Source organism: Podarcis gaigeae, assembly GCF_964106915.1.
Source record: "Podarcis gaigeae genome assembly, chromosome: 3".
In the NCBI taxonomy this organism is placed as follows: Eukaryota; Metazoa; Chordata; class Lepidosauria; order Squamata; family Lacertidae; genus Podarcis; species Podarcis gaigeae.
Genome location: NC_139680.1, coordinates 16,906,406 through 16,978,182, shown reverse-complemented (window position 1 = coordinate 16,978,182; position 71,777 = coordinate 16,906,406). Strand labels below are relative to the sequence as shown.

At 43.7% G+C, this 71,777-nt stretch overlaps 2 protein-coding genes across 3 annotated transcripts; both read right to left on the bottom strand.

Annotated features, from left to right (window-relative positions):
- Window positions 1–39,011: 39,011 nt before the first annotated feature.
- OTOR (otoraplin) lies at window positions 39,012–44,015 on the bottom strand. The gene is made up of 4 exons (XM_083730951.1): window positions 43,329–44,015; window positions 42,452–42,591; window positions 40,513–40,623; window positions 39,012–39,275 (listed from the first exon to the last, which is right to left on the bottom strand). Exons 1-4 carry the CDS (start codon window positions 43,453–43,455, stop codon window positions 39,252–39,254), a joined length of 402 nt encoding a protein of 133 aa, XP_083587077.1. The 5' UTR covers window positions 43,456–44,015; the 3' UTR covers window positions 39,012–39,251.
- A 2,792-nt stretch (window positions 44,016–46,807) lies between these two features.
- On the bottom strand, window positions 46,808–54,745 carry SNRPB2 (small nuclear ribonucleoprotein polypeptide B2). Of its 2 annotated transcripts, XM_083730856.1 has the most exons (8): window positions 54,488–54,703; window positions 53,096–53,211; window positions 52,887–52,973; window positions 52,191–52,363; window positions 50,352–50,489; window positions 49,357–49,407; window positions 48,552–48,640; window positions 46,808–47,285 (listed from the first exon to the last, which is right to left on the bottom strand). In XM_083730856.1, exons 3-8 carry the CDS (start codon window positions 52,948–52,950, stop codon window positions 47,126–47,128), a joined length of 675 nt encoding a protein of 224 aa, XP_083586982.1. In that variant the 5' UTR covers window positions 52,951–52,973; window positions 53,096–53,211; window positions 54,488–54,703; the 3' UTR covers window positions 46,808–47,125. The 2 variants fall into 2 exon arrangements, with proteins under 2 accessions (XP_083586982.1, XP_083586981.1); XM_083730855.1 differs by lacking the exon at window positions 53,096–53,211 and having other exon boundaries at window positions 54,488–54,745.
- Window positions 54,746–71,777: the final 17,032 nt, after the last annotated feature.

Below are 71,777 nucleotides of genomic sequence, written 5' to 3'. Positions count from 1 at the left end.
AGTGCATGTTGTCAACTACACAGATTCTGATGACCTTCACTATGAAACAAAGAGAAAGTGTCGGGGAGCGTCGCTGTAAGCGAGAAAGATTTATTGTGTGGCATATCCTGGTAAACACGAGAGCAAGATGAATGATAGCTGCAGCCTCCAGAAGATTGAAGGATTTCTTTCTCTCCTTCTCCCCATCTGCTGTTGTTTGCTTATTCATGCCTAATGTTCATTCTGGTTCCATGGTCCTATAGACAGGCTTACTCGTTCCGTCGTAACATGGAAAAAAATTAAAACCATCCTCTATTGATCTCTTGTCTTAGAAAGTGGATGTTTGGTTCTCCTGCTACCTCACAGTCAATTGATTAATTGATTGTATTTATTTATATGCTGCCTTTCCACAGTGGGCCTTACATAGGGTTTCAAACAGTGAAAATCCGGACAGAAAGGTTGTTGCGCAACACGAAATGCCAAAATGCTATTTTTATGGAAAATTGGCAAAAACAGCACTGCCAACATGGGCTGACATACGTCTGGATTTTCCCGGATATCTTTCTGCCCAGATACTGCTGCCAACTGTAGAATTCTGAATACTGTATGTCCAGTAAATTCAGGAATTCTAAGGTTGCCACGGTGGCATTTGCCCTCCTAGGTGTGTGACATCATACTGGGTTCATAAGGAAAGGGTTAACTAATTGTAAAATGACTAACCAATGGGAACACAAGGGGAGGAGTTAGAGTTAGAGTTAGGGGGGTTGAGAAGTCAGTCTGGAGTTAGAGAAGAGAGAGAGGATAAGACTGTGGGTTGGGCTAGTCTGATGTGAGAGAGTGAGAGAATCTGTTAAGAGGAGTCAGTCAAACAGTTGAGATAATCAGTCAGAAGGTATTAGGAAGGTATAGGCCGGTAAAGAAACTGACAGGAATATTATGTGAGAAACCATAAACTTGTTAATGCTTATAAAATAAACTTGTTTATTTGGTTCAATTTTAACAACTGTCTGGACTCAGTGTTTTACCCAAGAGTAACGGGTTGGTGGCAGCAGGGAAGCGAGCACAGTGGTGGCACAGGGATCAATAGACCGGGGACCCTGTGTGAGCGCCACAGCCATATTTCCTGAATTTCCTAGATTCACGAATACAAACCATGGGGTGGAGGAGAGAAATCAATTTATAAAACATATCCAAAAAATAAAATAAAATAATGTTATGCTCTTTAGTGGGATTCTATCTTATATACAACAAACACAGAAACACAGGGCTTTTCTAATGGTCTTAAGTACTCCACTTTCCTGATTTAAGTTTCTTCTGGATATACTGCTCTTTCTTTCTTTCTTTCTTTCTTTCTTTCTTTCTTTCTTTCTCTTTTTGTATCTCTGCTATTTTTGTTGTTGTATTGATTTGTTTAATTGTTTAAACAAATCCTTTGACTGCACCAAAGGGTTCCAAGTCCCTTTGCCGTTGTGCTAGAAAAGATGTGTTAACAACACCCTGCTCCCCTGCTCCACACTTTTTAACAGAAGCACCAGACTTATTGGAATCATTAATCTTCATTCTCTCTGTTTGACCTTGAAGAGCCATCACGAACATCTTCAAAAGCGTTAACATGCCGAAATCAGCCACCTGAGTTTATAGATGAAGCGCTTAGATAAGAAGCTGCTGTTAATTTATCACGCCTTTCTGCGGCATAACGTTTCTTTAACATCAACCCTCCCCACAGTTTAAAAGGCGCCATCATATTAGGAACAAAACTAGTCTATATCCAAAGAATCTATGGGTAAGACAAGTACTGTCATCCCATCAATGTGTAGTGCCATCAATAATAATAATAATAATAATTTATTATTTATACCCTGCGCATCTTGCTGGGTTTCCCCATCCACTCTGGGTGGCTTCCAACAGAACACTAAAATACAATGATCTATTAAACATTAAAAGCTTACCTAAACAGGGCTGCCTTCAGATGTCTTCTAAAACTTTGGTAGTTATTTTTCTCTTTGACATCTGGTGGGAGGGCGTTCCACAGGGTGGGTGCCACTACCGAGAAGGCCCTCTGCCTGGTTCCCTGTAACTTGGCTTCTCGCAGCGAGGGAACCACCAGAAGGCCCTCGGCGCTGGATGTCAGTGTCCAGGCAGAACGATGGAGGTGAAGACGCTCCTTCAGGTATACTGGACCGAGGCTGATTAGGGCTTTAAAGGTCAGCACCAACACTTTGAATTGTACTCGGAAACGTACTGGGAGCCAGTGTAGGTCTTTCAAGACTGGTGTTATATGGTCTTGGTGGCCGATCCCAGTCACCAGTCTAGCTGCCGCATTCTGGATTAGTTGCAGTTTCCGGGTCACCTTCAAAGGTAGCCCCACATAGAGTGTGTTGCAAAAGTCCAAGCGAGAGATAACCAGAGCATGCACCACTCTGGCGAGACAGTCTGCGGGCAGGTAGGGTCTCAGCCTGCGTACCAGATGGAGCTGGTAGACAGCTGCCCTGGACACAGAATTGACCTGTGCCTCCCTGGCTTTCATCTTTGAAACGTGAACAAGTTTCTATCCCTCAAGGTATGGTGTGAAAAGTGTGCCCGGTTTCAACTGCAGATTGGGTCTGAAAGGATGAAGAAAAATATTGCCAGTGGGCTGGATGGTGGCACTTTTCTGCTCTTCTATTAATCCTCTAAGTCTAAAGCCCTAAAGTAGGGGCAAGGAACCTCTGGCCCTCAAGGTATTATTGGACTCAAACTTCCTTAAACCCCAGCCTACATAACTAATGGTCAGGGATGATGAGAGTTGCACTCCAGCAACATTCAGAGGACCACAGGTTCCCCACTCCTGCCCTAAAATGATCTTGGCCCCAGGCTTCTCAAGGACCATCTGACAGTTTGCTTGTGCTTCAAGATCTGCCTCAGATATTTCTGGCTGCATCAGAAATGGTCGAGCAAGTGAGAAGGATAGAACCTGTTTGGTGTCAACACTATAGATTGGCCTTCCAGTAGCGATTAGCTTGGCTTCCATCCTGTTATTTTATGGGGGGCACAAACTGAAAACCATTTTTTTTCCCAAACAAACTTAAAACCTAGCCATGCTGCTGTTTTAATCATTCTCATTGCAGTTCTTCGTCCTTGTTTTTCATTCTGTAGGATGATATCCAATGTTAGACATTTTCAGAGTAAACCCATAAAAACCCGTGATTTTAAGCAACTTACTAACCTTAGCTGTCACACCATGATTTATAACATTGCGTTATTATTCTTTAATGTATTGCTGTTTTCGTAAGTCATGTTAATAGGAGAGAATGATAAAAATATTTATTAAACATCATCAGATGCAAGCATTAATCCTTCGATGTCCCTTTCCCTGTAGCACCTTGGTATTTAACAAAGAGCAAAAAATATCTGATTTCCAATTTGGTCCTGGTCCAGTTGTCTGATGGTGGCTTTTTATTTAAGCATTTAGATTTCCCAGTAACACCTTTTTTTGCTTTAAAAACTTGCAGTGCTAAGGCACCACAATCTTACAAAACAACATACTTTTCTTGCTCCAGATTTGCTGCTGCTGCTGCTGCTGCTGCTGCTGCTGCTGCTTCTTCTTCTTCTTCTTCTTCTTCTTCTTCTTCTTCTTCTTCTTCTTTTCTTTTCTTTCTTTCTTTTCTTTGCACAAAGTTTCTAAATGTTCTACACTTAGGCAGGATTAACAAGTTGCACAAACATAAGATCTGCAGAAACTGATCTTCGATGAACCGCAAGCTCTGGGATTAAGCACCTAGTGACTTTGTGGAGTGGAGTCTCACATCAGTAATAGAAATGTATTTTCAGGAGACAAAGCAAAATTCACACTGCAGGCAAGCTGCAACCATGTAAGGGAGTTTGTGTGATCATCTTTTCACAGAAATCTCATAAGTTTGTGGACATTCTCTACAGGCATCCATCTCTTTCTGAGTAAACACGGGGGCTGGCAAACAGATGCCCTGTCAGAAAAAAACCACTGACCTTTTCAAAGTTTATTTAGGATGACGAATGCTTCTTGCTGTCGAACCTTCTTAATGATCTGTGCGCCAACCTTGTGCTGCAATCAAGTTCAAGTCAACATCACTGGAATGCACACGGTTCGCTTCAAGACAATAGTGACTACTTCCAAATGGTCACTATTTTGCAGATACCTGAAATTAAAGTGGATTTAGCACTCTTGCGCAAAGCCACTCCCGATCTTAGGAGGGGGGGTTGCGGGCTCTTGACCCCGCCCACATTCTCGCAGGGCTAGGGCCAGCCCCGCGGGACCTGGAACTCATTATTATTCATCAGCGGCAGCGCTAGCCAATGGGAGGCTTTAGGGGCTGGTCTTCCTGAGGGCACTTAAGGTCGGGGAAGCCTGGGCTCGCCCCTTTTCCCTCCTCTCAGCAGCCGTGGTTTCCCACCCACCCTCCCTTTAGGCGTGCACTCTGGACTTTGCTATGGGCTTCGGCTGGTCACCGCAAGGGGCCTGGTAGGAGTTTTTCCATTTGGCTAATTGGCTGTATTGGAAGCCACTTGGTTTTTTCGCCTACCTCGTAGCAAAACGTCACAACTCCTTGGTTTTGGCAGTTAGGCATTGGCCGGGGTATTGTTATGCAAATGAGATCGGGGGGGGAGGATCGCCATCACCTCCCCCAATTCTTGAAGGGTGGTTCGTTAAAGGATTCCGAGGAGCGTCGCCTTGTCCGAAACCTACGGAGGCTAGGGCCTAAAGCGCGCTCCCGAGCGGTAACCCCTCGGGGAGTGCCTATGGATGCACATCTGGGGGGCTCCCCCTGTTGGTGTTTAACCCTTCCCGGTTAGATCCGGATAGTCTGTTAGGGCCAATGCCTAAGGCCAATACCGCTCTTACCTGTAATCAATAAAGTTGTGGCCATTTTTCGCCCATTAACCTAAATTCTGTTGTCCGTGTCTTTATTTACCCATCTGTGGGAGGGGGCGGGTATTGCCACGCAACAAAGCCATTTCCTCACACACACAAAAAAAAAAGCCTGAGAATTTGGGGTAAGAAAAGTGATAGGAAAATACACTGAGAAGTTAAGGGTGACAGTGAATGCTGGACAACATTGTATCATCTTGACGCAAGCAAATCAGAATGGATGTCCAACAAACAGGTTGTAGGAGCTCTGTGCATGTTTTGCGCAAGCAAATCAAGATGAACGCTCAATAGCAAGTCATCTGAAACAGCCCTTATGCTCAGCCCATTAACATCAGATATTATTAAGCAGGATCGCTGAACACGTATTTGCCTCACATACTGTGTTAACTTTCTCTTTTACTGTGTTAGCTTTCCTTATAAAGAGGAAGCTAGAATGTGTGACTGGGGGAAGGTCAGAGGGCAGCTATATCATTCTCTGTCCTTTCCAATGGAAAGGTAGTTTCCAATTGCCAACTTGGTTCACTTCTTGGAAATCTTACTTCGCTTCTTGGTGCCTCAGAGAAGCTTTGGGCAGCTGGCTACTTTTTCATACCTGTATGGTAAATTACCTGAGCACAGCAGGGCACTGCTCCCAAGGCAGCAACTCCTAAACTGTATGCTGGGGGTAAGAGGTTTAATTAAGCCATCATGTTAAGCCAAATGTGTGTTTTCCCTCCATTTTATGTATTTTATTTTATACTTTTCAAGGTTATACATTTCACTAATTTTACAATCATTTCGACATTTCAAAACTTGACTTCCTTTCCCCTCTTTCTGAGGTTCCTTAAATTTATTTTTAATATCTCCTGCATATCCAAATTAACTCAATTTGCTCATTTATTCGTCTTCTTTAAATATATGCTCGTAAAACTGCAGGTTATTATAATAATCCCACAAATGTGCTTATCTGATTATAATTTATCTGTAAATATTCAACAAGCCATTTCCATTCTTTTATAAAAAGTTTGTTATCTTACTCTTCCAGTAAGTTTCGCCATTTCTGCATATTCCATAAGTTTTTGAATCCATTCTTCCTTTGCTGGGACTTCTGCTTCTTTCTATTTTGGGGCAAGTAAGTTTCTTGCCACTGCAGTAGCATACATGAATAAGTTTCTATACATTTTTCGTAGTTCTGTCCCTAAAATTCCCAAAATTCTAGGTGGGTTTTTTATAAAGGTTATTTTAAAATGTTAAGCCAAATGTTAAAACTAATAGGCTTAAATTAGAAGTTAAGATCAAATTGGCTGAGTTATGCGAGGGTTGATTTCAACTGAGCTTTAGAATAAAATTATTGAGGGAAACAACAATTTGACAATAGAACCAATTGTCTTGTGTGTGCACTGCTCTTTTAGCCAGCCCCATTGCAATCCCACAACTGGTGTTTGAAGCCATGCATCCCTGACATTAGCCACCATCCCTATCTATCCAATTTGAAAGCATTCACTTTGAAGTCAAGCTAAGATATGCACATTTATTTGAGGCAGCCGAACATAAGGGGAGTTCTGTCCACCCCTAATGGGCTGGCAGATAACATTAAAGGCTCTTTTTCATGGCTTAAGAGCTTTGGCTATGAAGCAGTTTCAGGATCTAAGCAATCCATCTTGGCTCCAAATGGTCAAAAGTGGCAGTTACAAACCAGGTCACAATTGCGGAGGCCAGAAAAAGGCTTGAATACTATGCATGATTATTTGGGAGTAACTCCCATGGATATTGGGACACGGGTGGCGCTGTGGGTTAAACCACAGAGCCTAGGACTTGCCAATCAGAAGGTCAGCGGTTCAAATCCCCGCCACGGGGTGAGCTCCCGTTGCTCAGTCCCTGCTCCTGCCAACTTAGCAGTTCGAAAACACGTCAAAATGCAAGTAGATAAATAGGTACCACTCTGGCGGGAAGGTAAACGGCATTTCCGTGCACTGCTCTGGTTCACCAGAAGCGGCTTAGTCATGCTGGCCACATGACCCGGAAGCTGTACGTGGCTCCCTCGGCCAATAAAGCGAGATGAGCGTCGCAACCCCATAGTCAGTCACGACTGGACCTATTGGTCAGGGATCCCTTTACCTTACCCATGGATATTGGTGGGGTTTACTTTTCAGTAAACTTGTAGAGGATTGGGTCATGAGAATTTTCATCCCTCCTTCATAGAAATCACCTCTTATGTCAGCTTTGGTAATAAAGCAAAGATATACCTGTGGTTACCAGACCATGTTTTTGTTTCCTTCCATCCAGAATTTAAGTATATATTTGCAATTTTTTGGTATTAAAAATATGTTACCAGCTGCTTTGACATTTTGCAGAAGCCAGGCAATCCAGTATCTCTGAGCAACAACTATTAAGGTAGGTCATTGAGAGCTTACAAGGCAGGTCCACCATCAGGCATAACATGCAACTTTACTTAGTAGGAAGCACTGACTGCCAACATAAATGAAAACTTGTTATGCATAGGAACATTTCTGTATACCTATCTTCTTGATTCAGCAATGCAGAATTATGGGTTGTCATGGAAAAACCGCCACCATGACAAGGCTCATGACGTCAAGTTCATTCAATGAGGTACTTTATTTCAAAAAGGAAAAAGATGTACAAAGCAAAATTGACCGGATTCAAGGAATGAAGAGTGCTTTTTATATTCAATGAATGGAAAAATACCACCTGCATTACCTTCATTTGGTCACAGAGCAGATGGGACTATTTTAAACATCTGGCCATTTCTTCCAATCTTTATGTTCAGAACAACTGAAACTAATTGAGAACCAGATCCTCAGTCTGGGATGCAATCTGAGATGCCCACTTACCTGGGAGCAAGTCCCATTGAACCCACTGGGACTTAATTCTGAGTAAGCATGCATAATTGCAAGAAGCTTCGGCCAGTCTGAATGCAAGCTGCTGGCTTATACATTATCTGTGAACTTGAGGAGCTCTTCCACGTTGGTATGAAAAAGGTGTTTGTAAGGAATAAAAATGACTCAACCTGACAATGCTTGTGATGCAGAGCCTCTCATCACAATTCTTTACTTCACTTTTACTCCAATCATAATTTTTTTAAAAAAAATAATAATAATCAGTTTTTGTCTCATCATCAGAGCAGAGGTTTTCAGCTGCTTTGTAGTCTAACGAGTGACCTTTCAATTAAAATTGTGAATTATAAGCATAGATTGCACGGTAGGTATTGGCTTTTAACTAATATTGGGATTTTGCTTGCTAGCTTTGCCTTTTGGGGTGGAGCAATACAATACTGTCTGTATGAGAAGGAGAGAATGAATGGTTTTGTGGTTTTTTAAGGAATATGAATTTTGGAGCTGTTGGTGAGCAGCTGTTCCAAGCAGTGGCATAGCGTGGGAGGGGGGCTTACTTTGTTTAATGGTTAATCCAGTCCTGGGTGGAGGTGATATGTACAGGGGCTGGGACATCCTTCTAACATAAAGCCTTGGTTTAGCTCTTGGGGAACGGTGTTCTGTTGCGCCAGAAGTGGTTTAGTCATGCTGGCCACATGCTGTGGACGAACGCCGGCTCCCTCGGCCTGAAAGCAAAATGAGTGCCACAACCCCATAGTCACCTTTGACTGGACTTAACTGTCCAGGGGTCCTTTACCTTTACCTTCATCTTCCCCCCCCCTTTTATTAAAGATTTTCTTGATTTACAAAAGTATGTGCAGTGTCTCTGTCTTTTCTTTTTCAAGTAATGTTTTTTACAGATCAGTTTCATCTGTTAAGACATTAGCAAGAAAAGGGGGAAAGAGGTGGAGGGGAAAAAGGTGAGTGGGAGTGGGGTCGGGTGGCGATGTTTCTATTTTAATTAATATATGTGGGGTTTTGTGTCAGCGTTGCTTGTGCAGGTTCTCTGCTATTCACTTGTGTTTCTTTGGTGGTGAGAGAGGTTGGGGTTGGCCTAGGGTGTGGTTGTTTGTTTGTGATTGGCTGTGGTGATTTTTGTTTTCATGTGTGAGTGGGATGAGTGGGTGTTTTGGATCAGGTTAGCCATATTGATTTGTATGTTGTTGGTGGATTTTTGTCATTGTCTTGTTGGGCTGTGTGGCAATAATGCCACAAAGAATTCATAACCCATCTACTTTTTTTTTCAAAATTAAAACAAAACATATTATCCAAAAACATATCATCCTTGTTCCCCCCCCCCATTTTTCCTCCCTCCTCCCACCCTCCCACACAAAACCCACCCACCCCCACTCCCCGACTTCCCTCAGTTCCAGTCTTTGGTTTCTTTGAGACTGCTGTTTTCTGCATGTTACAAAGTTGTATAGATCCTCAAACTATTCTGATTATTATCAATAAAAAGTTTGTGAATGTTTATTCAAAACCTGCCAAGGAGTCCAGTTCACTTTGTCTTCAAATACTTTGCAAAGGGTTCCCATTCATCTTTAAAGTCACAGTTATCCTTGTCCCATAGCTTATATGTCAGTTTTGCCAGTTCTGCATAGTCCGTCAATTTTTCTTGCCATGATTCTTTAGTTGGGATTTCTTCAGTCTTCCATCCTTGTGCTATTAGAACTCTTGCGGCCGTTGTTGCATACATGAAGATGTTTTTCAGCTTTTTTGGCAGGTTTTTCCCTACAATCCCTAACAAAAATGCTTCAGGTTTTTTAACAAATGTTAGATGGAACATTTTCTTCAATTTGTTGCATATCATTTCCCAAATTTTTAAAATTACATTACAATCCCACCACATATGATAAAATGTCCCCTCCTTTTCCTTACACTTCCAACATCATAACCCACCTACTTTCAGCAGCCAGAAACATCATAGAGAGACACTGGAGAGATCTGTCAGGAGTAAGCAAGGACCAATAGTACCAAATAGTATGGGAAACAGCCTTACTAGAAACAATAACCAATAAACGGAAGCTGACATGGGGACAAATAGAAGAAGACGCCTTCACCCTGGTATGGCTCCCTTTTATCACAATTACCTTTACCTTTTTACCTTTTACATTTCCAGTGAAGCTGAATTCTGGAAGGTTCAGGATAGACAAAAGAAATTGCTTCATGTGGTGTGTAGTTAAACTACACTCCCCTCTCATTTGAAGCGGGCATCAGGAGCACCCAAACCTCTTTGCCAAGACCGCCATGGAATGACCTTTCTACTTTAATTTTAAGACAAAGCCTCAAAACGTTCATCCATATGCACTTATAAATAGGCCATCTTGGTTCTTTGAATGTAAAACAAATGGCAATGGCATAGTTTGAGTGAACAGTTGTGTATTCAGAGCATCAGTGGCGTATGTATCCTTTGGGGAGGGGAATCCCCTGAGACAAGGAAGCAACTGTGTTATTTGTTCATCTATAAAGTTGTGCACTCAATGCCCTTTTACAGGGTTGACAAGGTCTTGGGAGAATTATTTTCCCAAGAAAAGTGTGAAATGCACCTACAAGGCAGATTGCTCATTTTGACTAATGTGACACCTCTGTCTTGAAGAAGCTCAGCCTGACCGTCCCCCCCCCCCCCCGCTTCTTTAAAGCATAACGCTCCTTGGGAATTTAATATGGGAGAGTCAGATCAAAGTGCCCTTAGCAAGGCTGTTAATTTTAACACTTTGTGATGAGTAGCAGGACTCACCTGTTGTAAAGCGCAGGTTATGAAATTTATGACACTTATCTGCAACACCTACGCAGAGCATTAATGAGATGGCGATGGGTATTTTTGCACTGTGGCAATTTTTCATGATCTGCTATGTGGAAAGAGGACACCTTCACCAGCTAGCTGCCTGTCGAGGCCTCAGAGAGATGTAACTGCCATGATTGGATTAGACACCATAGAACTATATTTGGGAAATACGATAAGGAACAAGATCAGGAAGGCTGCGAAATCCCAGGGCAGATAGGCAGAGGGCCCACTATCAGGCAAGAAAAAGAAGAGGCTAGCAAAAGGTTGCAAGATACCCATGCAAAGGAGAGGAGGAGGAGGAGGAGGAGGAGGAAAACAAGCAGGTCAAGGAGTAGCTATTGAACCCATTGCCAGAAAAGAGTGCACAAATTTGCATTTATATTGCATCATGTTATATTCATGCCTATACACTAACTGATTTATTATTTCTTTCTAACCTTGGTTTCTCACATCCTAGTCCAACACTAGGAATCAAACAGAAACAGAGTCCAACTCACCATAGCAGGGAAGACTGTGATCTGTGTGCCTACTCAGTCCAGTTACTCTGTCCAGGTACTCAGTCCAGCAAAGGTACTCGCTGCTGATGGGCAACTTCAAGACCCCTGCTCTCCCCTCTTATGATCTTTAAACTGGGCTCAGACCAGATACCAGACCAGAGCTGCTTTCCATTCCTCCATTCCTTTCAAAATTGCTTGAGGATGTGTGTGATTGGCTCCCAGTCCTCTTTAGAGAGATATGCTAATTATTGCACCATTGTTGGGCCCGAGTTGGGATCCCCTTGATTGTTCCTTCTCCTAGATGGGCTACCTTCCCAGGTTGACGAACCCCATCTGCCCCTCACTTCCCTCTACAACACATGCAGTTAACCACCTTCTTGACGTTTGGACGCACTATTGGTCTCGTACAGTATGCTCGATCCACCACGGCCTGTCTTCACATGCAGGGGGAGTCCCTAATTCATGGAGAGTTTGATACCCATTCGCTACTCTCACTGGTGTCAGGATGCTGTCAGCGACTCCCGGCTGGTAGCCCAGGAAAGTATAAAGACAAGGGAAAGTTTCTTACAGTCCTTTTTTATTTCAATCTTTACGGAGAGAGGCTACAGAACCCAGCCTCTTGGATAATGGCGTTGTCCCGAGTGAATCTTCACCCCCAGTCTCTCCCACTTCCTCATTCGTCATCATCACCTCCTCTATGGGTGCCACTAAGTGCCCTCTGTCTTTGAGCTCTTTGCTCTCCTACTTTTAAGGCTTGCCGGGTTCTGGGAGATGGAGGGTCCAGGATGCTTTCTAATGACAATGTGTCGGCCCTGTGTTGTTCTGGCTCGCCCGTGATTTCCCAACATTTCCCCTCATCTGCCTCTGAGCTGCAACCTCCCTCAAACCCCTGCTGTAAATGTATACTGTCTTCTCTTCCTCCCCCCTGGAAGGGTCAGGATAGGGAGACAGTCTCCACCAATCCACCTCTGCCCAGTTCCTGACACCTGGTTTAGCCAGCCACTTTAGCCTACTGACAAGTGGACAAACTACCCCAGAAAGAGCATGATGTGCCCTCCCCACCAGAGGTACAACCCTTCTCCTAACACCCCATACCCGCCCCCCCGCCACCCAGTGCTAGTAGGGCTATTTTATAATAAGTGTTGCCTCCCTGCACCCACATATACGTCTTGTTTTCACATTCAATTTATCTCGACAGGAAGAAATCTGCAGCCACAAACTATATTTCAGCCTTGGAGAGCATCTATAGGCTTAATAAATAATTAAGCATTGCGAGGAACTCGGTGACTCATTCACAAAGCTTGTGCTCTCTACTACCAAATTATTAATGTAGAGAGAGAAATTCACGGAATCTCCTCCAGACATTTTTCTGGCTGCCTTGTCGTCGTCCTCATAATCCTCAATTTTATTTATGAAGCAGCTCTCACAAGAAGAGTAAACAAACCATGAATTTTGGGGTGCAACAAAAAACGTAAACATATTAATCACATTTCATAAAGACGGCATTTTGTATCCCCCGCTGGCAAGCTTAAAAATAAGTAAATAATCATGTTCAAATGTTCCCTAACCATACTGGGGAGGATTCTGTGCATCTTGAGTGACAGGAGTAGTCTTTGGCTTTGGAACTATCCAGGGTCCTGACTTCCCAGACCAGGAAGAATTAGGCTGGGCAGAGAAACAGGGATGATGTCACACACCTAAATGGTCTCTAGGAACCTTCTACTCAGCCAAGGTTCTCTGACTTTCCCCCCATCAAGTCATTGTGCTGGAGTGATAGCATTTCTCATTTGAATTCCAAAATGTCATTGTTACCCAGAGATATACGCACGCACTATGAAGCATAATTTTGTACAGACTCCTTATGTTTCAATGCAGTGAAGAACACTTCTTTAAAATCAAAATGGTAATGACAATTGGGTGCTGTAACAAAATTAATTTATTTATTGAATTTATATACCGCCCTATACCCGGAGGTCTCAGGGCAGCTCACAGAACAAAATCAAAATATGAAACAACAATATATATAGTGGTACCTTGGTTCTCAAACTTAATCCATTCTGGGAGTCCATACGAATCCCGAAACTGTTCAAAAACCAAGGCGTGGCTTCCAATTGGCCGCAGGAGCTTCCTGCATTCAAGCAGAAGCTGCATCGGAAGTTCGGTTTCCGAAAAACATTTGCAAACCAGAACACTTACTTCCAGGTTTGCGGCGTTCCGGAGCCAAGCTGTTTGAGTACCAAGGTACCACTGTATAGTCAAAACAAAAACAACAACCCAATAACAACCTCCCCTCAAAAAATAATAATCCACATTTCAAATAGGATGTCAATCAAATCAATCAAAGGCCTAGTTAAAAAGGAACGTTTTTGCCGGGCGTCTAAAGGTGTATAATGAAGGCACCAAAATGTAACAGCATGGAGTACACCTGTGGAAGACTCTAGTTAGTTGCCTATGTCCACTCCATTTCTTCTCCTCCAACATGTATCAGGTTTATTCCTAAAGGTACTGGAAGGACATATTGTGAAGCTGAGGCTCCAATACTTTGGCTACCTCAGGAGAAGAGAAGACTCCCTGGGAAAGACCCTGATGTTGGGAAAGATGGAGGGCACAAGGAGAAGGGGACATCAGAGGACGAGATGGTTGGACAGTGTTCTCGAAGCTACAAACATGAGTTTGACCAAACTGCGGGAGGCAGTGGAAGACAGGAGTGCCTGGCGTGCTCTGGTCCATGGGGTGACGAAGAGTCGGACACAACTAAACGACTAAACAACAACAGCAACAATTTATATTTCCACAAACAGTTGTGTTCCCCTAAGCCTGCTGGTCTCTCTCTCTCTCTCTCTCTCTCTCTCTCATGAAAGGTGCCATTATGGCTAAATAAGTAGCAGTGCTCAGAGAATGAGCCAGAGATGTCTATGTGGGAAAAGGACAATAGGATTACACCAAGCACATTAAGAAGACACCAAAGCCCAGATATTAATTCATCAAGCATAATAGATGGGAGAGATTAGGACTCCTTCCTTGCAAAGAAGCAAAATGCAGATTTCTATTCACTTCGGTAGTCATCATTGTTGCCTGTGTCTTGTGTCTGCGTTTTTAATTTCATAGCGCAAGTAAGATCCACGTAACACAGATGCATACTGATATGCCATCACAGAATGAATTGACAGAATGAATTCCTACAAAAGGCTTCAATATTTAAAAAGCATTATTAAGACTCAAGTCACATCCCCATGAACTAAACCATAGCATATACATATACATAGGGCTTCGACTACAGAATTATTTATATAGTAAACTATCCAAATGTGTGCTTTTTTTTAGGCAGCCCCCCCCCAGCTGCAGATTTAAGGATTTCAATCAAAAATACTACAATTGCTCTCTGAATCTGGCAGCTGCAAACAGTCCTCTACAGTGGAACCTCTGGTTAAGTACTTAATTCATTCCAGAGGTCCGTTCTTAACCTGAAACTGTTCTTAACCTGAAGCACCACTTTAGCTAATGGAGCCTCCCACTGCCACCACGCCGCTGGAGCACGATTTTTGTTCTCATCCTGAAGCAAATTTCTTAACCCGAGATACTATTTCTGGGTTAGCGGAGTCTGTAACCTGAAGCATATGTAACCTGAAGCATATGTAACCTGAGGTACCACTGTACAAGTAACTAAAAAGCTACATAGGCATTTCTGTCCACTGTTCCTTGTTAAATGCTTTTTAAAACAGGCTTTGATTTTCATTTCCTCGTAGAACAGTAAGAATGTGTTCAAAAGCCTCAGGAACCAAAGGTGGCTTGAAAATTCTTGCCTAATTCATCTTATTAGATTACATGATTTTCACACACATTTCCATGGGCAGGGACTGTTGATGCACCAGAGCTAAGCTAGACCTGCACTTTCCATACAGAATTCAGAGAAAGTAGCACAAGCAGTAAAACTTGGCTTTGTTACAGTGGTGAAAGTTCCTAAATTACTGCTCTAGGAACTCAAGAGAGGCTTGTAACACCCATTTGGTCTCAAACCTCTTCACAGCTTGAGCTTTTTGGGTAGACTAGAAGGCGAACAAAGGCTTGATGGCCTAGTCCAGGCTTCCTCAACCTCGGCCCTCCAGATGTTTTGAGACTACAATTCCCATCATCCCTGACCACTGGTCCTGCTAGCTAAGGATCATGGGAGTTGTAGGCAAAAAACATCTGGAGGGCCAAGGTTGAGGAAGCCTGACCTAGTGCCTCCCAAGATGAGCTAAACCTGGCAGGACAGCTTACTCTATGGTTTTAACCCCTTCATGCATTAATTAAACTTAAGCATATTGGTTATATGAGACTGGTTATCCCACAAATATGACAAAGAGCATTCATCCTGAATACATTTTGATTTGCTTGCAAGTTTATATGTCCTCCTGCTGATCATTCATTCATCCCACAGTTTTCATATCATGCATTTCCCCATCACATTTATTTATTTATGAATGAATGAATGAATGAATGAATTTGTTAGTCACTTTATCTTGCCCAAACTGGCAGACAGACAGACCAAAAACCCAACATAGAAATATCAAAACCAAAAGAAAAAAGAAATACTTTTAAAACACCCCATCACAGTTAAATGTTTTTGCCAGCATGCTTTTATTGTGCATCTCCTTTGCCTGAGGATCCTGCTTTCTGCTACTGAAAATGACTGCACCAGCAGAAAACGACTGCACCAGCAGAACGGCAACACTAGATGCTGCCCATAGACAGGCCCTTGCTTAAATCCCAGTAATATTCCACAATATTTCATTGTCAATGGCGAAGTTCCCCCAAAAAGCAGGCAAGGATTCTGGCAAGGGATTGCTTTGTAGTGCTTCTAAACCAGGGGTAGGCAACCTAAGGCCCATGGGCTGGATGCGGCCCAATCGCCTTCTCAATCCGGCCGCAGACAGTTCAGGAATCAGCATGTTTTTACATGAGTAGAATCTGTCCTTTTATTTAAAATGCATCTCTGGGTTATTTGTGGGGCCTGCCTGGTGTTTTTACATGAGTAGAATGTGTGCTTTTATTTAAAATGCATCTCTGGGTTATTTGTGGGGCATAGGAATTCGTTCACTTTTTTCTTCGAAATACAGTGGTGCCCCGCAAGACGAATGCCTCGCAAGACGGAAAACCCGCTAGACGAAAGGGTTTTCCGTTCTGGAGGTGCTTCGCAAAACGAATTTCGTCTTGCGAGTTCCTGCGGAGTTTTTTTCCTCCCCCCCCCTTTTTTCCCAAGCCACTAAGCCGCTTATCAGCTGATCCGCTAAGCCACTTAACAGCTGATCTGCTAAGCCCGCTAAGCCGCTAATAGCGCTAATCCGCTAAGCCGCTAATGGGCTTGCTTCGCAAGACGAAAAAACCGCAAGACGAAGAGACTCGCGGAACGGATTATTTTCGTCTTGCGAGGCACCACTGTATAATCCAGCCCACCACATGGTCTGAGGGATGGTGGACCGGCCCACGGCTGAAAAAGGTTGCTGATGCCTGTTCTAAACCCTAGAAGAGAATGGAGAACCAGAACTTGCTCAGCTAGAAGTCCCATCATCCCTGATTCTTGGTCATGGTGGCTGGAGCTGATGGGAACTGGAGTCTGGCAACTTCTTAAAGAGCCAGAGGTTCCATTATCCTTGCCTTGTGGGGTCCTCTAGGATAGTTTCTATGGCACACAACACTTTAATTTAGCTACTCTTTAAAGGTGCTTTGCCATTTCCCAATATCCTTAGAACACATTTCAACTTTGCCTCACATTGGGAAATGACTATTATTTAGAAGGACCAGGAATGTACCATGATGCTGAATGCCTTCAAATTGCTGCTCTTATCTTCTTCCTGGAGCCAGATAACAGAACTCAAGGTAGAAGGTTGAAGAGATACGGCAAATTGCCTCATTTAAGTGGTGTAAGTGGGCCGTGTGGTTTCAAAGAAATCTCAGATTGAACAAGAAATGGCATATCATGGGTCTGAGCAGCACCCTGGTGTATAAATGCCTTATCTTCAGCTGCAGAATAACAAAGCAAAGCTACACGGCGGTGTGATAAGCTTATACTTTATGCTGCTTTGAAGACATGTTCACACACGATCCTATCAATGTTTACTCAGAGAAAGGTCCCAATGAATACAATAGAAAACGCTCCCAAGAACACACATTTAGGATCACAATCCACACAAATCCTTATATGACACTTTTTTGAGTTTCTGGCTATCTATACAATTAGTGTTGCTGCCAAGACTCATATTTCTGAGTTTTCATATATAAGCCTCAGGGACTCGTAACATTTACCTCAAATATGAAGCCCAGAAATAGATGACAAAACTATTATCCAATGTTAGGGAGAGTGGGTAGCTTGGCTTGCTTTGCTGACACAGTCTAGGGGAATAATTATCTGTAGAATCACAGAAGAGGAGCCTTTACAGGGAGCCTTACTTAGAAGTAAACTCCACTGAAATTGGTGGGGATCAAGCGCAATTCAGAAATCACAATTCCATGCAAACCTACTTTGAGGTGATCTCGTTGAAAACTTTCAAGTAAGGGTGCAACCCTGTGCACATTCTCTGATAGACTCAAAACTTCTGAGTTAAATATGCCCAGGGTCAGACTACATACCTGCTGGAGAGACAGTGCCCTAAATTCCAGCAATGCCAACGAGTTCTTAACCTGACGTACCACTGTAAATATAAATCAAATAAGTGTTGGAAATGTAAAGAGAAAGAAGGTTCTTTTTATCATGTGTGGTGGTCTTGTAGTAAGGCTGAAGCTTACTAGGAAATGATACATAACGAAATGAAAAAGATGTTTAAAATAATGTTTATAAAGAAACCAGAAGCTTTTCTTTTGGGAATTATAGGGACAGAACTATCTAAACTGTATAGAAACTTATTCATGTATGCGATTGCAGCGGCAAGAATGTTACTTGCCCCAAAATGGAAAGAAGCAGAAGTCCCAGCAAAGGAAGAATGGATACAAAAACTTATGGAATATGCAGAAATGATGAAACTTACCGGAAGGATAAGAAATCAAAATAACAAACTTTTTATAAAAGAATGGAAATGGTTTATTGAATATTTACAAAAAACTGTAAACAGATTAAACACATTGGCAGGATTATTGTAATAACCTGCAGTTTCATAAGAGCATATATTTAAAGAAGATGAATAAATGAGCAAATTAAGTTAATTTGGATATGCAGAAGATATTTAAAATAAACTGAAGGAACTGCAGAAAGAGGGAGAAGGAAGTCAAGTTTAGAAATGTTAAAATGATTGTAAAATCCATGAAATGTATAAATATGAAAAGTATAAATAAATAAAAATAAATAAATCTGGGCCTGTGATGCAGGCAATCTGGACTTCCCCAAGTTTACGAAAAGTTCCTCTCCACGTAAAGAAAATGGGCTCTGTGCGATGCAAGTCAGCAGTCTGGACTTTTGGTACTTTGATATGAGGACACTTTGGGCCAAGGGCTGGTCCTAGCGGATCAGGCCAAAGGTCCATCTATTCCTGCATCCTGGTCCCACAGTGGCCAACCAGATACCCATGGGAAGGGCAGAACCTAGTCATTTTGACACTTTGGAACCCTATTTGCAAAATTTAACCATTCCAAAATACAGGTGCGCTTTTACTTTCGCGAAATTGAATCTACTGCCTTCGGCTGTGCTCGAGGGTCGATTGAAAAAAATTCCAATGGAAAAATGGTTATGTGCCTGTGGAGATGGCAGTGTTGAGTCAGTGGCTCATGTGATTCTGGCTTGCACTCTTTATAAAGATTTGAGGAGTGAGGTTATTACCCCTCTATTATTGTCCATGCCGGGTCGCTCAACCATCGCTAAAATGTCCTTTCTTTTGGCAGATCAAGATGAACAGGTGACAGCAAAAACGGCAAGGTTTTTAGCGAGGGCAATTAGAATAAGATCTATTATTTGATTATTGATGTAAACCCCCCCCCCCCAAATGTATTTTCTATTGTTAAGTTTTTACCTCTATCCTCAGTACATTTTATTTTATTTTATCGCTATGGCTAGTGGCTGGTGCAAATAAAGATTTGTCTGGTTCTCAGAAGAAGGACATGAGCGCAACAGCACTCTCTCCACTTGCAAATCAGGCCGGGGTCGTGCTTTTAGGCCTTCAGGCCAGTAACTATGGTGAATATTTTGCATCTTGTGTGAGACCACTGGGCCGTAACTTTGGTTCCCATAGGATTTGTGCTGGGATGTCACTTGGACAGGAAAAATGATGAGAAAAGGCCACTCTTCAGGAACAAAAGCAAGTTATTTCAAAGGGAATTGAAACGTGGAGAAGAAGGCACATGGCAATTATGTATTAAATACAAAATGCTTCCAGTGATGGACTATATGGAACTGGCTGAGATGACTGGCAGAATCCGAGACCAAGGAGAAGAGTTGGTGGAAGAAGAGTGGAAGAAATTTAAAGTCTACCTACAGAAATATTGTAAAATTAAGGAATGTTAGAAAGATGTTGGAATTAAACTATGTGGTTTTAGCAGAAAAGATATAAAGGATTAAGTAAAGAGGAATTGATAACAGGTGAAAATGTAAAGTTACAATATATTAAGATAAAATATTAAGAGAAAAGCAAAAAGGGTAAGGATTTGCTGAAACAACTATTGAACTAGAATACAAAAAAAGGGAGGTGAGAGGAGGTTGGGGAAATAAGTAAATGAAAGATAAGAGATGGAAAGATTGATTTGTTTTTAACTGTTTTTATTTTTCTGTATTTTGTATTTTTTGACCTTTTTCTTATTTTTTCTTTCTTTTTTCTATTTTTGTAATTTCTTTGAAATTTTAATAAATATTATTTTTAAAAAACAAAACAAAATGCTTCCAGAAAATTAAACCTGTATCTATAAGAAGTGTGTGATTGTGTTATCAAGTGAAAAGAGGAAATGAAGAAATATATGGGCACTTTTCAGCCAGTTAAAGTGCAATCCTGAAGGACTATCTCTGTGTATGAACAAGCTTGTACCCTGCTCTCAGGCACACTTCCACTAGCCATACAATTTTGGTAGATACCAGATACGGGCCCTTTTTGGTGATGACGCTGCAATTGTGGAATTCCTTCTTTCATTCCTTTAAAATAAAAAATGTCTTAATATCCTACTTAAAAAAACCAAAAATCTCAGCAACAGGTCACCCCACAGATGCTTTACCACTGAGCTACAGCCCCATCAAGAATTTATTTGCTGCACTGGAACAACTCTTGAGCTGTCCAGGCCGTTCTGTTCTGTTTCGTTTCAGCACTACATGTTCTTTGCTGTATGTTATTCTCAGAGCAGAGAAGTAGAAACTGGCTTTTTTACTTGTGTGTTTTGCACTTAATGGACAAGATGGGTGCACAAAGCCCACTGTTCTCGCTAACCCATAATGTATACAAGGGCCTATTCTGCATTTCACAAAGCGTATAGACAGAGCCTATTCATCTGAGGCTTGAACACTTTACCATGTGATTCCTTTCATGCCTAAAGGAAAGCTTATCAGTGGTTTGCTAACTCTTCTCGCCATGCAGCAAATTAAAACAATTAGCAAACAAAAGGCCGGGTACTTTCTGCAGAAGCTTCTGAAGTACAAACAGAGAAAGCCAAGGCTAGGGTGTTTTTCTGTCTCTTATAAAAGGCATTTATCATGTGACAGAATATAATTTGGGAGGCAAGAGAGAGATCTAATAGCAGCTCACTTGCCAGGACTATGCATGAAAAGCCATTAAGGGAGAAGGTTAACCCCTCTTCCTATCAGACACTCAAGCAAGCAAATGTTGATTCACCCAGTAATGAAGAATATTTGTTTAGCAGAGAGAAATGAACTGCACACAGCATGGCAAACAGACTGAAGAGGCCATAACTCATCCTCATGGTCAAATTACCCCTGGGTCTTCTCCTGAGGTTGAGCACTCCGGGACAGTTCCCTGGAGAACTTGCAGGTCTCCACAGGATCTGAGGTAGGCTGATGTTATTGGCTTCCCAGTTCTCACCAGCCCCAGCTAGTATGGCCAGTGGAAGCTTTCTCAACACAAGGGCCGTGTTTTCCCCTGGACAATCTTCTGAGGGCCTCAAGGCAATGGGGAAGGCATAGGGCTAGAGTCAAGTGTGCAGTGCACCAAGGGTATTTCTCCTCCTCCTCCTCCTCCTCCTCCTCCTTTGGTGCTCACTCGTAGCCGAGTAAGATTGTCTTCCATGAACACAGTTTTAACAGTGAGTCTGTAAGTGACTGTGGAGGCCAATTCTGGATCCACGCGTCCTCCCATAAAAAGCATAGACATCACCTTGCCAACAAAGGTCTGTATAGTTAAAGCTATGGTTTTCGTAGTAGTGATGTATGGAAGTGAGAGCTGGACCATAAAGAAGGCTGATCGCCGAAGAATTGATGCTTTTGAATTATGGTGCTGGAGGAGACTCTTGTGAGTCCCATGGATGGCAAGAAGATCAAACCTATCCATTCTTAAGGAAATCAGCCCTGAGTGCTCACTGGAAGGACAGATCCTGAAGCTGAGACTCCAATACTTTGGCCACCTCATGAGAAGAGAAGACTCCCTGGAAAAGACCCTGATGTTGGGAATGATTGAGGGCACAAGGAGAAGGGGACGACAGAGGATGAGATGGTTGGATAGTGTTCTCGAAGCTACCAGCATGAGTTAGACCAAACTGCAGGAGACAATGGAAGACAGGAGTGCTTAGTGTGCTCTGGTCCATGGGGTCACGAAGAAGAGGAGTTTGGATTTGATATCCCGCTTTATCACTACCCGAAGGAGTCTCAAAGTGGCTAACATTCTCCTTTCCCTTCCTCCCCCACAACAAACACTCTGTGAGGTGAGTGGGGCTGAGAGACTTCAGAGAAGTGTGACTAGCCCAAGGTCACCCAGTAGCTGCATGTGGAGGAGCAGAGACGCGAACCCAGTTCCCCAGATTACAAGTCTATCGCTCTTAACCACTACACCACACTGGCTCCCAGAAGAGTCGGACACGACTAAACAACTAAACAACAACAGGTTTCCAGGAAGAAGTTAATCACGGTGAGGGTTTACCAAGTGTGCCTTCCTCTTAGCACATTTCTCTCTTTCGTCCTGAGTTCAAGCTTCTTCAAAGCCCATGACACCTTTGGTAAAGGCCTGGCTATGTAAAATTTTGTCTAAAATGTATAAATTGCTGCACAATTTATACATATGAGCACAATTTCTGTTCTCATCCTGAAGCAAAGTTCTTAACCCAAAGTACTATTTCTGGGTTAGCGAAGTCTGTAACCTGAAGCATATGTAACCTGAAGCGTATGTAACCCGAGGTACCAGTGTACACACAAACCTCACTCACACCCCGGCATGTGCTTTCCTAGCAACCACTCAAGCTTATCTGTTATTCTTGAGAAGTAATTAAAACCTAAAAGGCAGAAGATTTTCATGCTACCCTTCAAAATAGGCTACAAACACATACGCTCCAACATTTCTCCAATGAAAATAGGCGTGTTTTATTACATACCCACCAACATTTCTCCTAAGGAAAAGCGGGGCATTCCAGGATCAAATCTGAAACCAAAATGGCTTCTGTAAATCTGGGACAATCCCTGGAAAACAGAGATACTTGGAGGGTCTGCCAACATATCTTTACTAATTATGAATAGATTAGAACAAAGAGGTTTTATATATATATAAATTTATTTATTTGCTTTTCCAAATGAAAGTTTTACAATCACATGTCCAGCATACATCATAATAACAAAATTCCAGAGACTCTCCTGGGCTTCCATCCTCCCCTTTGTGAGTCCTATTGTTAGTCATTTCCTCCTGCATCTTTTATAATAATCCAGATCTTCTACATCTCCATTACAGTGGTACCTCGGGTTACATACACTTCAGGTTACATACGCTTCAGGTTACAGACTCCGCTAACTCAGAAATAGTGCTTCAGGTTAAGAACTTTGTTTCAGGATGAGAACAGAAATTGTGCTCTGGCGGCAGCTGGAGGCCCCATTAGCTAAAGTAGTGCTTCAGGTTAAGAACAGTTTCAGGTTAAGAACGGACCTCCGGAATGAATTAAGTACTTAACCCAAGGTACCACTGTATATCCAAATTTCACCATTAAACTGTTATTCCAATCCTACTAATGGTTTTAACGGTTTACAGTGATTTTTAAGATAAATTATAAATTTTCCCCATAGAACAGAGAGATTTGATCCATGTTTTCAAAAACATCATACACGACTATGCCATAAGCGTAATGTCTCCAAGAACCACTAATATTCAAGGCGGCCAAATATGCACATTGACCCTGGTGCTTCTGCTTATTAGGGTTGCCAGCTTACTAAGATCACGTTCATAGATTAGAAATGAATTTTAATCGTGACAAAGCCATGTGTAACAGCTGAAGGCCCAGTTTTAGTACAGCACTGGGCACGCTCAATGTCACATGGCTAAGTTCTTGCTTGCTGGCATCAGGTATAAATGAGGCCTGATTTGTCTCCATTCCTAGTCGCATCACACCCCACTGCTGCATGAGCTGCGTATAATGAAGTTATGCCACTTCTCTCCGTGAACTTTGTAGCTAATGGGACTGAACAATATGTAAATTTATCTGGATTGCACCCAACATCTGGATCCACATTGTTACAAATTCAAAGGCAAGTATTTCAGTTCACATACCCCTGCTTTGAATTTAGATAAAATGGTCAGATTTGCAAATCTCTGAAAAGAAAGAGAAGGGGGCGGCTGAACTATGCTAACTGGTGAATGTATTACCATTTCAAAGCCCCTTTTATCTTTCTAGGGCTTTGAAATTATAATCATCATAACACGCAGTACAGTTTCAATACTCTCTTAATGTTTCTTATTCCTGTTTTCATTTAAAGTCTCATAATTTGGGGCACTGAACTCATGAGGTCTGAATGCATGCAATATTGAACCGAAGAATGGGGGGAGGGGGAATGGAAAAATAACCTATCCCACCCCACAAAAATCACAATTTTAAAATTGAAGAATGACTGGAAGAGAAAAGGTATTGTTTATGTAAGTTCCTGAACCCATAATGGCTTTTGCTAACACCAGGCTCAGTCTAACAGGTATGTTTTATTTGGAATCGCAACAGTGAAGGGTTATGCTATTTCAAGGAAAGCTCCAATAAAAGGATTTAACTTTTAAATACAGCGGTACCTCGGGTTACATGTGCTTCAGGTTACAGACACCGCTAACCCAGAAATATTACCTTGGGTTAAGAACTTTGCTTCAGGATTAGAACAGAAATTGTGCTCTGGCGGCCCCATTAACTAAAGTGGTGCTTCACGTTAAGAACAGTTTCAGGTTAAGAATGGACCTCCGGAACAAATTAAGTACTTAATCCAAGGTACCACTGTAAAACATTGACATTTTCACATGAAGTTTCAATAAAAAGAAGCAAAATTTCTCCAGGACACTTTGATATCCTCAGGCAGGATGAAAATGTGATTAAAATGATTGAATGAAATAATGATCATCATCAAACCTTTTATTGGCATCACATACAAACATCCAAAACAAATCAATACAGGATTACCACTTCCCCAGTGGCGCAAACATTTGCTAAAAGAAAGGAGGCAGAGCAGTCTATCGTCACATCTCTAGGTCTCCAGGGAGATCAGACGTCTGCAGTGTATCTCAACGACAAAAAACCAAATAGAGATATTTAGCCACTAACTTGGTGAGCTCCTGATCATTCCCCAGAAATAGAAAATGTATGACCTCCAACTCTGGTTTCCATTTGGGGATACAGAGTTGATCTAGAAATTGCTGATGGAGATCAGCATATAGTTTACAATTAAGAACCATGTGTGTAAGTGTTAAGTTGTGGGTGAACACATCAGACAACACAGCGATTTTACAAACAGCTCTTGTTTATTCACAGGTCAGAACAGAACTGAACTAAAGGGTTCAGCCAGCCTGCTTATATAGAGCTCCACTACAGTGCAACAGTAACCACTTTCTGTAACTATCCAATCACTGAACGTCACTTTCAATCCCCTATTTGCATATGTGGACCTGAGTGAAAACTATCTACAGTATCCCCCTGCTGGCCCAGGGTGAGAACTTCAGTACATAACAGTAAGGGTTTCCACCAGGTGGTCTTCACATTGGCAAGTTCTTTCTCCTTCCACCCTGACTGAGAACCTTCCCCAAAGGAGGTTTGACGGATTTGAATTAAACCTGGCCAGCAAAAATGCCCTTCTTTCTTGAGGGTTAAGCAGAACTTCAAGGTAATTGTGATTAGTTTCATGTGCCCAAGAAAGTTGAAAATAAAGATGAAATTATGTAGAGTATGCTAACTAGCTATCTCAGGTATACTGAAAGTCAAAGATTGCTTTTAAATAATGTTTTAAGAATATTCTAGAATATATATCACGACAGAGAAAAGGGTGTGTTTCTTTTTCATCTTACAATTCATTTTTCCAGATGAAGTTTCAGTTTCTCCTAGAGTAGGTTGCATGTGCCAAGGTATTGTTTTATTGTGGAATCCTGTAGAAATTTCCAGTGAAACCCAGATGCCTTTGTTGCTGTGGTTGACCTAGCTGCTCTAGAACTGAACTTCATATCTTTCAAGTGTCCTGATTTTTCCAGAACATCCCGGAATTACAGAAGCTATCCCAGTGTCTGAATTTATCCTGAGATATCCCGTTTCTCCACTCCAGAGCCACCACTGCCGGCACTGCCATTTGCAGTAGTACCGTGCTCTTGCACAAGCCAACATCAAAAGATGTGCACCCCAAATTTCATTAGAGGAACAGCTCAAAGATGTTTTGATCTCTGAGGAAAGGACTTCTGTATGTGCCACAGAACTTCCTCTTTTGCCCTGCCCCCCATGCCTCAAAATCAGTTCTGGAGTGTTGGGGGTACTCTGTGTAGGAGAAATTGGAGGCGCAGAAATCCTGTTGCCCAAACAGAACTCGACTGGTGCAGCACTGGATACAAAGCACTTTATTTACATTGAAATGGCCATAGATAAAGGTGTAGGTAAAGGTAAAGGGACCCCTGACCATTAGGTCCAGTCGTGGCCGACTCTGGGGTTGCGGCACTCATCGAGCTTTATTGGCCGAGGGAGCCGGCGTACAGCTTCCGGGTCATGTGGCCAGCATGACTAAGCCGCTTCTGGCGAACCAGAGCAGCGCACGGAAATGCCATTTACCTTCCCGCTGGAGTGGTACCTATTTATCTACTTGCACTTTGACGTGTTTTCGAACTGCTAGGTTGGCAGGAGCAGGGACCGAGCAACGGGAGCTCACCCCATCGCGGTAATTCAAACTGCCAACCTTCTGATCAGCAAGTCGTAGGCTCTGTGGTTTAACCCACAGCACCACCTGCGTCCCCAGATAAAGGTGTAAGATTCCTTAAAAGCATCAGCATTCAATGCCGTATTCCAAACCTTCTTAATAGAAGGTACAACAAATAGCAGGTGCCCCAAATTTAATCTATCCCTCAGTGCCATATTTGCAGAATCTTTTTGCAGAATATATGCAGAATATCCTTTTTAAATAAAAGATGAAGATTTTGTCCATTTTGCCCCCATCCCAGTAAGTTGTACCATTCCCAGTTGCAACATACCTACTTTCCCACCTTAACAGTACGTTTTCAATGCATGAAGTTTACACATGCACAGCACAGTCCTACGCATGTCTGCTGAGGTGTAAGCTCCACTGAGTTCAATGGGGCTTACTCCAAGGTAAGTGGGTAGAGGATTGCAGCCTCAGACAAGGAAGAAACTAACATCGTAGCAATAGCTGCGGGAAAACAGGAAACACCATCGATTCTCCAAACACTGAGATCATCTCAATACTGTATCTGGCAGTGTTATAATTTAAAAGTGTTCTGTTATACATATAAGCAAACTCAGAGGTCTCATAATTTCCAACTTGGCAAGCAAGCAAAGCCAAAATCGTTAGGGTGGTTTTTGCTTTTTTTAAACTAGAGATGTGAGCTTTGAGAGTGGTTTTATAAATGCTACAATGATAAACAGGAGCATTCTAACATGCCAGCAGATATTTATTTAATCAAAGAAATAGCAGTGTTATGGTCCAAAATGATTAATAAGTAATGCCAAAATTCCCAGACTGCTCTTCAAATCAAGCACATTCAATGTAGAGGCAGCCACTGATGCCTGTTGCTTTGTGAGGTACAGCAAGGCTCAGGTTCACACAACGCCACTTCCCATCCCTCCTGATTGAAGGATCAGGCCAACTAGCAACACTTCCCATATGCCCACTGGCCAGGCATACCTGCAGCCATGCTTTCACTGTTCTCTGATTGGCCAGAAAGGTGGTGGAGGATCCATCTCTTAGGAAATCTAAGGAACCGTTGATCACCAGGTAGAGACAATGCTTGTGTTAAGTGTCTGGAGGAGGTCGGAGGATGGATGGCAGCTAATCAAATCAGATTGAGGTTGAATCCTGCCAAGACAGAAGTACTGTTTTGGGGGGACAGGGGGAGGGCAGGTGTGGAGAACTCCCTGGTCCAGAATGGGATAACTGTGCCCCTGAAGGACCAGGTGTTCAAACTGAGAGTCATTTTGGACTCACAGCTGTCCAAGGAGGCGCAGGTCAATTCTGTGTCCAGGGCAGCTGTTTACCAGCTCCACCTGGTACGCAGGCTGAGACCCTACCTGCCCACAGACTGTCTCACCAGAGTGGTGCATGCTCTGGCTATCTCCTGCTTAGACTACTGCAATGTGCTCTATGTGGGTGACCCGGAAACTACAAATCCAGAATGCAGCAGCTGGACTGGTTACTGGGAGTGCCCGCTGAGACCACATAACACTAGTCCCGAGAGATCTGCATTGGCTTCCAGTACGTTTCCGAGCACAATTCAAAGTGTTGGTGCTGACCTTTAAAGCCCTAAACGGCTTCAGCCCAGTATACCTGAAGGAGTGTCTCCACCTCCATCGTTCTGCCTGCACACTGAGGTCCAGCGCCGAGGGCCTTCTGGTGGTTCCCTCCCTGCAAGTGAGGTTACAGGGAATCAGGCAAAGGGCCTTCTCAGTAGTGGTTGGTGTCCTGTGGAACGCCCTCCCACCAGGTGTCAAGGAAATGAACAACTATCTGACTTTTAGAAGACATCTGAAGGCAGCTCTGTTCAGGGAAGTTTTTAATGTTTGATGTTTTATCATGTTTTTAATATTTTGTTTGGAGCCACCGAGAGTGGCTGGGGAAACCAGATGGGGAAACCAGATGGATGGGCGGTGTATAAATAAATAAATGATGATCATGATCATGTTAGAAAGAGAGGTGCATGCCTATGGTGGCTGTGTGCAAGGGAATAAGGCATTTGAACCCATCGAGGAGCTCTTGCTCCTCCCCAGACAAGGAGAGTGAATTCAACTCCTCTCAGGAATGGCAGATAGGGTACACCAGGATATGTTTCTTCTGCCATCCTTGCAAATCCCCTGTGTTTTACATAGCCACTTGTGGAGTCTGAGGCGGTTTTAGGGTAACGCAACCAATGTGACCGCACCGGGCATCAGTCTGCAGGGGGCGCCACAACAATGCTGTGGAACGGGGTGTGAGAGGCAGGGGGCACCATTTTTTGCATCACATGGGAGCCCAAAATCTGCCATTGGTGCAATGAAGTGCAAGGAGTTAAGGTGACTTGAGAACTTGTTGACAGAAAACAGCCTTGGGTTAAATAGACACATGTATGACAAGGAACGCGGGACACAGGTGGCGCTGTGGGTTAAACCACTGAGCCTAGGACTTGACGATCAGAAGATCGGCGGTTCGAATACCCGCGACGGGGTGAGCTCCTGTTGCTCGGTCCCTGCTCCTGCCAACCTAGCAGTTTGAAAGTAGTAGATAAATAGGTACCGCTTTGGCGGGAAGGTAAACAGTGTTTCCGTGCGCTGCTCCGGTTCGCCAGAAGCGGCTTAGTCATGCTGGCCACATGACCCGGAAGCTGTACGCCGGCTCCCTCAGCCAATAAAGCAAGATGAGCATCACAATCCCAGAGTCGGCCATGACTGGACCTAATGGTCAGGGGTCCCTTTACCTTTACCTTTATGACAAGGAAAGGGTTAAATACACACATGTGTGCACACACACGCACACATGGCCATCTTCACCATTGCTATTCTTTCTTGTAACATCTGCAACAAAGCCCTTCGATCCATTATGGGAAAGAAACTGCTTGCATTATGGGAAAGAAACTGCTTGCAATATGTGTATCTAAATTCCATCTTGCCCCCAAGGCTTGAAGGTGATGCAGAGCATCTTTCTCCAACCACGTCAAAGAATCACATTTAAATTGTCACGCCTGTTTGCTCAACAGTGCGCAGTCTGTCAGCACGTATCAGTACTCGGTTAGAAAGTATCCCTCTGCCCACACAGATTCAGATGTCAGATACATCCATTGTCTTGAATGAATCTTGACAATACTGGAGCCTGTAGCACAACCCTCCCCCACGTTTTATAGGCAAGCTGCAAACAATACCAGCCAGGCATTAGTAAATCAATTCCTGGAAGCAAAGTTCAGCTTTGTGGACACATCTACAACAGCCCTTTATTAGGGACACCCCGAATGTGTTGGCTTTGCACCAAAGTAAGTACCTAATAGGGGACGCAGATGGCGCTGTGGGTTAAACCACAGAGCCTAGGACTTGCCGATCAGAAGGTCGGCAGTTAGAATCCCTGTGACGGGGTGAGCTCCCGTTGCTCGGTCCCTGCTCCTGCCAACCTAGCAGTTTGAAAGCACTTCCAAGTGCAAGTGGATAAATAGGTACCGCTCCGGCGGGAAGGCAAACGGCATTTCCGTGCACTGCTCTGGTTCGCCAGAAGCGGCTTAGTCATGCTGGCCTGGAAGCTGTACACTGGCTCCCTCGGCCAATAAAGCGAGATGAGCGCCGCAACCCCAGAGTCGGTCACGACTGGACCTGATGGTCAGGGGTCCCTTTACCTTTAAGTACCTAATAAACTCATTGGTAGCCAGTGCAGTCGGACCAGGATTGGTGTGAAATGCTCAAACCCTCTTGCTCTAGTGAGCAACCTGGCCGCTGAATTCTGCACTAGCTGGGTATGTCTCAGTATCTGCTTTAGATACAGAAGGTCACAGGTTGAATCCTGGGCAACTGCAGGTAGGGCTGAGACACCAGCACAAAACCCTGGAGAACTGCTGCTTTCCAGTGTAGAAAATACTGAGCTGGATGGAGCAGGGGTCTGATTCAGTATAAGGTAGCTTCCTATGTTCCTGTTTATTGCTTTGCAAGTTTGAGAATACCAGTTTTGCCCCAACTCCCTTGTACCAAGATGAATCTGGAAAGAGCCAGTCTTGTGTGTTTATCCTCAAATGGAACACATTCCCAATAAGGACTATACAAAGAAAGTTGTGCCAGGTTTACTCATCTCATCCTATCACACAGGGTCCTGCAACAGTTCTTTCCTTTATGAGTAATTGGATCTGATGGGCCTGTGTCAAAGGATTGGTTATTTTGAGCAGACCAGATAGAATAAGCTGCCCTGAGTTACTTCTAATGAAATATCTCAAGGGAATCCAAAAGATTAGGTTAGCCTTAATAAGATGACAGTGAGCACATGGCAAGTGAGAACTGAATGCCAAGAGAAATTTCCAAAAAGTAAAGCAACCAGTCTTGCCAGAGGAAGCAGCCAAGGCCAGCAGAGGAAGTCTAGCAGAAAGTGGAAGAAACCAGGTCAGCGGTAAAAAGAGCTGAACATAAAGAAACTCTCTCCAACATCTGAACTATTAGTATGTAGCTGAAAAGACTGTGATCCTTGCTACTATCAGTGCCAAATCTTTATTTTAGAACTGCTATCTCTTTAGTAGGGACACGGGTGGCGCTGTGGGTTAAAACCACAGAGCCTAGAACTTGCCGATCAGAATGTCGGCGGTTTGAATCCCCGCGACGGGGTGAGCTCCCGTTGCTTAGTCCCTGTTCCTGCCCACCTAGCAGTTCGAAAGCACGTCAAAGTGCAAGTAGAGAAATAGGTACTACTCCAGCGGGAAGATAAACGGCATTTCCGTGCGATGCTCTGGTTCGCCAGAAGCGGCTTAGGCATGCTGGCCACATGACCCGGAAGCTGTACGCCGGCTCCCTCAGCCAATAAAGCAAGATGAGCGCCACAACCCCAGAGTCGGCCACGACTGGACCTAATGGTCAAGGGTCCCTTTACCTTTACTATCTCTTTAGTAAGGTTGAATATACATCAGGAGTTCCGAAACTGTGGTCCATGCACACCCTTCATTCACGTGGTCTGTAGCATTCCCACATTAAATGGACAAGTTGATTTTTAATTGCATTTCTATAGCTTCTTTTGTTTCTTGTATTGTATGTTATCATATTACAATTTGAATTGTATGGATCCAAAACAAAACAAAAATGGCCTGTGTTGCTTGGACTTCAGCTTTGCCATAGGGGAATAACCTTAGATTTCTAACAAATCTTAGGTGGCCATGTGTCCTACTTTACAAAACACAGTCTTCTCTTTGAAGGGCTGTCTGATTAAAGATGAAGAACACTAAGAAGGAAAGTCTGGGGCTTTGAACACACCCATGAAAAGTCAGCAGTCAGAAAGTAGCCTGCTCTGGAGCATGGCTCATCTGGTCAGCGTTTTCCCCACCACGATGAGAGCTGCATGGCATGTCTGCTTAGATTATACCTATACTTTCTGATTTTTCATCTACACATGCAGATAAGCATGTGCAAATTGTACACAAACCTCTTTCTGGAAGCGTGTTTCCAGTTCTTCTTTTTAAGCTGCATATCAGCGGCCACTGACTTGAAGGCTAGCCAAACTCACCAGGAACATGGGAACGTGTCGGCTAAGTTTTAGAACAATAGGTCCTTTGGGAGCTATCTGCTTGCTTTGGTTTTGCCCATTTTGCCATGAACTTGGGACGCGGTTGGCGCTGTGGGACGCAGGTGGTGCTGTGGGTTAAACCACAGAGCCTAGGACTTGCCAATCAGAAGGTTGGTGGTTCGAATCCCCGCAACGGGATGAGCTCCCGTTGCTCAGTCCCTGCTCCTGCCCACCTAGCCGTTCGAAAGCACCTCAAAGTGCAAGTAGATAAATAGGTACCACTACAGCGGGAAGGTAAATGGCCTTTCGGTGCACTGCTCTGGTTCGCCATAAGAGGCTTAGTCATGCTGGCCACATGACCCGGAAGCTGTACGCCGGCTCCCTCGGCCAATAAAGCGAGATGAGTGCCACAACCCCAGAGTCGGCCACGACTGGACCTAATGGTCAGGGGTCCCTTTACCTTTACCTTTAGGGTTGCCATATTCCAAAGAGCAAAAACCCAGACACATTTGGGGGCACACGCTCCCGCATCTCCATTGCTCTCCACCCCTCCTGCGTCTGACCCCTTCCTTGCCCACCTGCTCACCCCACTTCCCTCTCCTCTCTTTGCTGTCTTTGGCCTCCTGCTCAGGAGATTCTGCATCTCTCCAGACGATGTGAGAATGAGCAGCCCTGGGAAGATCACGCCAGGTCACACCAGAAACTGTGCAAAGCCTAGCAATCGCTCCAAAATAAATAAATAACATTAAAAACCACAACCCCAGACACTTCACATCAAATGCAAAAATCCACCTGGATGGGCATGCTGGCCCTAAGAAAGAAAGCATGCCTGAGGAAACCCAGATGTATGGCAACCCTAAACTAAATAGGACAAATATAATCAAAGGTAAAAAAAAAAAAGGTAAAGGACCCCTGGACAGTTAAGTCCACTCAAACTTGACTATGGGGTGCAGCGCTCATCTCGCTTTCAGGCCGAGGAAGCCAGTGTTTGTCCACAGACATCTTTCCGGGTCATGTGGCCAGCATGAATAAACCATTTCTGGTGAACAGAACGCCATGAGGGAAACCAGAGCACATGGAAATGCTGTTCACCTTCCTGCCGCAGCGGTACCTGTTTATCTACTTGTACTGGTGTGCTTTTGAACTGCTAGGTTGGCAGGAGCTGGGGCAGAGCAATGGGAACTCACCCCATCACACGGATTCGAATTACTGACCTTCCTATAGGCAAGCCCAAGAGGCTCGGTGGTTTAGACCACAGCACCATCCACTCCCTTAAATATCATCAAGCTTCTGACAGACCAGCACTCTGTTCCCGCTGACCACGTTCTTCTGCCCTTTGGTGTTGCTCCTAAGCTAAAGGATGGTTTTAGGTCAAAACAACAGCACCTAGTGACAGCATCCTTTGTGGCATCTTGGTCTTATTTTCCATACGAAACATAAGCACCATGGCAGCATGGGGTGTGTGGCAGAATTGCTGGGGGAAGGAGAATGTGTCTTACTGGAAAGACAGAGAACCCACAGCATTAAGACGCCCAGAAACCCTCACCAGGTCTCATATTTGTTTCTTTTTCTTTAAAAACCCTGCTGTTCTGTTTTGTAGCTTTTTGACTGAAATAAAGCTAGGAGGACCTCTAGAGGTGAAAGGATGCATGAAGCCAACCTAAGCCCAAAACGGTGGTTGTTTTCCAAAATCATTATCACTCGTGACAGAGCTGTACCCAGTCCTGCTGGTAACCAAGTAGGTGTGAATGTAACATGACAGCCTATCTAGAAACCCTGGCAGTTTTTAGTGCTGCATTAATCTCTGCCTTACTGGATCACATATCCCTGCACAATGCAGGGGAGAGCAAATGTAAGATTGCAGCCAACCAGCAGGCCTTTGGGCAGCTCTAAGTGGCTTTTGTGACAGCTGTTGGGTTACTGGGTTTCTTGCAAGAAATGCTGGAATAGTTGGAGAATAATCTGATCCAGAATGAGGCCTATGGTGTGCTTACTTAAAGAGATTGTATTACTCTTCCTTTTCTCTATCTGCATATTTTTCTCTGTTTGCATAGAAAACCAATAAAAATATTCATTAGGAAAATTAGAGAGAACATGAGTATGCTCTCTTTCTTTTAAAAACGTGAACTAAATGGAAAGCACATGTTACATCAGCCTTGTGAAGTAGACTGATGTTCCTATACTAGTATTGCTCGGGTGGGTGGGAGAGAGGGAGAAGGAGAGAAAGAGATTTGGGCTCATGATGCTTTCGGGATAGTCACATGCACAGTCATGCTTTCAGTATTATTTGCCCCTGTAAAAGTTTGGGGGAGGTCACACAGCTTCATTACCAATCAGTGCCTGTCCCATAACATCCTACTGAAATCCCACATTCAGACAATGTTTTCTGTCTACAATCTCGAGCCATTCAGTTTGACAGGGCGACCCTGGGATCTAATATTATAAGTGGGAGGGAAAAACTCCTGTACCACACCATGCATATATTTTGCAAACCTCAAAAATGACCCCCACGCCTTAAAAAGGTAAAGGTAAAGGGACCCCTGACCATTAGGTCCAGTCGTGGCCGACTCTGGGGTTGCGGCTCTCATCTCGCTTTACCGGCCGAGGGAGCCGGCGTACAGCTTCCGGGTCATGTGGCCAGCATGACTAAGCCACTTCTGACAAACCAGAGCAGCACACGGAAATACTGTTTACCTTCCTGCCAGAGCGGTACCTATTTATCTACTTGCACTTTGACGTGCTTTTGAACTGCTAAGTTGGCAGGAGCTGGGACCGAGCAACGGGAGCTCAACCCCTCACGGGGATTTGAACCGCCGACCATCTGATCAGCAATTCCTAGGCTCTGTGGTTTAACCCACAGCACCACCTGCATCCCTCGACCCCCATTTCTTAGTTACCTTTATATTCATACTGAAGTTCAAAGAAATTGGTGAGCATGAAAGACTTATTCATTATGATTCTTTGATACTCAGGGATCTAAAAAGCCTACGGCTACTGACCAAAGCAGAGTTATTTGGGAATAAGCACCACTGAACATAGTGGGCATTTGCTTGTGGGGGGGACATGGGTAGGACTGTGGTTTATCTTTTCTGGAGGGTTTTAATTTGAAAAATCTACTCTCTGGCACATGAGCAACAAAACAATATAGACCCCGTGGCTTTTATTAAAGCAGCTTGCCATGCCATCTGCTTGAGAGTAACCCGCAGAGAGGAATAGCAAGAGCTGCTTTTGGAACCAAAATGCACCACTGATTCATATTATCTGCCCCTTTATAATGCCTCCAGTGGCACCTAAATTGACAGGGCTTTGGCAGGGAGTTGGATGACTCCCTGTTTGAAATTGAAAGTGGAATTTTACAGCTGCATCAGAAAAGTTGAAAACAGAGAGAGAGACTTCTCCAGAGTAACTCTGAGTCAACAAAGGAGATCAGGAATAATTAATATGGACATAATATTTGATAAAGGAATAAAGGAGCAATGGGTGGAAATTAAAACCTCACACAGGAAGAAGAAAGGAGAACTTCATTTGAGAATTTACAAATTACTATATGTGTTAATGCGAATTGAAGTTAATCACTGTAGCTGTGGTATAAGGGATTTTATCAAGAATGGATTGCATTGGTTTGAGCAATAGTCAGGAGGCAGAATTAAAGGGAATCAGACCCTGAAGTACAGCATGTGGGAAGCCGTACAAAATTTATAATTAGCTATGTAATTTGATTTGTTTCTGAATTGGTATTGTTATTTGGTATTAATATAATTTGGCGCATATTGGTTTCTTGTAATTGAAAATTAATAAAAAATATTTAACCCCCCAAAAATAAAAAATGGCAGTTCATTGGTTTGCCTTGCTCCACCAAAGGGCCATATCCTTAGCACACAGGAACAGAAAAGAGGTCTAAATTGAGAATAGAGCAGTGAATTATATACATAGGCAATTGAAACCTAAAGCGTAATACAACCACTGGAGGTCAGCATAAACCTACTGAAGACCCGTGTATGAAATCTACAAATGGAAACTCCTCACCTGCCTTGGTCAAAGACTCATCAGGATGCAACAGAGAAAAATGCAGGATGTAGAGCCAGTTGCACATGGCAAAAGGGAGGAATGAGTTTTCCAACAGAAGAGAAGCAGAGGCTGCTGCAGATTTTGGGGAAGGAGTACAAGAACCAGAGATGCTTTCATTTAAACCATTCTGCTTCCACAGTTGGAGACTTTATACTTTTGTATGTATGTATATACAGTGGTGGGACGTGGGTGGCGCTGTGGGTAAAAGCCTCAGCGCCTAGGGCTTGCCGATCGAAAGGTCGGCGGTTCGAATCCCCGCGGCGGCGTGCGCTCCCGTTGCTCGGTCCCAGCGCCTGCCAACCTAGCAGTTCGAAAGCACCCTCGGGTGCAAGTAGATAAATAGGGACCGCTTTCTAGCGGGAAGGTAAACGGCGTTTCCGTGTGCGGCTCTGGCTCGCCAGAGCAGCGATGTCACGCTGGCCACGTGACCCGGAGGTGTCTCCGGACAGCGCTGGCCCCTGGCCTCTTGAGTGAGATGGGCGCACCAACCCCAGAGTCTGGCAAGACTGGCCCGTACGGGCAGGGGTACCTTTACCTTTATATACAGTGGTACCTCTGATTTTGAATGGGATCCATTCCAGAGGCCTGTTCGCAACATGAAAAGCCCACAACCTAAAGCACTGTATCTGCGCAGGTGCATGGCGCAATTTGGCCATGCGCGAATGTGCATGCGCCATGTGCATGCACGAAGCGCGATTTAGTGCTTCTGCGCATACACGAGTGGCAAAACCCAGAAGTAACCATTTCCAGTACTTCCAGGTCGCCACGGGACACAACCTGAAAAAACGTATCATAAAGCAAAAGTAACATGAGGTGTATATATGGACTCGGGTGAGACTGTGGTCTAAACCACTGAGCCCCTTAGTCTTGCTGATCAGAAGGTCGGTGGTTCAAATCCCCTTGACGAGATGAGGTCCCTTTGCTCTGTCCCAGCTCCTGCCAACCTAGCTGTTCGAAAGCAGGCAAGTAGATAAATAGGTACCACTGCAGCGGGAAGGTAAACAGCATTTCTGTGCGCTCTGGTTTCTGTCACGGTGTCACGTTGCACCAGAAGCGGTTTAGTCATGCTGGCCACATGACCCGGAAAGCTGTCTGTGGACAAATGCCAGTTCCCTCGGCCTGAAAAGCAAAATGAGCGCCGCAACCCCATCGTCGCCTTTGACTGGACTAACCGTCCAGGTTACCCTGTTAACCATCCAGATTAACCATCCAGATTACCCTTTACCTGTTGTTGTTGTTTTACCTTTACTTCTGAATACTTACATGTTGCTGCCCTGTTATCGACACTCTAGACATCTGTGTCTGGGGACCACAGCCTAGGCATGTACGATGCAGCTTGAATAGATCAGAACTGCACCAATAAAAAAATCCAAGACTCACATGGCACAATCTAGGCCTACAAATGCTTATTCCTTACACACTTATGCATGAGCTCGCTTACCCATCAAACTGACAGGTAAAGCAATCCAATGTAGCCCATACCTGTCATCAGCACAAGACAGAAGCATATGCAGGGGCGCCGACTTATAAAAAATATTGGGGGGGCCCATACCGGGGTCCTGCCCCGGGAAGTTTTCAAAGAGCCGCTCCCGGCCCGTTGCTGCTGCTGCCGCCCGCCTCGTGGCCCCCTCGCCAGCTGAGGGAGGGAGAGAGACCGAGAAGGAGAGAGATGCGTGGTGGGCAAGGCAAGTGCCCGCCGCGCCGCGCCTCCCACCGCCCCTCGTGCCGGCCACCCCCTCCCCTCCCTTCCCCCCGCGCGCGCGCTCCCTCGCTCGCCCTCCTCACCCCAGCTCTTGGCCGTTCGCCCCAGGAACTCGCCGCTGTTGGGGTTGTAGATGAACCTCCACCACTCGGCCATAGACTGGCTGAAGGGCTTCTTCTCCTCCTTGGCCATAGCGAGAGAGAGAGAGAGAGGCTAGAAAGAGACAGGGAGCTCGGCGTTTCGCGGGCGGCGGTTTTTCCCCTGCCGAAACAACAGCGGCTCCTCAGAACCGCTAAGTAACTCTCCCTCAGGCGCCCAGCGGGAGAGCAGAAGAGAGGAAAAGGAAAGAGGGGCTGGGCCAGTCGCACGCACCGAGCAAAACTACTCGCACCGCCTCTTTTACTACCGTAATAATTATTTGTTTTAACTCATTACTGAATGTATTTTAAAAGGTAACTATCGTCAAACAAGGAAAATAAAAAATACCAACATAATTTTGTGATTTTACAAGACATAATATAACTAATAATTTCCTTAAATTATTGGGGGGGCAGAGCCCCCCCAAACAAATTTTTGAGGGGGCTCGGGCCCCCTCAGGCCCCATGGAGTCGGCGCCTATGAGCATATGAGGGAATGAAGAGATGTTATGTATGTCCTGCTGCCTTCCAAGTGGCAAGGGTAAAGGTAAAGGGACCCCTGGCCATTAGGTCCAGCCGTGGCCACTCTGAGGTTGCGGCGCTCATCTCTCTTTATTGGCCGAGGGAGCCGGCGTATAGCTCCAAGGTCATGTGGCCAGCATGACTAAGCCACTCCTGGCGAACCAGAGCAGTGCACGGAAACACCATTTACCTTCCCTCCAGAGTGGTACCTATTTACCTACTTGCACTTTGACGTGCTTTTGAACTGCTAGGTGGGCAGGAGCAGGGACCGAGCAACGGGAGCTCACCCCACCATGGGGATTCGAACCACCAACATTCTGATCGGCAAGTCCTAGGCTCTTGTGGTTTAAACCACAGCGCCACCCGTGGCCCCCCCGAATGGCAAAAACCTCCCTTAAACAATGTATCCTTGATAACCTCAAATTATGACATAGCAAAATAAAATGTTTCCCTTTTGACTTTTATTTAGCAACACAAAACACATTAGTGCAGTGGTTCACAACCTTTTTGGGGCCATGCCCCACCTAAAATCCTGATTCCCCCCCCCCCCCCCGGTGACATATAAATCTTATTATTCAAAAAGTGAACTCCTCTTCATGTGGAGGAAACCTAAAAGGCCATTAACTGTTAATAATTCATTCTCGAATTTCCCCCCCTCAAAAATCAAATTGTGCTCCACATTGAGAACCACGGTATTAGAGGAAACAACAAGCTCAGGCAAATGGACAAAGCACAAATGGTAGGCACCTGCCTATAATATTTAGCATTTATTGCTCTGAAAAGTAACAAAGAGAATACTGTCATTTAAAAGGCAACAGCAGTTTGGGGCATTGGTTAAAATCACTTGCAAAGTAAATCAAAATTACGTATTAATCCTATTTATGTGTTTTTCTTCCCTTTCTATTGGAAAAAAGGTGTTTAGGAAAAAGAGACTTTCTGTTTTTCCCTAAAATCTACAACAGGAAAGGCAGAAGATCTTCTTTTGCTCAGCGCTTCTGTACTTCCTTTCTTTAACTGTCCTGGTTGACCACTTTACAGACTTCTATTCACAGAAGAAATCGATGGCCTGAGAAAGAGAACATGTTGTTGTTGTTGTTTGGGTTCACTATTATAGTTTTTAAACACAGTCAGCAGTTAGAGCCAATTCTGAACAAAGTGAGTTATGGAAAATCAGTTGCTTTGAAAACATAATGAGTTGGATCCAGACAGCCACACTCCTTGTTGAGGCCCAACTGAACTCCAGAGCTCTTAAGTTACTTCAGCGGCTCTGCTCCAAGCATGACCGACTAGATTCAACCCAGAGTGGATCTACACAGATATAAATAAACACAGCGAAAGTGCTTTTTAAAAAAAAAAAACGTAAAATATATATGGAATTGGCCATTAGCTCATCAGCACCATCTAGTGTCATATTTAGTGCCACACATCTAGAGTCACACTTAAATTGCACTTAAAACATTATATTTGTAGCTGTATATCTGAGTCCCCAGTGTCTTCTAGGACCACCTCTGACTTGGCTTTTTGAAAAGCAAATGTCCCATGTTTCTTGCAAAGTTGCATACAAGAGCAATGTTGCATTTCAGTAAATACTAAGACCCAGTCTCGCTTCTGTATTTGGTTGGCACAAGCTGCAGTAGCCTCAGGGATGGAGGCTGTTCTGGCAGCTTTTAGGATTTTATTGCGTTTCCTGCCTCTTCGCCCCACAAAAAGCCTCTGACGCTGTATTCTCCATGACAGGAGCTGGGTTCCCCCTTAAAACCTGAAGACAAGGTAGTTGAAGAACATCTCCATCTTCGCCCTTCCCAATGAGAAGGCCTCTAGAATGGTGCCTGTGTAGACCCCAGGTGGCTGGTTTGCCACCTCAGTGAGAACTAAGCCAAAGTTACGTTTAGGAAAGAAACTTGTAGTGCTTTCAGAACTCAAAGAAGGAGAAAAACAAACAAGCAAAGTCAATGTCCCTCTGTGAAGGAAACCAATAACTCAGAAGGTAAGACTGTAACACACAGCGCAGTCAGGAAAAAGCAGCTGGAAGCAGTCTCAGCAAAGAAGCACAGAGCATACCTTGGTGCCCAGAGGAGTGTTGTTCTTAGTGTACACGAGGCCAGAACCAAATCAATAAGAAACATCTTGCAGAGGCTTATTCAGTAATTTCAAGGATGCAAAATTTTCACTCAAGTTACCTTAGCAGAAGGTATGAGGTCACCAATTATGGGGTCACCAATATTCAGCCACTGCGGAAACTTCGGCCACAAACCATCAAAGCATTTGAGTAGCAACATTTGCATAGCTCGCTCATTTCTTACCTTCGTGGAAACTGTCTCGTTTGCTTCCTGATAGATTTGCTGCTCTGTGACTAAATTCCTGGGGAAATATCCAACAGTGCCCATCTGGTCCTCGTACTGTTCTGCATAAACCTTACGGGTTAGATCAAACAAGCCTGGAGTTAAGCGCAGCCATTCTTCAGAGTAAATGAATTCGCTGCTCTGTTGGAAGCATGGGCTACCCTAGTCCCCCTGTACACTCTTTGAGATTATTTCGGTCAGCATAAGGTACTAACAAAACAGATTTGTTGTTGTTGTTGTTGTTTACCAAAAGGCACATATAAGCAATTGCATTTCCAAGAATGAGACCAAGAAAAATGTGAGCTCGTACAGATTTTAATTCCTCTTCTGTAGTCTTGACTAATCATATTCTTAAAATCCTTATTTCCTTAAACTGGGATTTCTTGAAAAGGTTTGCCCTGGACAATACTCAACTCCGTTTCAAAGAGTTTCTGGGCAAGAGATACTCTGGTGGGTCCCATTCTGTTGACAATGGAGCCTGGTGGCTTAACTGGTGCTGAGGCATTTTGAAGTAGCTGCGTCTAGCCATGAGTTAAATTTCCCACAATGCTCCAGAATGACAATACATCAAGACAGCACTATTTTTGTAGGGGGGGGGGGAGAGATGCCAGAGCTCACCAAGAACGCCTCCCTTGATCTGTTATAATGGCAATGGCACCCACCTGAGAGGTACCAGAATTCAGTTCCAGAGAGTTCAGACTAAAAATAAAAAAAGCCCAGCAGCAGAGGCCATTTTTGGGGACTCATCAAACTGGTCTCACTTTGAATGCCAAACCAGTTTTTTTGAGGGAGGCTCAGCTGTCATGGTATTGTGCACTGACACTGCCCTGGACATTTCAATAAATACTGGAAATATTCCGGTGTTTCTCTAGAACCTAGTGGCTTTGTGCAAAAGCAGGTCCAACATACATAGCACAGGCCCAGAGAATAGCTTGAAGGCATGGCAGGGGGGTGAACCTTTGCTGAAGACAAAGTCCAGGCCTGGCTAAGACCCGAGTGCTTGAAAACTGCCCCCCAAGCAGCACTGCCAAACACTGTTCCTGCAAAGTTTTCCCTACTCCCTCCCCTCCTCACTACAGTCTCCCTAGAAAACACACACACTGCACCTGAGGATTAAGGAAAGCCTTTGGAATGGGGCAAGGGACAATACGGGCAGGGGGCTGAGCAAGAGGGGGTATTCCCAAAAGTGCCATCTTGCGAGAGTGAAAATGTCTTTCCTCTCATGCCAGGCAGCTGTGAATCCAATCCCCCTTTGTATGCTTGCTTTGAATTCCAAAAGGAAGAGGAAGAAGAGTTTGGATTTGATATCCTGCCTTATCACTACCCGAAGGAGTCTCAAAGCGGCTAACATTCTCCTTTCCCTTCCTCCCCCACAACAAACACTCTGTGAGGTGAGTGGGGCTGAGAGACTTCAAAGAAGTGTGACTAGCCCAAGGTCACCCAGCAGCTGCATGTGGAGGAGCGGGGAAGCAAACCCGGTTCCCCAGATTACGAGTCTATCGCTCTTAACCACTACACCACACTGGCTCTCACGAAAGAAAGGTGAGGCATACATGTAACATATAAATGTATTTTTAAAGTTTTCATAAGGTAAGTATTTCTTCAGTCCACTTTAGAGACCTTCCCCACCCCTTCTTATTTTTACTTTGGCACGAAACTCATTCACTCTCTCTCTCTCTTTTAAGAAGGCTGAGTGTTTTTTAACCTCCCTGCTTCCCCCATGAAGTACGGAGCGAGGGAAGGCAACAGATGCTTCTGGACATACAGGTGAGCTTGTGAGAATATCGCCTTCCCCTGTCCAAGGAGAGGTGGGGCAGGGGTTTCTCTAAAAACCGTGGATACTGGAGAGTAAATAGCCATGCAGACAAAGGATAAGATTTAACATAGGAAAGGTCCCTACACTCCCAGCCCAGAATTCTCCAGATCCTCTTTCTTGCACCAGCTTTGAGTAAACGTAGATCAGTTGCCCCTTTCTGACGTTAATGAATCGGCAGTCTGGCGCGTTGTAATCATCTTCCGCCCTTGCCAGGGAGATGGCATCTGGGGGTGGAAAAAAAACACCAGTAGGGTTTTATACAGAATAAAAGGGCTGGGTGGTAAGAAGAGTAAATTCTCATTAAGTTTGCAAAGGCAATCATACTTATAGAAGCATCCCTTTCCACATTCACAGTTCAACTCCTGGGTGGGAAGTCTGCAAAAGCTATCTACATTTTGTTTTGTTTTGACATTTATATACCACTCTTTTCCACCAGGGAGCTCAAGGTGGTGTACAGTGGTACCTCAGGTTAAGAACTTAATTCGTTCTGGAGGTCCATTCTTAACCTGAAACTGTTCTTAACCTGAAGCACCACTTTAGCTAATGGCACCTCCCACTGCCGCTGCGCTGCTGCTGCACAATTTCTGTTCTCATCCTGAAGCAAAGTTCTTAACCCAAGGTACTATTTCTGGGTTAGCGGAGTCTGTAACCTGAAGTGTCTGTAACCCGAGGTACCACTGTACATGTTTTTGCCCGTTCCCATTTTATCCTCACAACAACACTGCAAAGCAGGTAAGGCTATGTCAGCCCAAGATCACCCAGTGAACATGGGGGCTTAGTGGGAATTTGAACTCTGGTCTTCAAATCCCAGTCCCACCCTCTAACCGCTGCACCAATATATATTTATGAAAAATATATCCATAAATTTAAAGTTATGCCTGGGATAAGGCAAACCACAGAGGGATCCATTCATGTAAGAGTTCACATTTTCAGCACACAGTTTCACAAAGGGGTGACTTACATAAGCACTCCTGATCGGCACACAGCTTCTTGCTTGCCAGCTTGTCCATAAAAATTCCCTTTGCGATCATCGGGAAAGTGAATCCAAGAAACAGCAGAAACATCAGCATGCTAACAATGTGGGGCATTTTCTTCTCTCCCAGGCACCTCGCTCTCTCTGCCTTACATAAAAGGAACAGGTTAAGGAACAGCTCTCTATTATATATGTATAAAAAAAATTAAGATGCAGTTTTGGAGGGTGGGGAAGAGAAGCTCTCTGACCAATAGGAAGTTGTGAGGGCAACCTTCCATTGCTTTTAAAGCGCCGGGAAAACTTCAGAGGGACCCTTTTGCTTTACGTATTTGCCAAGCGTTTTTAAATGCCTGTCTCTTGCTGCAGTTATGTAATGCTAAACACCACATTCAACAGATTTTGTGCAAGGATGAAAAACAACAGATCCCCATTAATTATACAGGTTTCCAATCTTATGGGTTGGTTGAAAGCGCAGCAGAAACACAAAGAATCCTATGTTGGCCATGGGCTGGGGAGGAAGTGCCAGAGGAACTTTGCCAACAAAAACTAGACCGATTCAAGTGCAAAGAGACAGGCCATCTTCCCCCATCAGAAGCTTATGAGCCACAGCAGCAGTAATGCAGCTCATAGGAGTGGGATGCAATTTCAGTCATCAAGTTGTGGGTTTATAACTATGCTTGCTTTTGATCCCCCTTCCATGAGCCAGTTGCTACCTCAAAGGATTATATTTGAAGTGTGCAGTAAAGGTAAAGGGACCCCTGACTATTAGGTCCAGTCATGGCCGACTCTGGGGTTGCGGCACTCTTCTCACTTTATTGGCCGAGGGAGCCGGCATACAGCTTCCGGGTCATGTGGCCAGCATGACTAAGCCACTTCTGGTGAACCAGAGCAGCACACGGAAACGCCGTTTACCTTCCCGCTGGAGCAGTACCTATTTATCTACTTGCACTTGGAAGTGCTTTCAAACTGCTAGGTTGGCAGGAGCAGGGACCAAGCAATGGGAGCTCACCCTGTTGCGGGGATTCGAACCACTGACCTTCTGATCGGCAAGTCCTAGGCTCTGTGGTTTAACCCACAGCACCACCCGCGTCCCGTGCAGCAGTGTATGGCCTCACAAAGCACCTGCAGAATACAGATGACTGAGCTACTATATGGTACGTGTCAAATGTAAAGGCCATCACAAATTATCACATCCTATTGTGGCTGGTTTCATGACCCTCCAGAACAGCAAGGAAGGCAGCACATAAAGGCTGAAAGGAGAAGAAAGGGGAATTTATTCCCCTTCTTCTGACAAGACCAGAGCCTAGGGCTTGCCAATCAGAAGGTCGGCGGTTCAAATCCCTGCAAACGGGAGTGAGCTCCCGTTGTTCAGTCCCAGCTCCTGCCCACCTAGCAGTTCGAAAGCACGTCAAAGTGCAAGTAGATAAATAGGTACCGCTCCGACGGGAAGGTAAACGGCGTTTCCGTGCACTGCTCTGGTTCGCCAGAAGTGGCTTAGTCATGCTGGCCACATGACCCGGAAGCTGTCTGCGGACAAACACTGGCTCCCTCGGCCTGAAAGCAAGATGAGTGCCGCAACCCCAGAGTCGTCCACGACTGGACCTAACCATCAGGGGTACCTTTACCTTTTCTGACAAGCAAGAACCACCTCCACTTAGAAACTGAGACATTCAGCGGGGTATGAATTATGAAAACAAACAAAATGAATCAAAATCCTTTCCAGAAAGTCTCATATCTCTTTTCAGCCAACATTGGCCCCCAAATCAGTTTGTAATGAATCTGCAAAAAGGTGTAATATATTGAATGGTCCCGGAAGACCCTTACTGTCATGTTGCATCAAGCCTCCTCTCCTTTCAACAGTATCTGAAAGTATATCTTCTTTCTATAGGCTTTTAATGTTTAAATCTGCTGTTGCCTCTGGCTTGACCTTAACTGCATCACATGTCACGAACTGCTGCCTTCTATTTGTTTGGTTCAAGTGTGTTTTGTTTCTGTTTTGTGTTGTCATCTGCTCAGATTACAAATGTAGAAGACTGGGATACAGGTATGTGATTATTTCTTTACGAGTTTATGGCAAACTTCTGGTCTTTGGCAGTAAATGGTATTGTACAAAGGGCTTCCCAGGGACATCTGAAGTCGCAGGTGGACTTGGCTAAGAAGTAGGTGGCAGAACAGAAAAGCAGCCCTTCCCTGAATTTAGGGGAGGCTGTGATAACCAACACCCATTCTACACAAGTTATTTAACTATATTCAAGGCTAAGAACCAGATGTGCTTAGTAAAAGTCTAGAGTTTCCACTGACCCCAACCACCCAGGGTCACAATAAATTAAAAGCTGGGTATCCACGAACACAACATCAAGCAGAGAAGAATACAAGCACAATGCTTTGGAGCATCAATGGTGCTGAATTCAAACGGAATCAATATTTCAGTGACCGTATTATTGAGTAGGGAGTTCAGCACTCAAACCCGTTTGACACCCCCCCCCCCTGCAGACTGTAGACTTCTTAAATTACATTCTGCAGATAATGGGTTCATTTAAAATGAAACTACCATACTCACATTCAGCTCACTGTGTGGCTTGTTCAGATTCTTGGAAAACCTCTGGATAGCAGCTCCCTATTACTGCAGGGGCTTAGTGATACCTACTGCATATTTCAGGTGGACACTGTATACATATGGACACCTGCAAATCACCTGGGAGATACCGCCCCCCGCCCCTCAATAGTGGTGCTAAGACTACTGAAGTCAGTGACTACTGATGAATGTATTTCCTTATTTACATCTTTATGGTAAAATGCTGGTCCAATTTTGGATGCAGTCATACCTTGGTTGTTGAACGCCCTGGAACTCGGACATTTTGGCTCCTGAATGCCACAAACCCGGAAGTGATTGTTCCAGTTTGCGAATGTTCTTTTGGAAACCAAACATCCAACGAGGCTTCCACAGCTTCTGATTGGCTACAGGCGCTTCCTGCAGCCAATCAGAAGCTGCTATTTGGTTTTTGAACGTTTTGGAAGTTGAACGGACTTCTGGAACAGATTCCGTTCGACTTCCAAGGTACGACTGTATTTATCCAATACATCTTTCCAAATAATCTATATTGCATTGTCTACTCTAGACAGATCCCATCCCTGACAGTATTTTCACAAGCAGCTCATCCAAGATTGTTGACAACGCTTTCAAAATATAGAACAGCCTCTCAGTTATCTGTATCTTCACCAGGACATCTGGAGTTGTATCTAAGGAAGATATCCCACTGACACAAGGGAGAACCGCCTCACTCTCCTCCCTTGTGCCCCTCCTCCCAAATCTGTTTTTAGGGTTCCCCCAGCCCTTCAGAGCAGGTTTTGGGGTAGCGAAAGAACTTCTCATGGAATGAGCATGTATTTCAAATCATTAGCATTTCCAAGTACATTTCCAGTCCCTAAAAACTATTGCTTTTGATGAAACACAAGTACACCTTAGATTACTGTTTCAAGAGAAAAAATGCACCTTTATTTCTGAACAGGTAACTTTACTGTGAAGGAGCCCCTCTAGTCACAGTATACAAAACGGACTTATGTACAACAACCAAATTTTACAGCTTCCAGCTTTTCAGCTGGCATTCTTGAATGTGTTTAGAATCCTTACATACTTGTACTGACTAACTCCCAACAACGCCATACCAGATGTTTTCCTTAAATTCAAGGAACCACACTTCAGTCAATCCAAATTACCCTACAGCATGTAGGGGGAAAGAAAAACCAAACTGAGCAAGTCCTTCAGGGATCCTAGTTTCCTTCCATCACTTCTTGGCATAAGTGATTTTCATTGCATGCGAAGGGGTAATTTTAAATCCTTGGAGGGCATCGCGAGCAGCTCCAGCCTGCCCATCATTTTCAAACTCCACAAATGCGATGTCGTGTCTCCCGGGCACCAGGCGCACTTCTTTGAAACCAGGGAACCTTAAGAGATAAAAATTTAAACAAGATGACATGCTTTGATTTTGCAGGTTACAGGCTGTTCTTATTCTTCAACCCAAAAAAGTTTATAAAATTGAAATTCACCGTTGAAAATAAAGCTGAAAGCCATAGGCTGAATTTGCCAAGTAAAACATACCAAAGATGCCAGGAACATACTTGTAACACAATGGAAAAACAGAGCAGCTGAAATGCAGGCATTACAGACTTCAGACAATGTTTTTCATTTTATGAAGGCCACTTTGTGCGCCAAACTATTTTTCAGTTAATTTCCATTCAACAAATACGATTCCCAGAATGGGTTTGTTCTTCTGTTTCCAAACCTTCTCCTACAGAGCTAATTCAACACAATCTTTATCCAGCTTTGACAAAGCATAATTTACTAGAATGACTAACTTAGAAGTCACATGATGTACACTTACCCAAGTATACAATGTATGGGTTTTTATGTTTTGCCAAATATTTCTATACCTTAAATGCAACGTATTTCACAGTTTGTATGGCTACTGTTTCTAAAACTTATGTTGAGTCAGACTGTAAACACAGACATCCTACACTAAATCCGAGACAGGTTAAAATCCATGTTTGATATTGTCTTTCCTTGTCCCTCAAACATGGCTCATTACCAGCATCCCAGTTTTATTTTTAGAAATCCATTGACTGTTCTGCCTTTCTTACTCATAAATGTAAATTTAAATCAGCAGCTAATCCAAGAGGCAGCATGAAATGTTTAGGAAGGAGAAAGTTGCATGAACAGCCACTTCTTTGTTATTTGAAAGGTCTTTGCCACCAGAGGCCAAAAAACTGAATTCATTCAGCTTGAACATAACCAAAGAGGCAAATTCTTAAGTCACATCTGACAATAACAATGAATTTTTGTTCTATGTGTGCATATAAATGGCAGCTTGAAAAAAGGAGGTGTGTTTCTAAAGAGTCTTGGATCTCTGTAGCCCTCCACAGCCTGCACTGAAGGCTCCATTATCTCAGCCCATCCAAACTGCAAAAACATAGTTGCATAGAACCAGACATCATTCTTTGAGTTCAAATGGTGGAATCTATTGCAAATGACAGAAGGTTAGAAGACCACGTATCTCACCATTGGGTTCTTGAAAGTTTCTGCAGAAGATGAAACTCTTAACAGCCCAATCCTGTGCAGTTTACTACAAAAATTCCCACCAATTTTGCTGAGTCTCAAATGCAGGTGTAAAGGATTGTAGAACTATATATATCTATGTATCTAGATGAACTTACTGATTGAACAGCATTGACAACATCATTTCATTGGTCTCTTCTGGCAAGTTGTTGAGGAAAAGTATATAGTTCGGTGGATTATCAGGCACCTGTAAAGGAAGCAGCAAATAATGTGCTATGGTACGCCAAAACCACATTTGCTTTAATATTTATAAATGTTAACAGTAGCTATTTTGGCATAACTCACTGACGTTAACCCAAGAAGCTGCCAATTTTTCATTTGACATAAGAAGAGAATTGGGGTGGACGTAAACAGCTTCGTTTGTTTGTTCCTGCACTTCACAGGTTTTAAGGTTAGCTAAGGAGTCTAATACAACCAGGCAGCAATTCTGAGCATTTTCAGTTAAGAATACAGCTAGATAGTATACTCCACAACATCTGTCCTGCAAAAGGTCCAGGTAGTTGGCACTTCAGGCATTCAACAGCTGTCAGCCCAGTAGTACCTTTAAAAACAAAACCCTCACATACCAAGTATTCAGTTTGTGGTGTGCTATAATCTCTGTTATCCTAATAAGGACTGGGCACAATTAGAATGATAGGATTAAATTACAGAATTTGGACACTGTTTGCTTTTTCTACAACAATAAATGGAGGTACAGTTATATATTTACAATCCCTCTAAGCAAATACTAGCGGATAATACTTACCGACTGCTAATTAATCATTTACAGAAGCTGGTCATATATGAATAAAGCATGTTGCTTCCAAAATGCATGTATCTGTATACAAAATATGTAGCTCTAAAAAGACCAACGTGGTGATCTGAAATTGGTGTACTTCCAGTGCAAAGGATGTTAAGGATTACCTGTTGATTCTGCGAGTTTGCTTGGGAATTTGCTGAATTCTGGTTTGCTCCCTATTGAGAAATAAAAAGATTTTTTTGTTTTTAAACTATGCTTCAAGACCTGAAGTCAGTATTAAAAACCCACGTATATTATAATTTACCCTACAGAGTTGCTAGAGGCTCATTTTTTAAATAGAAAAAAAATACTTACATGGGCTTCTGTTTTTAAGAGTTAAATGTAAAGGGACCCCTGACTGTTAAGTCCAGTCACGGATGACTATGGGATTGCAGCGCACATCTCGCTTTACTGGACGAGGGAGCCTTGCGACTTGTGGTTTTGTCAACAGTTGCTGGTAGCAACACACACACACACAGCTGCCTCCTTATTCACCAGCACATACAAGTGACTTTGCCCTCCTATTCCCTCCCAACAACTCCACAGTCTGGTTTTTTTGCAAAACAAAAGATGGACAGGATAGCTGGAAGGAAATATAAAATGCTCAAAGACAAACAAATCCAAACAGCTCTGTAAAGTAAACAAAAGTCCTGGATTCCTCAAATAATTTTCTTCTCACAATAACAGCGCCCATGATACCCAAGCAGAACAAATCTGGGAGATTTTTTATTCTACATGTGGCAGCAATATCACCTGGTAGGTAAAATATTCTTAGCTCAAAGGGGATCAGTCATTTTGCTAAGGAAAAGTACATTTTTTGTTAACTGCTAACCGCATAAAGCTAGTAAAAAAACCAACAACTGTCAGGCTCAATTTCACAATCATATTTCTGTTTCCTCAGAAGCAAGTCCAGCTGATCTTACTCTCAGGTTAAGCAACTGTTGGTTTTTACGTGTATTGTTTTGAAACCGAGGCTTAACTCAGCTTACATAATGCATAGTTCTGTTCTACATGTCTCCCAACACATGTACCCTACCATTTGTTAATGTTATAGGCAAATGTTAAAGAAAGAGGCTTATTCTTTGACCAACGGCAATGAGATCTGGACAAACTCACTTACCTGATTTGGCTTCTTTGCAGCATTAGCAGACTGTTCCAAGGACTTGATCTTCTTCTTCTCTTTCCTCTTCTCTTTATCAGCAAACGTACCACGCATTTTAGAAATCACATCGGAATCTGTTTTTGCATACTGGATGCGCTGTTGAAATTAGAATGCTGCATTAAGCATCAAAGCTGTGAATTTGAGCCTGATATTTTGGAACAGACAAGGAATAAAGGGGAGTGGGTTGAAGGTCACAGAGTATCCAGCTAATGAACTGTTTGAAAAGCTAAGGCAGTGTTATGTATTGGCAACTGGAGTCCAACCCAGAGCATGAGTTACATATAGTGCTGCAAGCCTGTTGGGCACACTGCCAGAGATGGCACCACCATGCCATTAAATGCCACCCTAGCCAGAAACAAGGTGCATCTCCAAAGAAAACATTATATATTGTCCAGGGTAGGGAAGAACAGCCACAAAATACTTGGTTTTCACAATGAATTTGTATCAAGGTGGAATGCATAAAGATTTTAAAAATACACACTAAAAAATAGGATTTTCTTACAGAAGATTCAGGTCTTTAGCCATGTTTTTAGAACAGTGCCCTTAAGACATTTACTTCTGTTCAATTCTTGGACATTTTCCAAAGTTGATTAGAAGCTATCCATAAATATATTTCGAATGAGTTGATCAAGGTGTTCCTAACACACTTCACTGGCTATATTTTAATCAAAAGAGAGCTTTTGACAGTTACATTAAATTAGCAGTCTTATAACGAGGAACTGAAACTTATTTACAGAAGAAACCTGAACATGCTTACTTAGAAGTCTTACTGATTTTACTCCCTAGTAAGTGCTTTTAGAATTGTAGCATTGATCTGATCTGCACTGGTTTCTCCCAAGAGAAAGCTTAAAATTATTTGTTTGCCTATAGTTGGTATGGCGAGTTTCCAATGAAGGGCCTTGTTATGAACTGACAGGATAGAATTTCATCAACATCATCATCATAGCTTGTTATTTATACCCCACCATCCCCGGCCAAAACGGGGCTCAGAGCGGCTAACACCAGATGTATAACACATTAACATAAAATCAAAAAATCAATTAAAATACACCCTAAAATCAGATCAGGATCAGAATAAAATCCAATCAAATGGCAACCCGCAGATTAGGGTTGGGGACCTTAAATGCTCACTGTTTGTGCTGAACTTATATGGGCCTGTGAGAAAAATTGGGAGGCCCCTTTCATGCAAGTTCTTATGAAAGGGGAGGGGGAGTCAGACTGAACCCCGACCAAAGGCCTGGCGGAACAGCTCCGTCTTGCAGGCCCTGCGGAAAGATGTCAAATACCACAGGGCCCTAGTCTCTTGTGACAAAGTGTTCCACCAGGCTGGGGCCACGGCCAAAAAGGCCTTGGCCCTGGTCGAGGCCAGTGTAATCTCATTGAGGCTCAGGACCTCCAAAATATTATTTGTGGGCCGTAAGGTCCTCCGTGGGGCATACCAGGAGAGGCGGTCCTGCAGGTACGAGGGTCCCGTAGGTACGAGAGTCCTGCCAACAGAAGCCCTGAAGAAGGACGTACACTTGTGCAATGCAGCTTCCCCTCTCTCCACCCCCTTAAATAGGCTCAGGAACAGTGCAGAGGCGAAAGAGAAAGGAACATCCCATCTGACAAGCCAAATCACTTGCCTTGAGAGAATGATCAGCATAGTGGGGTGCTGAATTCCTCCCTTTAGTGTTTGAAGAGCCTAGTGAACAGACCAAAAGCTTTAAATATACTACCTATTGCTCTAGGCAGAGAAACCACAAGATCCCCAGCCACATTGTTCTCTTATGTTTTGCAGTAAAATATAAAGCTCACCATTGGTTTACCATAAAATGGAAAGCCTTGCAATTGTCTCAGGGCATTGGTGGAGGAGCCAAGTTCTTTAAATATAACAAAGGCCTGTCCTCTCATCTTCATCGTCTTTAGTGCCACAATGTCCACTACGTGGCCAAACTGAGAAAACAGTGCATACAGAGATCTTTTCAGTTCTGTTAAGGGAAGGAAGAAAAGGAGAATTATACTTGTATCTATCTGCTTCTAAGACACCACAGCATCTTCAAGGTTACGGCAATCACTCCCAGAGACAGCACATGACTTGGGCAGTGAAGCCAGCCATGTTTCTCACTCTAAAATCAGAAAAGTCTGACAATGCAACATGCCAGACATATGATACTTTCAATCATCACCTCTTACCCATTGTTTGCTGAAATGTTAACTGCTCCCAGCCAATTCCCTTCATGGGAAATTTCTGTGCCATCATTAGGTATTTCAAGACATCAATAACAATTTACCACTCTGGAGAAAATGACTAACAAATCATTTATATTTGAATGCTCTTCCCCCCTCTCTGTGTATTATCAATATTCTTCAGAAAAGCTGAGTTACAAAAATTTACCAAAGACCAATCCTCTCTCATGGTGGTGAAGAGATGGCATGAAGCAGCATACTTCCTACAAAAACTTTCTGTTTCTTGACTAAGCATTCAGAATAAGGAATAATTCATTTTCATACCTTCCTTTTTAATTTTGTCATTAACATTATTGATATACAGTGTGTGGTTTGGTCGGATATCCATCTTTTAATTTCTGACAAGCTGACCTGGAAAAAAACAAAACCAAGAATTTATTTAGCGTACTTTCTATAAAAACAAAACCCCTGAAAGCAGCTTACATTGAGTTATCTGATTTTATCCTTGCAATCACAATGTGAGACAGGTGTACCTGAGATATAGTGACTGGCCCAAGCCTACCCAGCCAGCTTTGTGGCTGAGCAGGTTTTGGAAGACAGGTCTCCTCAGTCCAAGTCCCAACACTATAGCCACTAAACGATGAGGGCTCTGTACAACAAAATACAGCATATTTAAAATTAAAGATCATAGCTGACTTATCAGACTGCAACATTTCATTTTAAAAAGAATTAGGGGACAACACTAGCTAGTTCTACTCAACACTATCCTAGTTCACAGGGTTGGCAAAAGCACCACAAATTGTATCCTACTAATTTACATTACCTCTGGTAGCCAAATTGAGCACCATTCGGTGGAAAGGCAGGATGGAAAGTTAACAAAACAAACATGCATTAACTGGCTGCAGCTGCTCCTCAAAAGCTTGTACATAACTTTATTTTTATTGGCAGCATGTGCACCCACACGAGTTTTTAGCTCAGATACCAAATCCTTCCTGGCCTAGCTCCCTCTGCATAAAATAAAATACCAGCAAGGGGGTAAAAGAAAACTGGGCTGGGGCACTGCTTTCGGGTGTTATTGGGTTGTTGTTTTTATTTTAATTATATATATTGTGGTTTTTATGTTGATCTTTGCTGTGAACTGCCCTGAGATGTCTGGGTATAGGGTGGTACAGTGGTACCTCGGGTTAAGTACTTAATTCATTCCAGAGGTCCATACTTAACCTGAAACTGTTCTTAACCTAAAGCACCACTTTAGCTAATGGGGCCTCGTGCTGCTGCAGCGCCACCGGAGCACGATTTCTGTTCTCATCCTGAAGCAAAGTTCTTAACCTGAAGCACTATTTCTGGGTTAGCAGAGTCTGTAACCTGAAGCGTCTGAAACCTGATGTACCACTGTATATAAATTCAATAAATAATAATGCTTTAGGAGGCTACAAGGGCAGGATTTGGCTACACCGACTAGGCTCGGCGAGAAGGGTATGTACACGTGTCTCTGTGTGTGGATACCTTGTAAAATTTCACTAAGTCGCCCTATTTACCTCTCTTCCACCCCCACCCCCCGAAAACACTGAGCCCAAAGCTGAAGCGGGACTCACAAAGGCCTTCCTCTCCCTGGGAGCTGGATAATATTACGAAGAGGAGCCAATTAGATGGGGGGGAAGGCGTGGGAAGAGCATGTATGTGGGTAGATGCAAGTAGGGGACACCCCACTGCCACCCCCTTTTGTGCTTCTCGCACAAAACCTCCCTTGGAGATTTCTAAGCAGAGGCCGGGTCGGCCACCTGTGGCCTAGCCGAGATTCCTGCATTGCAGCGGGTTGGACTAGATGGCCCTGTGGGGTCCCTTGTATAAGGAGATTAAAGAGCCCGATGGTGCCGCCCCTAAAAACCCACGGAAAGCGCCCCCCTCTTTCGCTCTGCCTGTACCGTCTCAACGCCTCAAACCGCCTCCTCCAGCGCGCCAGCACCCGACATGCCTCTTTCTCTCCTTCCCTTCCGTTTCCGGCCAGCGGTGAGGTGCACTTCCGCTCTTCCCTCTGGGCCCTCGGTGAAGCTTTCCCTTATAGCGGGCAACCGCCACTGAAGGGGGAACGTTTTTCCAGAGAGGTGAGCGGGGATGGGGGGAAAGAAAACCTGTAGCGCATGCAGCTTGAACTTCCGGTTGAAAAAAAGCCAACAACCGGAAACTCGTTATTGGCCGTTGGTCCGTACGGGCTCCGTTGTACGGCCGCTCTGCGCCGCCTCGTATCTATGGTAAAGTATTGGGAAGTTCCATCCTAGACCGCGAAGCGCTGTTAAAAAGGAAGTTGGAGACGCTCTAGCTATCCCCCTCTATAGAATTTGCCTTCTCCGCTCGAGGCCACTCAATCAATGCCAGGACGGCCGATTCGCGACGAGTTCTTCGGCTATCGATTGGTTCATTTCCGCTTTGCGAGCCCAGCTGATATAACGATACAGACACGTGTGGTTCACGGGGGTGGTTTTTTACTGCTGCAGTGTAGCCCTACGTCTTGGGGTGGTTTTTTTGTAAGAAAGGTGCCTCTGAGCACGTGCAGAGAGCCCCTCTGAATTGCTACCAGCAGCCATTCAAATTTAAAGAGGCAAAGCACTTCCTTTTAGAAATAATTCCTTGCATGTGGAAGAGAAAATGAAATAATAATAATAATAATAATAATAATAATAATAATAATAATAATATATTATTTAAACCCAGCCCATCTGACTGGATTTCTCCAGTCACTCTGAGCGGCTTTCAACAGAATATTAAAAACAATACAGCATCATACATTTAAAAACTTCCCTAAACAGAGCTGCGTTCAGTTGCCTTTTAAAAGTAAAATTGTTGCCTTACTGCTTTGACATCTGCTGGGAAGGTGTTCCACAGGGCAGGCGCCACTATCGATGGTACTGAACACCGAGTAAATGGGCAAAAAAATAGTTTTTGTAAAATATGCTGGGATTTATAATATGCAAAATGAACCATGGAAAGAGAAGAACAGAATTCATTTATATTTTAATGATGTTTAAATGAGTAGTTTAAATTGTAAAACAGAAAATGTAATAAAAATTATATACATCAGGGCAAAAAAGGAAAAGACAAGTTGCTAAATCCAAATCAAAGAAGTGTTGGAAATTTAAAGAGAAAGAAGGTTCTTTTTATCATATGTGGTGGTTTTATAGCAAGGTTAAAGCTTACTGGGAAATTATATATAATGAATGAGAAAAGATGTTTAAAATAACGTTTGTAAAAAACAACAACCCAGAAGCTTTCCTTTCGGGAATTATAGGGACAGACGTATCCAAACTGTACAGAAATTTATTCATGTATGTGACTACAGCGGCAAGAATGTTACTCACCCCAAAATGGAAAGAAGTAGTTGTCCTGGCAAAAGAAGAATGGATACAAAAACTTATGGAATATGGAGGGGAAAGGTGTGATATAAATGCAGTAATTCATCATCATCCTTGGAAAGAAGCTTGAGCAGACAATAGTAAAGGATTGGGCAGCAATTCTTATTCCAAAACATGAGGAGCAAACTGTTGACAAGCCATTTAAGGAACCCATCCATTTTATCATCATCATCATCCTTGTTTTAGGTTTTGGTGTGGTTACATTCTGTATAGTTACTGGACAAAGCCATCGTGGCAGCATGCAAAATACACATTCAAAGTGTATTTGCTAATATACGAAGAGCCCTTCTGGTTCGGGTCAATTTATTATTTTTATTCTTTGTTACTTAAAGGTTTGTATGCCACCCTTCATCCGAAGATTCCAGGGAGGTTCGCAACAGAAAAATACAAAATGAGAATACATAATTCTGCAAAAATCAAACCAAAACCCACCCAGTAAAGGCTCATATAGAAACACTAATGGACTCATGGTTCCCTGTACAGTGGTACCTCGGGCTACATACGCTTCAGGTTACAGACTCTGCTAACCCAGAAATAGTGCTTCAGGTTAAGAACTTTGCTTCAGGATGAGAACAGAAATCGTGCTCCGGTGGCGCAGCAGCAGTCGGAGGCCCCATTAGCTAAAGTGGTGCTTCAGGTTAAGAACAGTTTCAGGTTAAGAACGGACCTCCAGTACAAATTAAGTACTTAACCTGAGGCACCACTGTACTCCTGCCAAACAATCAAGCTTCAGCAATTGAAACTTCTGAACTCTTTTCCAAGGCAGCCCAACATGGGGCATTCAATCATCCCAAAAACAGATTTATCAATATGCAAAGAACAGAAGTAAGACTGATTGGACTAGGAAGGTAGGTCAACGTGTTTGGTCATTCTGAACAGCCCTGTTTTTATAAGTCGCTGAAAAAAAGTTGAACTCATTTGTGCTCTTGCAATTTAGTAATTAAATTGTGCCCTGCCATCTCAATGAATGCCACGAAGTCAGGGTTGTGAGTTGCTGATTTTTGTAGCAAACCTGGGAATTTTGTGTTAAATGGTGGGTTATAAATACAGTAAATAATAGCAATATTAATAGCTGGTGTGCAAGCTGAAATGGCAACATTGAGCATTCATCCTGATCTGTTTGTGAGGAGGTTATCCAATTGTTATCTCTCAGTTTCCAGTGCATTTTCACATCACTTTCCTTATTGCATAAAGTCCAACTGGGGCAGAGAGGAGTGGGTTTGTTGCACAAAGCACCAAATGAACTTTTAACTGTGCAACCTGTATTTGCTATAGTATATGTGATTGAATAACACCTGAAAATGGTGGCAGTACAGAAGCATGCATTTAAGCTGAAAAGTGACTGGCTTTTTCAGCAGCACAAGTGATCAAAGAAAGCTGAGCAGCGAACGCTCCCATGAATGCGTTCAGCTTCTCTCACCCATGGCTACAAGTGACAAATTAAGCAGCTGAATTTTAATTTAGAAGATTTCAAGCATATAACTGTAAGGTAAGAGAAAAGAATGTGCAAACCAGAATCGTTTTTCTCAGCAGTCAAGGGACAAAGATATGTTACAGACGTTTGCCCTTCCAGAATGCTATTGTGCAATGCAGTCTTGCGCAGTTTACTCAGAAGTCCTACAGTGTTCAACAGAGGTTACTCCCAGGATTTCAGCCTTGTATGATAAATGGAGTTGTTATGCAAGGGAGTGCATGTTAAGTTTTTATTACTGTTCTCCCAACAGGATTAGTATGTGACTCAGCAAATATGAAGAGCCAGTGATGTCAGCAGTTTAGTAATGCCTATAGACAAAGAATGTTTATTCAATACAATATTGCTTTGAATTATTGAAATACAAAGGCTACCATAATATTTGTTTTAATTTCTCTTGAGTTGCCCAGAGGAATAAACAAACATTCCTTAAAGTATGATGGATGAATGCTTGGAATTAGTTTGCTAACAAAATGTCTTGGTTTCTATGAATGAGAAATTATATTTTTCCCAAAAAAAAGGAGTTTCAACAGGAGGGCTAAGACTACAATCCAATATTCACTCCCCAATATTCAAGGGGAGTCCAGTCCCCTTGAACTCAACAGGGCTTACTTCTGAGCAGGTGTGTATCAGATTGTGCTTTTAACCTGGTAATGTTTAAATGCTAATAGATATGTAGAACAAAGGAATAAGGCACCTGGTGTTTAGGTTATGTATTTAGTTCACACTGAAACATTTTTCTGCAGAGCGTAATGCAAGTCATAAATCCCTCTACAGTGGTACCTCGGGTTAAGTACTTAATTCATTCCGGAGGTCCGGTCTTAACCTGAAACTGTTCTTAACCTGAAGCACTACTTTAGCTAATGGGGCCTCCCGCTGCTGCCGCACCGCCGGAGCCCGATTTCTGTTCTCATCCTGAAGCAAAGTTTTTAACCTGAAGCGCTATTTCTGGGTTAGCGGAGTATGTAACCTGAAGCGTATGTAACCTGAAGCGTATGTAACCCGAGGTACCACTGTATTTCCAAAGTTCAGTAATGAGTGCAGAATTTTTTTTTAATGTAGCTTTTATTTGGAAAAGAAAATGGGCAAGATAGGAAAGGGAATCAACTGGGTAGAGGTGACAGGTGAGAATGTTGTGGCCACAGCAACCCAGGAGGCTTCCAAATGATGCTGAACTGCTGATAGGTGGGGCTAGCTGAGCTCAAATGCACTGTGTAATCCCTTTTATCCCTGCACTGCAGGTTGAGCTATGAGAGTGGCATGCAGCAACCCTGCAGTGTTGTTCACGGGTTGTTTTCCTATTGCAGACTGGGGAGCTATGCTGAGAGAGAGAGACTTGCTTATGACAGCCCTGCAATGTAGCCGATTGTGAATATTACAGGTCAGAGGTGGGGCTGGGTCTGGTTTGGATTCCCAGTCAGAAACCTCCCTTAGCTCTCAGCTTGCAGCAAACACCAAGTTACTTACTGTATTTTTCGCTCTTTAAGATGCACCAGACCATAAGGCGCACCTAGTTTTTGGAAGAGGAAAACAAGGGGGGGAAATTCTGAATCCCATAAGCCAGGACAGCAAGCAGGATCGCTGAACAGCGATCCCGCTTGCTGTCTTGGCTTATGGGATAGCCGCATGCAGCCTTTCCCGGGCAAGGGGAGCCATTATCCCCTGCCTGGGAGAGGCTGCACACGACTAAGGCTCACCCAAGAGCCACGCTCCCTTTAAAGAGCTCGTGGAGTGTGTGTGCGGCACTTGGGGGCTTTTCCCCGAGGAGGGAGAAGGGCAGCGCTGAGCAGAGCCTTTAAAGGGAGCGCTGAGCAGAGCCTCCCGCCTGCATTTGCTCCATAAGATGCACACACATTTCCCCTTACTTTTTAGGAGGGGGAAAGTGCATCTTATAGAGCGCAAAATACGGTAAGCTGTCCCTTCCTCCCAAGACAAGACAAGGACTCTGTTGAATACAAAAGCCTTATGCTGCACCGAGTTGCATGAATACAGGTTGCTCTTATTAATCTTCGAGCACTATTTTTTGCACATGAAGCTAAGACCCAAGTTAGAGCAGGAACTCGAGTCTTTGATTTCAGTGTGTGTGTGTTCTTCCAGCCACGTGGCCATATAACCTTTTGCAACACATTGCTGTATTTTGTTGCGGGGCCCTGCGTGGTGTCCCTGTTTCCTTTCCTGTGCTGAAAGGGGTCATTCAGCAGTTCAGAACCGCCAACACCCACTCCAGCATTTAGCAGAGTAGAAAACAGTTGACTTAGATAAATAAATAAATCAATTCTAGATGTAAAGGTACATTGATCTCCATCTTGTGAGGCCAGGAAGTGAATCACATTAAGGTCTGACACATTTATTTATTTATTTATTCATAGATTGCATCCTCCCTTTCCAATTGGTGATTATAAATCAGGGTGGGGGAAATACAGTACATAGCATAGCATCCAGTGACATTGTTCAGATTAAGCAAAGGATTTATGCTTGTTCGACTGGCCTTTCAGCTTCTCACCTCCTCCCTGTAGTCACAAAAATCTCTCCGGAGGCTTCCTAATAATAATAATAATAATAATAATAATACTTTATTATTTATACCCCACCCATGTGGCTGAGTTTCCCCAGCCACTCTGGGTGGCTCCCAATCGAGTGTTAAAAACAATACAGCATTAAATACAGTGGTGCCTTGCAAGACGAAATTAATTCGTTCCGCAAGTTTTTTCTTCTTGCGAGTTTTTCGTCTTGCGAAGCACGAAATCCCATAGGAATGCATTGAAAATCAATCAATGCGTTCCTATGGAGACCGTCCGGGGACAGAGGGGAAGCGCCGCGCGCCTTCCCCTCTGTCCCCCAACCTGTTTAAAGCAAGGGGCGGCGGGGAGAAGATTGCTTCTCCCCGTTGCCTGCCCCGCAATCTCCGGGGACAGAGGGGAAGGCGCGTCCCCTCTTTTGAAGATCGCTTCTCCCCGTTGCAGCCCCTTGGTTCAAAAGGGGTCCGGCGCGCGCCTTCCCCTCTGTCCCCGGAGATTGCAGGGCTGGCAACAGGGAGAAGCGATCTTCTCCCCGCCGCCCCTTGCTTCAAAAGAGGTCCGGGGACAGCAGGGAAGACGCGCTGCGCTTCCCCGCTATCCTCGGAGCTTGCGGGGCAAGCTTCGTTTTGCGAAGCAAGCCCATAGGGAAATGCGTCTTGTGAAGCGGCTAAGAAAACGAAAAACTCCTTCATCTAGCGAGTTTTTCGTCTTCTGAGACGTTCGTCTTGCGGGGTACCACTGTATTAAAAATTTTCTAGAACAGATTTTCTAGAACAGATTTTGGGGGTTCAGGAGGAAGCAAAGGTATGGTACAGTACGTTTCCGAGCACAATTCAAAGTGTTGGTGCTGACCTTTAAAGCCCTAAATGGCCTCGGTCATTCTGCCCGGACACTGAGGTCCAGCACCGAGGGCCTTCTGGCGGTTCCCTCACTGCGAGAAGCCAAGTTACAGGGAACCAGGCAGAGGGCCTTCTTGGTAGTGGCACCCACCCTGTGGAACGCCCTCCCACCTGATGTCAAAGAGAACAACTACCAGACTTTGAGAAGACATCTGAAGGCAGCCCTGTTTAGGGAAGCTTTTAATGTTTAATGTATCACGGTATTTTAATATTCTTTTGGAAGCCGCCCAGAGTGGCTGGGGAAGCCCAGCCAGATGGGCGGGGTATAAATAATAAATTATTATTATTATTATTATTGGACATCCCAGCTCACAAGGGAAAGCCTTTTGCACAATGGGATCCTGATCCAAAGATTGTCATGCACAACAAGGTGTTTCATGCGACTAGTCTCTTGAGACAGAGCATGGGTGTGCATATTTCCATTAAATTATCACGGAGGTAAATCATTCCCTCCAGATGGCGAGATTCATTTCACTTGCCACATCACATTTTCATCTATCCACTTCTATTATGGCATTTCGTGCCACTTTTGACACAGATACTTGCAGTCCTTAAAACTTCTAATTACTTTCATTAAATGAACCGGGATGAATAAAGTTGTACTATCTTCTTGACATTTGTAGCTAATTGCATCTCACGCAAACCGTGAAATCGTGCCCCCATCTTTGTATTTTATCAGCCATGCAGAAATAAAATATCATTTAGAGGAGGAAGCGCTACTCATTAAAGCACAACCCAAGAACAATGAGGTCCTTGTGATTATCAGGCGTGTGATATGAAACTTGCCCGTGTGCCCTCAGAGTTTTCTCATTCCTTCATTTGCTGGGAATGTGTGGATTCAGTGCACTTGTCATTTTCTGATTTTAAATTAAGTATGTATCAGCCTCAGGAGCGTGGGCCACCTCTCCAGGGAAGAACCATAACCCAGTGGTAGAGCATCTACCGTATTTTTCGCTCTATAGGACACACTTTTTCTCCTCCAAAAATTAAGGGGAAATGTGTGTCCTATGGAGCGAATGCAGGCTCCTTGGCTTCAGCGATAGCAACGCGAAGCCTTCAAAGCACAGAGGGAGCACTCCGGAGGCTACGCGTTGCTTTCGCTGAAGCCTGGAGAGCGAGAGGGGTTGGTGCGCACTGACCCCTCTCGCTCTCCAGGCTTCAGGGATAGCCGCCTGAAGCCTTTGGAGGGCAGCGGGACCTCACGCTGCGCTCCAAAGGCTTCGGGTTCCTTTTGCTGAAGCCGGGAGAGCAAAACTCTCCCGGCTTCAGCAGAGAGGGAGAGCTACGCGGCGCCCCTTCAGCGAAGCGGGAGGAGAAACGGAAGGGGCTCCGTTTCTCCTGCCGCTTCACTGAAGGGGCGCTGAGCAGAGAGGGGGAGATTTTTTTTACGTGTTCTCCCCCTCTAAAACAAGGTGCGTCCTATGGTCGGGTGCGTCCTATAGAGCGAAAAATACGGTATGTTTCATGCCAATGTGTTGACCCCGGATAAGGGAACTTCCTATGTTCCTAAAACAAAACACAGCATCAACTACACCCATGACTTGGTTTCCTTAGGGTGGGGGAAGCCTTCAGCAACAGTACAGCAGTTATAATCTCAAGGTTCTGGGATCCATTTTTATGGCTTTCATACAATTCGCTAGCAAATTATCCTAATTGTACCTTGACATGGATCTGAGTGGGATGTGGGTGGCGCTGTGGGTTAAACCACAGAGCCTTGGACTTGCTGATCAGAAGATCGGTGGTTTGAATCCCTGCGATGGGGTGAGCTCCCGTTGCTCGGTCCCTGCTCCTGCCAACCTAGCAGTTCAAAAGCACATCAAAGTGCAAGTAGATAAGTAGGTACTGATCTGGCAGGAAGGTAAATGGCGTTTCCATGTGCTGCTTTGATTCGCCAGTCATGCTGGCCACATGACCCGGAAGCTGTACGCCGGCTCCCTTGGCCAATAAAGCGAGATGAGCGCCGCAACCCCAGAGTCGGTCACGACTGGACCTAATGGTCAGGGGTCCCTTTACCTTTATGGATCTGAGAGAAGAGATTACAGTGTCCCCAGAAATTAATAACTTCCGTATTTATTCTCTCTCATATGACCCCCCCCTTTTCCTCCAAGCAATGCAAGGCAATGCATATGGTTCTTCCTCCCCTTGTTTTAGCCTCAAAACAACTCAGTAAAGATCACCTGGTCAGCTTTTTGGCTGCGAGGAGATTTCATAGGATCATAGAATTGTAGATTTGGAAAGGACCACAAGCATTGTCTAGTCCCAACCCTTGCGATTGAGGAATCTCATGCTCTACCGTAGACTTTCTTACTTTTCTAATTACTACAACGTACTATCTGTAATTTAACCGTGCACAATTGCATATCTTTTGTACTGTTATACCAGTTACACATTTTTAAAAAGAAACTGATTTTTTAAAAAATGCATTTGGAGCTCAGGGCATCATGTATATGGGGTTCTTGGCTGATCCACGCAATCCAGATTGCTGCATCATGACTCTCCAGATTATAATCCTACCCCTAAGGATCTGATCCTGATAACCCAAACTCTGTGTCTCAACACATCTGCCAGGAGTTGTTTGCCTATCACCACCACACTCCCATTGCTCTTATAAAGTGCATGTACACTACATGACTCTCTCCCAGTGGTTCATGGGTGGTGAAAAACATTATGTTGATCTGGTCAACATTTGGTTATTGAGTTCACAAAAAGTTCTACTTGTACCTCTGATCGTTCTCTGATTTCACTAAAACCATCTCCTCCCCGCCAAACTTAAAACATACACTTACTGCTCTAATTCCAATCATGTGGAATCTATGACTTTTACCAAAAACAAATGCTACCTTATCAGCCCATTCATGTTTGCATTTTTTCCTGTTTGCTTATTTTATCATTTTCCCCATGCTAGCACACTGAAGATGAAACCTGTGGGTGGTTTTAATTTCATTCAGTTGGTTTAAAAATGCATTCTAATTTGTTTAGGTTTCTTTAGAGGGTCGTTATTGATTAGACACAGTGCCGTCTGTCTCCATTATAACTTTTTTTGTTGGAAATAGGAGCAAAATGTTTCATTCCTTAATTGCATCTAATATTGTGCTGATTGGCTTTCTACAGTTTTGTTGTTGCTAGTCAATGTCTACTTATGAATGAACTGTGCCACAGTGGGTGACATTTTGTAAAGGACAGCATGGTTTGGAATTAAACCAATGCAGTGAATTTAATTGCATCAGATTTTTAAAAGTGTCGATTTTCATTCTTGATTATTCCTTGATATAGCTATTTCTACTGGATCCCGTTCCATTCAATAATTCAATGATACTTAATGAAGATAATAGTTTTCTTTAACTCGGTAATGAAGACAAATAATTCATTGTTCACAAATTAACCTATCAAGATATACAGCTAACTTGTCTATCAATTTCAGTGGGTCGTCTCCAAGTGTGATTTAGTTGTAAATCACTCTTGCATACCTACCGGGTAATAACACTAGTTAAAATCTGAGCAAACATAATCTACAAAGAATAGGAGTGACTCACTGATTCATTAATTGCATATATCTTTCAGTTCTAGTATTGATCTTTCTATCCTCATATATTAATATAATTAAATGTCTGCCTGTAGTTTAAAGAACAGATTTGCTCCACACAATATGTGTAAAAATAGGAGGAATATTATAATTTATTTCCTTGGGAAACTGAAAGAAAAGTCTCTACTAAGTCACACCGAGAATTGTGATTTTCACCCAAGGGAAACAGGTATGAAAGCAGGAAATCTGGAGGGCTGAGAGAAGGGTTATTACAATGGATAAGCATTGTTAACATTCCTTAGGCTTAGAGCTTCTTAGTTCTGTGTTGCCAGGGAACGGTGATGAGTCTTCAACCTTTTGCCAGGGCTGGCGTGAGGCTGCTCCATTAATCCTGAATGCTACAGATATGGGGATCTATTTCATTTGAAATCACAGCAGCACCTACTGTCTAATGGAAACTTGGGAAGGTCATTTCACTAATAAATCTGTAGAAGAATGGAACATCTTCTTTAGAAATTACACCAAACTAAACCACAAGGAAGCTCTACTGAAGATGCTTTCTAGTCTAAAAATAGGTGAGTTTTAAGTGCCCCAGCTGCCTTATAATTATTATAGGTGTATCTAATATTAATATCAGGCTACATATTTTCAAAGCAAATTAGTACTAGGCAAGTTGCTGGGATGGCACTTCATGTTTGAATTACAAATATGATGTATTGTTTCAGTGGGTTACATTTATTGCCACACTGCCACTTCTGTTTGTTCCTCACCTGAGCACAGACTAGCCATTTAGTTTCAGACATCTTAAACAGTAACAATCTGTCTATTTCCACCAATTGCCAAATGCTGAAGGCACACCCAAAATTTGAAGGACCCTGTTTGGAGCAATTGTCTCCACACCATGCAAGTGAGAAACTACCTCACCGACTGTAACCACCTGGCTTTTCTTCTTCTTGCACTGCCCTCATACAAGTCAAGTAAATAAGGCTACTGGTGACTGCTACTGATGGGAGTGTTCAACTTGTGCTTTCAGAGTCAGGGTGCCTTTGAACATATTGCTGGCATGCTGCCCTCGGTTTCTGTATGTGGGCTGACTATAGGCAATTAGTTGGCCAATATGAGAATCAGATGCTAGACTAGACGGGACACTGCCCGATGCAGCAAAATTCTTCTTATGTCCAGTGGGGCTTATTTCTGAGTTGGCATATATACAGATAGCATCATTAACTTTACCCCTTTCTTCAGTAAGGCAAGGGTCATGTCCTGGGGGAAGTGAATTATCTCCTGACACAGCATTAGAACCATACGGATCCTCAAGGTCTGTTTGACTCTCGCAGATGCTTGATATTTATTAGCTGTTCTGTAAATCTTCCAGCTTCTGTACACAATGCTTCTCCGTGGCCAGCTGCCAATTGCCAGCCGGAACATATCCTGCAAGCATCTGCCAAGGGTCTCTGAGTCTTTATGGGAGTAAGCACTCGTTTAAACACCATTAATAAGAACGCATCTCTTTATCTATTCCTGTCAGGTGTTTCTCTGAGCAATAAGAACGTGTCTTGACTTGACACAAGTGTTTGAGGGAAGATCTCGATCCAGAGCTGAGTTGAAGGACGAGATGAGTTCCCCTGCCTCCTCATTCTGTGGCAGATTCTTACTTCACTAGTTATGACAATGTGGTTTAGTGGGTGCAGGCCAGGCTCAGAACTTCCCTTTTTAATGCTGTTTCTAAAGCAGAACTGTATGCTGAAACCACATCGTACAATTTCCCAAATCAGAAATCTGTGTACAGTGTTGCTGAGCACACCCTCTCTCTCTTCTCTGCTTCATTCACCCTCCCCAAACCCAACAGCGAAACAGAGGATAATAATACCTGCCTGCCTTACAGAGTTGTTGTAAGGATTGCGACAACTAGATAATGCATGTGAAATGCTTCGAACACTTGAAACCACTGTACAAAGGCTGCATATTATGATGTCTGTCTGGTCTCATGCAAATTATATCAAAAATGTAAAAGGCATTTGACATATATCCATGCTAATTGTCTGGTGCCTAGGGAACAGCTCTTTGTTGTTGTTGTCTTTACAAAGCATAGCCAGGGGTGGGGAACCTTTTTTCCGTTGAGGGCTGCATTCTCCCAGGAGTAATCTGTCAGGGATCTGCCAGTAGTGGGCAGGACCAGGGGCAAAACTCAGTGAGACCACCCCACCCATCTTTGCCACTTCATGTTCACTCCCTCTGTGGCAGGCTGCTAGCATAAGGACAAGTCACTCCTGATCAGAACTGGTTGGCTGCAGAAGGCTTCCCCTCATTTATCTTTCCATCATCACTTCATCCATTTTAGTGTTTCCCTCTCACCCTCCTTCTGGGCTCCCCTGCTTTCCAGGTGAAAATAGGCTCAGGGTACAATCCCCCATCCCAGCCATGTAAAAGACTACCTTCTTCTTTCTTTGGAGATCACTCGTAACCGAGTAAGATTGTCTTCCATAAACACAGTTTAAAAGTGAATCCATAAGTGACTGTGGAGGCCAATTCTGGATCCACATGTCCTTCCACTGTGGGGGCATAAGTTTCCAGGTGGGAGTTGATCATAGTGAGGATTTGCCAAGCGTGCCTTCCTCTTACCACATTTCTCCCTTGCGTTCTGAGTTTGAGCACCTTCAAAGCCCAGGACACCTTTGGTAAAGGCTCTTCTCCAATTAGAGCACTCACAGGCAAGTGCTTCCCAGTTGTCGGTGTTTATACTACATTTTTTAAAGATTTGCCACGAGAGAGTCTTTGAACCTCCTTTGTTGACCACCAGCATTATGCTTACCATTTTTAAGTTCAGAATAGAGTACTTGCTTTGGAAGATGATAATCAGGCATCCAAACATAGCCAGTCCAACGAAGCTGATGTTGAAGAATCATTGCTTCGACACTGGTGATCTTTGCTTCTTCCAGTACCCTGGCATTAGTTTGCCTGTCTTCCCAAGTGATGTGCAAAATGTTTCGGAGACGTTAATGGAATCTTTCAAGGAGTTGGAGATGGCGTTTATAAGTGGTCCACGTTTCACAAGCATACAGTAAGGTTGGTGGTGCAATAGCTTTGTAAACAAGCATTTTGGTTTCCCTGCGAAAGTCCTCAAACACTCTGCACTTCAGCCGGGAGAAAGCTGTACTCACAGAGCTCAGGCGATGCTGGATTTCAGCATCAATGTCTGACTTTGTAGAAAGATAACTGCCCAGGTAGGAGAGGTGACTGACATTTTCCAATGTTGGATATGTGGCACTGCAGAGGGATTGTTTTGTGTTTGTTGGGCTCCCCTGCCTTCCAGGTGAGACTAGGCTCAGGGTGCAATCCCTCACCCCAGCCATGTAAAAGACTACCAACTCAATCTAGTGTGTAGTTCTAAATACAGAGGACAGGATTAGAACACAGAACCCACCCAGTAACCACCAGAGGCTTGCCTTATTTATTTCAATGAAGGATGTTACTCTGCCATTAAAACGACTAGGGTACAACATCTCCTCTATGCCACTGGAAAAGTGATGTAGGATTCCAAAGAGGAGTGTTTGATTCTATACATCTTCAAGGTTCCATGATTTGTGGACAGGAAAATTAATAAGGGAGGAACAGTAAAGATGCTACAGTTGCACTTGTTTCGAAATTAGATGTCTTCAATCTTCCACTCTAGTCTACACAATTAATTCATCCAATTAATCCACTCAGAGTCTTTCTGATAGTTAAATCAGAATAATATGCTCATTTCCAAAGAGCTGCCTGAGGTGCAGAAATTTGCACACATTATAAGCTTTAGTGGCGTATTAAGAATGGAAAGCTTCATGGATGGGTCTGCTTTAAAAATGTCTGAAAAGGAGTCATTAACAGATTCAGAATTATAGCAACAGCCTGAAAATATATCTGCATATATCTGAAAAGCCCCAGGCTTCTATTGTGGAATTTAAGCAAAAATGGGATTTCTTCTAATTATAATGATCATCTACTCTGAAATAATTCTTGCCTGGATCTAACCCCCCCCCCCAAGGTGTTATAAAAATATCCATTGTCTTCAGTGGTATTTTGACTGAGGATTTTCATTATCTTCAAATATTTCTGTATCAGCTCCGTGCACTCTGCATCCCTTTGCTGTGCAGATAATAAAAATGCATGTGCATTTCTACCCATGAAGTTGTGTATTTTATGTATTTCTGTTTATTGCAAAATAATGCTCCGTATGTGTGCTGTTAAATTTCTTTGATCTTACTGGAAGTCTTCAGATTTGCCAATGCACCAGGTAGACCACTAGAGGGAGGGAAAGTTGCTTGTTTTGAAATGCATAATCATTACAGTGAGATGCTTGGCAGAGTGATAGGGCGACAAAATTTTGGGTGCTGAATAATTACATAATACCTGAAATTCTTATAGGGTTTTTTTTTTGCCTTTAAAACTTTTTTTAAAAAGTCCCCTCTGCAGGAAAGAGAAAATTGCACCACGTGCCCTCTTGCCTAGGGCACTCCACAAGAACAGAATAGTTACTGCAGCATGTTCACATGCATAGCCGTTTGAGGGCCATGCACATGCAAGCTCTACCAGTGTTTTAGGAAGATGAATGTTTCAAGGCTAGCACACAAATGCGCGGTTCCTATGAAATCAATGCCATCTTCCCTGGGAAGGTGACTGAGGGAAACATGATTGCTGACTCTTAATACACTATTGAATATGTAATACAAGGGCTGGATTAGGGGAAGACAAAATGTAAACACCGGGCAGTAAAATCCTTAGAGTGGAGGCAATTTTTTTTAAAAAAAAGGCTATCCGCGATAGCTAATAACAGCATGAGGCTCTGCAAGAAATGAAGAATGCTGTGGCATCCCTGGTGCTCCACATAAAGAGTTTTAAAGAGTGACAGAATGGATCAGCTGATGGGTTGATCAGCAGTTTCCTCCCCCCCCCCCCAAGTGCTCAGGATCAGGGATCAAAGGAAAGGATAGTTCTGGAGATGGGCTGATCTACAGCTGTGACGAGATGACATTGCCTTCAAAGCTTTCCCTGAATAAGAGCATCTTGCTGATATTTCATGAGCCGCAGATCAATCTTGGAGAGGGAGGAAATTGGGGGGGGGGGGGAGAGAGACGGCAGTTTCACAGCTTGGAGCAAATTGAGCAGCACACCCTCAAGCTGCTTGCTCAGAATGCTGCTTTCTGTGATCCATGACAACTTTGGGAAGGCCTCAATGATGGCTGCTAGTTTGGGAAATCAATTTTGGCACAGCTTTCTTTGTCAAGTGTAAAAAAAATTCTACGCACAGACCGTTCCCTGCGCTCATTCCCACCAGCACCGTACCTCAGAAAGAAACATCAAAATGGGCCAATGAAGGAGGGGGGGGGGGGTTGTCTAAATCAAGCCAACATAAAAGTTCTGATTTACATTTCCTGGGTATTACATTAGAGCTAGCCTTGAGCGAAGTTCCCACCTGCCCAAGCCCCTTTCATGTAGAGTGGTACCTCAGGTTAAGTACTTAATTCGTTCTGAGGTCCGTTCTTAACCTGAAGCACCACTTTAGCTAATGTGGCCTCCTGCTGCTGCCAGAGCACGATTTCTGTTCTCATCCTGAAGCAAAGTTCTTAACCAGAGGTATTATTTCTGGGTTAGCGGAGTCTGTAACCTGAAGTGTATGTAACCTGAAGTGTATGTAACCTGAGGTACCACTGTAATACCAAGGAAGCTGTTGACACTTTGAACTGATCTCATGCAGAGTTATGGGCTGCATGAGGGCTAACAAATTGAAACTTAGTCAGAACAAGTCAGAGGCACTCCTGGTTAGGCAAGAAATGGACTCTGAAATTGCCACTGAGCTCTGTTTTGGATGGGTTAGTACTCCTCAGGTGGACAGCCTGGGTGCTCCTTCACTTGGCTTTTACCTGGGTTGGTGTTCTTAAAACTTGGGTCCCATATGTTACCAGACTACAACTCCCATCATCCCTGACCATTGGCTAAGTTGGTGGTGGATGATGGGAGTTGTAGTCCAACCACATCTGAGGGCCCAAGGTTGAAGAACAGTGACCTGAATGACTACCTGAATGTGGCCCAACCTTTGAAAAGATTACAGAAGTTTCGGCTACTCCAGGCTGCGGCTGCAAAGATGTTGCTGTGCACATGCCCATGGGATCACGTTACAGGAATCCTGCAACTACTGCATCTTTCCATATCCCCTGATCTGTTTACTAAGATCCAAAGCAAAAGCCATTCTCTGGATCCGACCTAGGACAGAAGCACATTTGAGCGGGATTTGGAGCAGAGGTCGTTCCCAGCCCTGCCTTGACCCCAAAGGGAAGGAGAGGCTGCCCAGTTATGGAACGCCTTGTCCCTAGCTGGCCCTCACCCTCACAGTTTTTCATCAGTGATTAAAGTCCATTTTATTCCTATGTGGCAGATACTGTTTTCATGGTGGTTTTAACTGCTATTCCCGCCTCCTGGGCTGGTTATTTTTAGATATTGTTGTTTTTATAACATTTTCATTGCAAATGTTGTAAACAGCCCCCAGTGGTGCTTTTGCATCAGAAGAGAGGGAAATGAATAAATATTCTTAAGAACATAAGAAGAGGCCGGCCAAAGGCCCATCTAGACCAGCATCTGTGCGGGAAGATATTGGGGGCTGAGCAGTAGAACTCTCTGCACTTGCAAATCCCAGCATTTGACAGCAGAGACAGAACTTAGCAATGATGGCTACTAATTACTGATAGCCTTATCTTCCATGAATGTGTCTAATCCTCTTTTAAAGCCATGCACTTAAAACTAGCATTGAAGAGAGTGCCTCAGCTTCATCCAACTCTTGAGCTCTGCCTCTCACCCAGTTTAAACTGTGAACTTGCTCTGAATTTTGTTCATCCGCCCCCTCCCATTAGATGTGTGTAGTAAGATTTGAAAAGCCAGAGTTAGATGCCCAAGTATCCAGAGAACTTCTGCCATTAATTCTGACCATCAGAAAGATATTCCTGAGGTTTAGTCAGAATCTCCTTTCTTGTAACTTGAATGCATTGGTTCGAGTCCTACCCTCCAGAGCAGCAGAAAACAAGCTTGCTCCATCTTCCATGTGAAAGCCCTTGAGATATTTGAAGATGGCTATCATATCTCCTGTTGTCTTTGTCCATGGAGTTTTGGACGTATCTCCTGACAAACCTAGACAGCATCTTAAAAAGCAGAGGCATCACCTTGCCAACAAAGGTCCGTATAGTTAAAGCTATGGTTTTCCCAGTAGTGATGTATGGAAGCAAGAGCTGGACCATAAAGGCTCATCACCGAAGAATTGATGCTTTTGAATTATGGTGCTGGAGGAGACTCTTGAGAGTCCCATGGACTGCAAGAATATCAAACCCATCCATTCTTAAGGAAATCAGCCCTGAGTGCTCACTGG

What these genes read in the sequence shown, in the direction of transcription:
- OTOR (XM_083730951.1), bottom strand. Translation starts at nt 43,455, where the DNA reads ATGCCCCACATTGTTAGCATGCTGATGTTTCTGCTGTTTCTTGGATTC. An exon ending in TGCCGATCAGGAGTGCTTAT is followed by an intron (nt 42,592 to 43,328) that starts GTAAGTCACCCC and finishes TTCCACCCCCAG; the next exon opens with ATGCCATCTCCCTGGCAAGG. An exon ending in GAGAATTCTGGGCTGGGAGT is followed by an intron (nt 40,624 to 42,451) that starts GTAGGGACCTTT and finishes CTAACCCGTAAG; the next exon opens with GTTTATGCAGAACAGTACGA.
- SNRPB2 (XM_083730855.1), bottom strand. Translation starts at nt 52,950, where the DNA reads ATGGATATCCGACCAAACCACACACTGTATATCAATAATGTTAATGAC. An exon ending in CTGCAAAGAAGCCAAATCAG is followed by an intron (nt 49,408 to 50,351) that starts GTAAGTGAGTTT and finishes ATTTCTCAATAG; the next exon opens with GGAGCAAACCAGAATTCAGC. An exon ending in CAAACTCGCAGAATCAACAG is followed by an intron (nt 48,641 to 49,356) that starts GTAATCCTTAAC and finishes CTTCCTTTACAG; the next exon opens with GTGCCTGATAATCCACCGAA.